Source organism: Coregonus lavaretus, assembly GCF_964263955.1.
Source record: "Coregonus lavaretus genome assembly, contig: HAP1_SCAFFOLD_1176, whole genome shotgun sequence".
NCBI classification, from domain to species: domain Eukaryota; kingdom Metazoa; phylum Chordata; class Actinopteri; order Salmoniformes; family Salmonidae; genus Coregonus; species Coregonus lavaretus.
Genome location: NW_028158041.1, coordinates 28,917 through 101,005, shown reverse-complemented (window position 1 = coordinate 101,005; position 72,089 = coordinate 28,917). Strand labels below are relative to the sequence as shown.

Below are 72,089 nucleotides of genomic sequence, written 5' to 3'. Positions count from 1 at the left end.
TTGAGGGAGCGTGCAGTTGGCATGCTGACTGCAGGAATGTCCACCAGAGCTATTGCCAGATAATTGAGTGTTAATTTCTCTACCATAAGCTGGCTTCAACGTCGTTTTAGAGAATTTGGCAGTACACATCATGTGGGCGAGCGGTTTGCTGATGTCAATGTTATGAACAGAGTGCCCAATGGGGGCAGTGGGGTTATGGTATGAGCAGGCATAAGCTACGGACCACGAACACAACTGCATTTTACCGATGGCAATTTGAATGCACAGAAATACCGTGACGAGATCCTGAGGCCCATTGTGAGGCCCATTTTTTTTAAGGTATCTGTGATCCATAAATTAGGGCCTAATGAATATATTTCAATTGACTGATTTCTTCATATGAACTGTAACTCAGTAAAATATTTGAAATTGTTGCATTTCTATTTTTGTTCGGTATATATCAATGGCAAAGAAACAGAAGTTCACCACAAGATTATTAACGTACAGTAATTGCATATTTTTTTTTACAAAACCATCCTTTTGTGATGTGTAGGAGACTGGTGTTGCTACTGTAATCATTAGGAATAATGAAATGTCTGTGTACACACAGTGCCTTCAGAAAGTATTCATTCCCCTTGACTTATTCAACATTTTGTTGTGTTACAGCCTGAATTCAAAATGGATTAAATGGATCATTTTTCTAACCCATCTAAACACAATACACCATAATAACAAAGTGAAACCGTGTTTTTAGAAATTTTTGCAAATGTATTGAAAATGAAATACAGAAATATCTAATTTACATAAGTATTCACACCCCTGAGTCAATACATGTTAGAATCACCTTAGGCAGTGATTACAACTGTGAGTCTATCTGGGAAGTTTGTAGGAGCTCTGCACACCTGGATTGTACAATATTTGCACATCATTCTTTTAAAAATTCATCAAACTCTGTCAAGTTGGTTGTTGATCATTGCTAGACAGCCATTTTCAAGTCTTGCCATAGATTATCAAGCCGGTTTAAGTAAAAACTGTAACTAGGCCACTCAGGAACATTAAATGTCGTCTTGGTAAGCAACTCCAGTGTATATTTGACCGTGTTTGAGTTTATTGCCCTGCTGAAAGGTGAATTTGTCTTCCAGTGTCTGTTGGACAGCAGACTATACCAGGTTTTCCTCTAGGATTCTGCCTGTACTTAGCTCTATTCTGTTTCTTTTTATCCTTGCCAATGAAAAGCATACCCATAACATGATGCAGCCACCACCATGCATGAAAATATGAAGACTGATACTCAGTGATGTGTTGTGTTGGATTTGCCCCAAACATAATGGTTTGTATTCAGGATATAATTTTTTTGGAGTTTTATTTTAGTGCCTTATTGCAAACAGGATGCATGTTTTGGAATATTTTTGTTTTGCACAGGCTTCCTTCTTTTCACTCTGTCATTGAGGTTAGTCTTGTGGAGTAACTACAATGTTGTTTGATCCTTTCTTGCTGCAGCTTTCTGCTCCCCTGATTGTTACTCGTGGTGTGATTGAAACACCGTACAAAAACGGAACACCTTTTGCTCTCCTGATCTGGAATACCTTACCCGGGGTTGGGTTAAATGCGGAAGATACATTTCGGTTGAATGCATTCGGTTGTGTAACTGACTAGGTACTGCAGGAACATTTATATTCCTCCACTACAGACAAAGAGACGGATAATGTCTAATGGGTTTGAGTTGGACTGCCAGCTGCTATTGAAACATGTGTGTCCAGATATTACCTTTGCCTGTAGACTGAGGGTCCGGGACAAACGCCAGAGGGACAGATCTGCCTGCTCTGCCTTCTGGGATGAAGATAACACTCTGTAACATAACAGAAGGGAACTAAACCCAACAGTCAGAAACTCCCAAAATTATCATTGAAAATGTCGATAGTCCAATAATATTGAGTTTCAGAAAAGATACATTAGGAAATACTTTTTTTTCTATTACATGTACAGAATTGTAAAGCCAGTTGAACAAAAGTCCTCACACAAGTCTTGTAGTTGACATGTTATACTTGAAATAAGCCTGTTAAACCATGAATACACTGACAGCGATTTTAAAGCAGCAAAGAAATGTTTGGAATGTCTTCTGTCTCAGCAGCAAGTGTCCTTTTTCTTTGATCACTTGAACCACTAGGATAAGAATTTACCATAGCACAGAGCAGACTCAAAGACATTGCAGTATCTATCCATCCCTCATAGCTCTGCTACTGCTCACATGTTCCATGCTCTTAGTGTTCTGCATAGAAGATAGTACTGTAGTGATGGAGCCTTCTGGATATTTCCATGTGTGTCCTCTTTCAGAACCTCTCTGCTTCGCTCCCTTCATCTCCTGAAAGACACCTTCTGTCGCATTGAGAGCCATTTCACAACAATGGATTAACATTGGATGCTTCATTTAGTGTGTCAGGACAGGAGAGAAATCAAGCTTAAAATATCACCTAGTCAACACTTAATCTTTCTCCATCCGATTGCAGCGTAAAAAAAAGTATAACATTTTGTAAGCTACTGACTGAGTAGTAAACTCAGCAAAAAAATAAACTCTTTCAAAGATAATTAGTAAAAATCCAAATAACTTCACAGATCTTCATCTTCATTGGGTTTAAACACTGTTTCCTATGCTTGGTCAATGAACCATAAACAATTAATGAACATGCACCTGTGGAACGGTCATTAAGACACTAAGAGCTTACAGAAGGTAGGCAATTAAAGTCACAGTTATGAAACTTAGGACACTAAAGAGGCCTTTTTACTGACTCTGAAAAACACAAAAAGAAAGATGCCCAGGGTCCTTGCTCATCTGCGTGAACGTGCCTTAGGCATGCTGCAAGGAGGCATGAGGACTGCAGATGTGGCCAGGGCAATAAATTGCAATGTCCGTACTGTGAGACGCCTAAGACAGCACTACAGGGAGACAGGACGGACAGCTGATCGTCCTCACAGTGGCAGACCATGTGTAACAACATGATCGGTACATCTGAACATCACATCTGCGGGACAGGTACAGGATGGCAACAACAACTGCCCGAGTTACACCAGGAACTCACAATCCCTCCATCAGTGCTCAGACTGTCCGCAATAGGCTGAGAGAGGCTGGACTGAGGGCTTGTAGGCCTGTTGTAAGGCAGGTCCTCACCGCACAAACCCACCGTCGCTGGACCAGACAGGACTGGCAAAAGATGCTCTTCACTGACGAGTCGCGGTTTTGTCTCACCCAGGGGTGATGGTCGGATTCGCGTTTATCGTCGAAGGAATGAGCGTTACACCGAGGCCTGTACTCTGGAGCGGGATCGATTTGGAGGTGGAGGGTCTGTCATGGGCTGGGGCGGTGTGTCACAGCATCATCGGACTGAGCTTGTTGTCATTGCAGGCAATCTCAACGCTGTGTGTTACAGAGAAGACATCCTCCTCCCTCTTGTGGTACCCTTCCTGCAGGCTCATCCTGACATGACCCTCCAGCATGACAATGCCACCAGCCATACTGCTCGTTCTGTGCGTGATTTCCTGCAAGACAGGAATGTCAGTGTTCTGCCATGGCCAGCGAAGAGCCCGGATCTCAATCCCATTGAGCAGTTCTAGGACCTGTTGGATCGGAGGGTGAGGGCTAGGGCCATTCCCCCCAGAAATGTCTGGGAACTTGCAGGTGCCTTGGTGGAAGAGTGGGGTAACATCTCACAGCAAGAACTGGCAAATCTGGTGTAGTCCATGAGGAGGAGCTGCACTGCAGTACTTAATGCAGCTGGTGGCCACACCAGATACTAACTGTTACTTTTGATTTTGACCCCCCCTTTGTTCAGGGACACATTATTCAGTTTCTGTTAGTCACATGTCTGTGGAACTTGTTCAGTTTATGTCTCAGTTGTTGAATCTTGTTATATTCATACAAATATTTACACGTTAAGTTTGCTGAAAATAAACGCAGTTGACAGAGAGAGGACGTTTCTTTTTTTGCTGAGTTTAGTTGTAACTACAGTGTTGACTGTGTTAAGAGAACAAGTAAAACATTTATAATTAGAGAAAGTATCAATATTAGTAGTTAGGTATCAGTGAAGCTACAATACCTTAGACTGAAAACAGTGTTGCTGTCCTCTGTTATGCTTCTGCTGCTACACACAGGGTTGCTGCAATCCCACACATACAATATCCTCATGGGAAGACATACTAAGGTGTCAGGTAGAAGGAATTAAAAGTAATGAAAATCAGGGGTCTCAAAATGGTAGGTCATCTTTAATTGTAGGTTAGAGACCGACAACACACACACACTCCTTTGCTTTACGTCCTCCATGCGCAAATCTGCTTAGCATAGACTCTTTTCAATATAGCTCATTATACACTGCCAAGCTGTTGAGACAATATTGCCATGCCATTTTACAGGCTACAGGGTATGAGACACTGGAGCAATGCTGGGCAACAGGCAACATGGAGACCAAATGTAATAAGAAGCATAGGCTCAGATCTCATCCGACCAAGACGGCAGATCAACCCATGTGTTTCATGCGCTTATGTTTTTTTCTTCTTCTGGTGTTTATTATTATAATCATTCAAAATACTCTGTAATTGTAATGTTTGTGCGTCTACTTCTAAATTGTGTTCATGCTGTGTCTATGTCTGTTATGGTATGTCTAATATCTGCTGTCTTGGTTGGACCAGGTCTCTCTTTAAAAATAGATTTTAGCTCAATAAACTAACCTGGATAAATAAAGTTTAAATAAAAATATACATTTCAAACAACTAAGCTTGCACATGCATTCATCTCATATAGCTTATTGTCTTTTGACTGCCACAGCTGTACTGAAATTGACCATGTAAAAACAGGACTCATCTCATCCTCTTATGTTCTGCAAGTACACAAACTTCTGCCAGGCAAACCAACAATGGCAATGCAGACACAACAGCACAACTTACTTCATTCTATGGCTAGATGACTCCTGATATCTCCAGTATCATTTTTGTTTCAATCTGTTGTTGTCTAGTACTGTCTTTTTGCTATCTAGGGCCATCTACTTTAAGTTCTACCTGTCTTCACAGTAGCTTACTTGGTGTGTGAGCTGTTGACTGCTCATAACTTGCAGATGGTTGTTGACACATCATCCAGGATTAACGGGCAGGACAATTTGTGATTGTTGTTGTTTTGGTAATCAGTGGCTGTATTGGAGGGGGAGTGGTTTCTCATCTCCTAGGCAATCAGCAATTAGTTCCGGTAGGTATGCTCTTCATCTCTGCAAGGCAATTAGCAATTAGTATTAGTACTTCAGTCTCCCCTGTTTTCTCAGTGGCGCCTGTGTCAGCGGCGGTCATGTCAGTGGCGGTCTCGTCGCAAAACCGTTCTGCCGAGTTATTCGACGAAGGAAAGAGAGGAAGGCTCCACACCACTATCTCACTTGAATATCTTACCTAGTTATTTTCAGATTATCTCATTTTGCTCTTTTGTAGCTTTGACAACTATGTGTGTGTTTTCTATACCTGTTCGCTCCTCTCCCTGTTGGTTTTAAAGACTCTCCCCACACATTGGATGTAGCAACCCTTCTAATTTAGTGTACCCTGCGCGCACAACCCATATGGAATTCCTGGTCTTTGGCAGCGTTTAGAACTGCCGATCTGCGGTCAAGAACGCAGAGTTCATCTCATCCTATGCTGCCCTTCAGTTCCTTGACCTTTTGGCCCTGACGGAGACATGGATCATCCCAGGGAACACACCAGCTGCTCTCTCCTCATCTGACTACCTTTTCTCTCATAGTCCGAGAGCATCTGGTCATCGCGGTGGTGGCACAGGGCTGCTCAGTTCTCCTAAGTGCAGATTTTCTATTTTCTCCCTCACTCAACTGTCCATCTCCTCATTTGAATTCCATGCTGTCACTGTCACTTGTCCACTCAAGCTTAACATTGTTGTCATCTATCGCCCACCAGGTGCCCTTAGAGAGTTCCTCAATGAGCTTGACACCTTGATAAGCTCATTTCCTGATGATGGCTCACCGATCTTTGTACTTGGCAACTTCAACTTTCCGACGTCTGACTTTGATTAATTCCTTTCCAACTTTCTTTCCCCTCCTTGCCTCTTTCGACCTCACCCTTTCCCAATCCCCTCCCACTCACAAGGCAGGCAATACTCTTGACCTCATCTTTACTAGAGGCTGTTTGCCTACTAATCAAACTGTAACCCCCCTCCAGATCTCTGATCACTACTTTGTTTCCTTTTATGTCTCCCTCTACTCCAACCCTAGCCACTACTCCAATCCTAGCTAAACCCTTCTCCCTCCTGTCTCCTGATTCTGCCTCTTCGACCCTACTTTCCTATTTTTCCGCATCCTATGACTCGCACTGTCCCCTTTCCTCCCGGCCGGGTCAACCCTCCCCTCCTGCTCCATGGCTGAGTGACTCATTGCGAGCTTACAGAACAGGGCTGCGGGCAGCTGAGCAAAAATGCCGGAAAACTAGACTTCCAGAGGACCTATCATTCTTTCACTTCCTCCTCTCTACCTTCTCTTCCTCTGTATCCGCTGCTAAAGCCACTTTATATCACTCTAGATTTCAAGCTTCTGCCTCTAACCATAGGATACTCTTTTCCACCTTCTCCTCCAACCTTAATCCTCCACCCTCTCCCCGAACTATAGGCCTAGAACCCATAAATGGCTCCTAACCTCCCACGCATGGGCTACTTTCTGTCCCTAAAATTACAACTAAAACTGAAACAAAATAATATAAAACGAAATATAAATGTTTTTATCAAACTGAAACAAAATAAAAACGACTAAATCAAGTTTGAAAACGAACTGAAACTACACTGAATTTCAAATAAAATCTAAACTAATAGAAATACAAAGTAATATTCAATCACAAAACTATAATAACCTTACACCACAATGACATCATGGTGAAGAAGGCAAAACAGCGCCTCTATAACCTCAGGCGGCTGAAGAAATTCGGCATGGCCCCTAAGACCCTCACAAACAGATGCACCATTGAAAACATTCTGTCGGGCTGCATCACCGCCTGGTACGGCAACTGCACCGCCCGCAACTGAATGGCTCTCCAGAGGGTGGTGCGATCAGCCCAACGCATCACCGGGGGAACACTACCTGTCCTCCAGTGTCAAAAGAAGGCCAAGAAGATCATCAAGGACCTCAGCCACCCGAGTCACAGTCTGTTCCTTCTGCTACCATCTAGCAGACAGAGCTGTACCGGCGCATGGAAAAACTGTTTCCATCTCCAGGCCATCAGACTGTTGAACAGCGATCACGCCATCTCCTGTAGTAATTGAGACAAAGATATACTCACTCACACAAAACACACACACAAGCTCAAACACACACTTCATACGCAAACAGACTCCTGTACTCACATATACACTCACACACACGCATACGCCCATACTCACAAACACACACACATACACACACATACGCTCACACACAGCCAAATCTACTGTCCCATGCATACAGATAGACACATTAAATACCGGACTGATTGTTTTGTACTGTTTTTCACACTGTGTATTCAGATACTGTATTCTTCACATAGCTCTTCTTCACATAGCTCTTCTAACATATCTACTACTATTGCATTTTGTTAGACTGTTTATTTATGCATTGGATTCTCGACATAGCTCACTGTAATATATCTACTTCAGTCCATATCATTCTCAGTGTATCTTTTTGGTGTATATACGCATAGATTGCGTTTGGATTACTGATACAGTGTTATTTGGGTTGTTAACTGGATTCGTTCTGACATTCGTGATTTCTTGTTTCTGGTTTTTGATTATTATTTGTGTACTTGTTTGACATTTTTGCTGCAATGTTAGAGCTAGTAACAGTAACACAAGCATTTTGCTGCACCCACTTTAACATCTGCTAAAATGTGTACACGACCAACAAATTTTGATTTGATTTGGAGTCATTTACACTTTTTAATCTGATGATTATCTCGGGTGCTATCCCCAGGGTTTTGAAGGTGGCCCATGTGCTTCCTCTCCACAAAGGTGGTGATCCCTCTGACCTAAATAATTATCGCCCTATCTCAAAATGGTCTTCCCTATCAAACATTTTAGAATCATGAATCAACTGTCAGCTTAGATCCTTCCTCGCTACAAGATGTATTCTAAGTGTTCACCAGTCTGGTTTCAGGCCAGGTCACAGCACCATCTCTGCTGCAAACTTGGTGTTACCTGATGCGGTAAAGGGAATGGATAGGAGGAAGCACTGTGCTGGCCTCTTTATTGACTTATCAAATGCTTTCGATACTGTTGACCACTCTTTATTAATTCAAAGATTGTCTGCAATCAGTATGGATCAGTTGTCATGTCATTAGTTCAAATATTACTTGACAGACAGGACACAATGTGTTTTTTCTGATGGTGTTAAGTCAGGTTTCCTTGATATTACAAAAGGTGTCCCACAGGGATCCATTTTAGGTCCTGTACTTTTTACTGTCTATATAAACAATGTTGGTCTATCTGTAAAAAATGGTAGCATACACCTGTATGCAGGTGACACTGTTGTGTACACCATAGGAGGTTGGTGGCACCTTAATTGGGGAGGATGGGCTCGTGGTAATGGTTGGAGCGGAATATGTGGAACGTTATCAAATAAATCAAACCCATGGTTTCCATGGGTTTGATGCCATTCCATTTGCTCCGTTCCAGCCATTATTATGAGCCATCCTCCCCGCAACATCCTCCACTGGTGTACACTATTGCCCCCACGGTTGACCAGGCTCTTTCAAAGTTTCAATCTGCCTTCATTGCTTTGCAGAAAGCCTTTGTTGAACTGAAATTGGTACTTAATGCAGGTAAAACCAAGTATATGTTATTCTCCAAATCATGTAAAAATGTATCGGATTAATGCATTCACTACATTAACCAAAAGATGTGGACACCTGCTCTTCGAACATCTCATTCCAAAATCATGGGCATTAATATGGAGTTGGTCCCCCCTTTGCTGCTATAACAGCCTCCACTCTTCTGGGAAGGCTTTCCACTAGATGTTGGAACATTGCTGCGGGGACTTGCTTCCATTTAGCCACAAGAGCATTTGTGAGGTCGGGCACTGATGTTGGGCGATTAGGCCTGGCTCGCAGTCGGCGTTCCAATTCATCCCAAAGTTGTTCGATGGGGTGGAGGTCAGGGCTCTGTGCAGGCCAGTCAAGTTCTTCCAAACCGATCTCGACAAACCATCTTTGTATGGACCTCACTTTGTGCACGGGGGCATTGTCACACTGAAACAGGAAATGGCCTTCCCCAAACTGTTGCCACAAAGTTGGAAGCACAGAATCATCTAGAAAGTCATTGTATGCTGTAGCGTTAAGATTTCCCTTCATTGGAACTAAGGGGCCTAGCCCGAACCATGAAAAACAGCCCCAGGCCATTATTCCTCCTCCACCAGACTTTACAGTTGGCACTATGCATTCGGGCAGGTAGCGTTCTCCTGGCATCTGCCAAACCCAGTTTCGTCTGTCGGACTGCCAGATGGTGAAGCGTGATTCGTCACTCCAGAAAACGCGTTTCCACTTCTCCAGAGTCCAATGGTAGCAAGCTTTACACTACTCCAGCCGACGCTTGGCATTGTGCATGGTGATCTTAGGCTTGTGTGCAGCTGCTCGGCCATGGAAACCTATTTCATGAAGCTCCCGACTAACAGTTTTTGTGCTGACGTTGCTTCCAGAGGCAGCTTGGAACTTGGTAATGAGTATTGCAACTAAAGGACAGACATATTTTTTTGTGGTACACGCTTCAGCACTCGGTGGTTCCATTCTGTGAGCTTGTGGCTGAGCCATTGTTGCTCCTAGACGTTTCCATTTCACAATAACAGCACTTACGGTTGACCGGGGCAGCTCTAGCAGGGCAGAAATGTGTCCACATACTTTGTATATACAGTGCCTTCAGAAAGTATTCGGACCCCTTGACGTTTTCCACATTTTGTTACGTTACAGCCTTATTCTAAAATTGAATAAATCTACACGCAATACCCCATAATGACAAAGCAAAAACAGGTCTTTAGAAATGTTTGCAAATGTATAAAAAATGTAAAATGTAAATATGACATTTACATAAGTATTCAGACCTTTTACTCAGTACTTTGTTGAAACACTGGCAGCGATTACAGCATTGGGTCTTCTTGGGTATGACACTACAAGCTTGGCACACCTGTATTTGGGGAGTTTCTCCCATTCTTCTCTGCAGATCCTCTCAAGCTCTGTCAGGTTGGATGGGGAGTGTTGCTGCACAGCTATTTTCAGGTCTCACCAGAGATGTTCGATCGGGTTCAAGTCCGGGCTCTGGCTGGGCCACTCAAGGACATTCAGAGACTTGTCCCGAAGCCACTCCTGCGTTGTCTTGGCTGTGTGCTTAGGGTCGTTGTCCTGTTGGAAGGTGAACCTTTGCCCCAGTCTGAGGTCCTGAGCGCTCTGGAGCAGGTTTTCATCAAGAATCTCTCTATACTTTGCTCCGTTCATCTTTACCTCGATCCTGACTAGTCTTCCCTGCCGCTGAAAAACATCCACACAGCATGATGCTGCCACCACCATGCTTCACTGTAGGGATGGTGCCAGATTTCCTCCAGACGTGACGCTTGGCATTAAGGCCAAAGAGTTAAATCTTGGTCTTTCGGTGCCTTTTGGCAAACTTCAAGTGGGCTGTCATGTGCCTTTTACTGAGGAGTGGCTTCCGTCTGGCTACTCTACCATGAAGGCCTGATTGGTGGAGTGCTGCAAAGATGGTTGTCCTTCTGGAAGGTTCTCCAATCTCCACAGAGGAACTCTAGAGCTCTGTCAGAGTGACCATCAGGTACTTGGTCACCACCCTGACCAAGGCCCTTCTCTCCCGATTGCTCAGTTTGGCCAGGTGGCCAGCTCTAGGAAGAGTCTTGGTGATTTCAACTACTCCCATTTAAGAATTATGGAGGCCTGTGTTCTTGGGGACCTTCAATGCTGCAGACATTTTTTGGTACCCTTCCCCAGATCTGTGCCTCAACACAATTTTGTCTCGGAGCTCTACTGACAATTCTTTCGACCTCATGGCTTGGTTTTTGCTCTGACATGCACTGTCAACTGTGGGACCTTATATAGACCGGTGTGTGCCTTTCCAAATCATGTCCAATCAATTGAATTTACCACAGGTGGACTCCAATCAAGTTGTAGAAACATCTCAAGGATGATCAATGGGAACAGGATGCACCTGAGCTCAATTTCAAGTCTCTATTAGCAAAGGGTCTGAATACTTATGTCAATAAGTTATTTCTGTTTTAATTTTTAATACATTAGCAAACATTTCTAAAAACCTGTTTTCACACATTATGGGTTATTGTGTGTAGATTGCTGAGTTTTTAAAATATTTTTTAAATCCATTTTAGAGTAAGGCTGTAACTTAACAAAATGTGGAAAAAGTAAAGGGGTCTGAATACTTTCCGATGTACATTGGATGGTGCCCTCATTGATCATGTCCCAGCTTATAAATATCTGGGTATCTGGATTGACGGAAAAGGATGATTGAGGATCTTTTTACTGAAGAATGTGTTTGTTTTCTATGATTGTGTTTTGCTTTTCGTTCATTGATGTGAATATTGATGTGTATATTAATGTGTGCTCGTGTGTTTTGATGTGTATACAGGGTTCATCTGTGAAAGAGACCTTGGTCTCAGCATGTCTCCCTGTCAAAATAAGGGTAAAAAGGGGAAGATGTGTTCTCTCAACCAAACGCAACATCAATGTTCTTTCCAGAGGGTACAACAATCACACATCCCTAAGGGACAATACCTGTAATAAGCACAGGACATTGGCAAATGGTGAGTGACATGTTTTTCATCCCACACATCCTGTGCTCAAACTGATCTCTCTTTTCCTTCAAAGACTGTTTTCACAACATGTTACGGACATAATTATTGGACCTCTTCAATTTCTTTTCTCAGGTTTGCCTGATGTTGGGCCCTAATAGCTTAATGACGATAACAGCACTGTGTTAGGACATGTTCATCATCTGCCTTTTGTTGTTTCATATAGGGGCAGAGGAAAGAACATGTATTGGGAAATTAAATGATGGAAGAGAATACCTAGTCAGTTGCACAACTGAATGCATTCAACCGAACGGTACGGCGGGGGGGGGGGGGGGGGGGGGGGCTGTCTTAATCAACATCCACATCATCTGCACCCAAGGAGCAACTGTTGCTGTGGGGTTAATTGGGGAAGAAAGGGAAGAACTGCAGATTTATCTGCCTTGCCGGCTCAGGGATTCGAACCAGGGAGGTTACCTGCCACCCTAGAGTGGAGGAGCAAAATGCCACAATGTCGTGTATAAAAGAAAGTACATTATGTTATGCAATTTGGGTACACTAAGGATTTTAAATGGATAGAAAATACATATGTTCGATGGAAAGTTCTACTACTCTCAATCTACTGTACTTTCTTTCTGTCTGTCCATCCATTCGTCTATTAATCTACTATATTCAGTCCCACACACTCATATTCTTTTTTAATCTACTGTATTTGTTTCAAGGTCAAGTAGGACCTGTGCCATCATGCAACAGCCAGATACTGAGCTCCATGTCTGGGAGCTCTTCCAGTGCTCCACATGCTCTGTCTTTCTGTCTCCAGACAGATTATTGTCAGAATCACACACAAAGCAACAGAACAACAGATAAGAGCGTCTGCTAAATGACTCAAATGTAAATGTAAATAAGAAACAGATAAGATTAGCATTCCTGCAACATTATTCTGTTGAAATGTAATTTCATCTCAGAAAAATTAAGCTAATTGATTACTCACTTTATACTGTATGTACATATTATATTCTCGACATAACTCATCATATATAACAACTACTGCTGTACATACCTTATTCCTACTGTCTATAAACAGCATGTGTATATCCCGGACTCTGATATTGCTCGTTCTGATATTCCTTCATCTCTTGTTTCTTCTTTGTTTTTTTTTCTGTTTTTTTTCTTGGGATTATTTGTGTATTAGTATTTTACTTTTAGACATTTACTGCACTGCTGGAGCTAGAAACAAAAGCCTTTCGCTGCACCTGCTTTAACAGCTGCTAATCTCTGTACGCAACAAAAAACTTTGAGTTGATTTGATTTGTACAAGGTTAATCAATTGCATTATGAGTTACGGGCCTTCAACAGAGGAATTTATCCATAAGTATCAGCGTGATTACAGGAGTGTGACTAGACATAAACGACATGGCCAGGGTGAGCATAAATCCATGACTAACAGGGTCTGGTGGTGGCAAGGACACAGGAAGACTCATCGCACCGCACCGTACCGTACCGCTTCTCCTTGACTGCCAAGTTGGTAAATGGGAAGACGCTCAGAGCTGTTTTACATTGTCAGGAAAGAGAATGTCGACTTAGTGGAGAAGGATGATGATGTGGTGATGAAGATGATGGTGGTGGTGAAGGCAGTAATGATGATGATGAAGCACTGCACTACTTCTCCTTGACTGCCAATGTGTTAAATAGGAAGATGCTAGGAGCTGCCTTGACTTCTATACTGTCTATACACACCACGTATTTATATTCTGGATTCTGACACATGCTCACTCTAATTAATTAATACAGTGCATTCGGAAAGTATTCAGACCCCTTGACTTTTTCCACATTTTGTTAAGTTACAGCCTAATTCTAAAATGGATTTTAAAAAAAAAAATCCATTGTCAATCTACACACAATACCCCATAATGACAAAGCAAAAACAGGTTTGTAGAAATGTTTGCAAATGTATTAAAAATACAAAACTGAAATATCACATTTACATAAGTATTCAGACCCTTTACTCAGTACCTCGTTGAAGCACCTTTGGCAGCGATTACGAGGTTGCGATTACGAAGCAGGGAACAGTAAACAGTAAACTTAATATTATGTGGAATAGAGAGGGAACATCAGTGTAAGAATCCATGTCCTTCATGTTCAAGGAAAGCAGAATCTCAGAAATAGTTGTGGTTGAACTCAATTACCTGATGATCACCTATGAAAGGGCAGTCTTTAAAAAAAAAAAAATCTTAGGAATTTTCTATTTTTCAGCCCCAAAATGAAAACGAACACATAGGCTAGGTAAAAACATGAAACACCATTCTATGCAATTTTGCAGATGCAAAATAAACTCCTACTTTTGGGTTTGTTTAAATAACGTATCTAATAAATTCAATAGGAATGGAGTTACTTTAGTAGTAGTATTCATAATGACCACTGGTAGTTGAAGTCCCTGCTTACCAGTGGTGGAAAGTACTTAAGTAAAAATACTTTAAAGTACTACTTAAGTAGTTTTTTGGGGTATCTGTACTTTACTTTATTATTTATATTTTTGACTACTTTTACATTTATTTCACTACATTCCTTAAGAAAATATTGTACTTTTTACTCCATACATTTTCCTTGTCACCCAAAAGTACTCATTACATTTTGAATGCTTAGCAGGACAGGAAAATTGTCCAATTCACGCACTTATCAACAAAACATCCCTGGTCATCCCTACTGCCTCTGATCTGGTGGACTCACTAAACACACATGATTCCTTTGTAAATGATGTCTGAATGTTGGAGTATGCCCCCTGGCTATCCGTACATAAAAAAAAGAAAATGGTTTATACTTTTACTTTTACTTTTGATACTTAAGTTTATTTTAGCAATTACATTTACTTTTGATACTTAAGTATATTTTAAACCAAATACTTTTAGACTTTTACTCAAGTAGAATTTTACTGGGTGACTTTTACTTGAGCCATTTTCTATTAAGGTATCTTTACTTTTATTGAAGTATGACAATTGGGTACTTTTTCCACCACTGCTGCTTAGCCACCATAAAATAGGCTACCAGTGCCTTGTCCCCTTTCGACTTGTTTGCGTGATAGATCTAAAAAAGTACTCACCTGTCAGGGAATGGGTGAGTTATACAAACACACAAGGCAGGAGACTGCAATTATTTTTCTCTCTGCTTGGTAGGCCATAGCTTTTCTATTGCGTCATTATGTTACGCTTTGGTCGCCTTCGCCGCAAATAAACGCAACCCATTGGCGCTACTAAAGGGTGGCCAGCCAAAGTACGCGCGCTCAGTCTAGGCATTCTAATCTGAACGTCGTGGAGAAGAGAAGTGCCATAGGATTGTATTCATTTGTGCCATAGCTTTTGGAGAGAGACAAGCCAACTAAAGTCACCTTATAATAATAATCGTATTATAAGGCTTCGACTACAGTTTTATTTTACGCAAGTGTTAAATGGTGATGACCTGATTCCTGTTTGGATTCATCTGGATTTATCGGATATTAGTGGTTATTATTATTTGACTATTAGCCTTTTATCACTATTGTTTCTATTTGCATTATACATTATTTTCAACTCCAAATTGCAACCCCATTATTGTCTACTACAGTTGCCAAACTGAATCATCCCTGTTTTGCACCTCCTGGGGATACAAGGCTTGAGTCTGGATGCATGTTTGGAAAAATGAAGTTGAAGTGTTTTACGGTGGGCTCCATTCGACCACCTCTAGCCTACAACTACGTCGGCAGTTGAGATTGGCAACTGAAAACTTGATGCTGTAGCCTATTGTAGTTCATTGACGGCAGAAATATTGTAATTTTATCTCCGTGTGAAACATTCTCGAATGTGGACCACTGCAAACGATGTTTACCGAGGTGGCTAATTTAAACCTCAGCTCTAATGGAAGTATCGATAATCCACTGAGCTCTCTGGATCAAGAATGGAACGAGCCCCCTGCGAAAAGACTGTCTCGGACTGGACACCATGTGATGTCCGTCTTCCTTGGATCTATTATGGTTTTTGGTTTCCTCAATAACCTGGTGGTATTGATCCTGTTTATTAAGTTCAAAACTCTGCGGACTCCTGTGAACATGCTTTTGCTGAACATCAGCGTGAGTGACATGCTGGTGTGCCTCTGTGGTACCACGCTCAGCTTCGCATCCAGTCTACACGCACGCTGGCTGTACGGGAAGCACGGGTGCATGTGGTATGGCTTCGCCAACTCTTGTTTCGGTGAGTTTAGTAGCCTATTACCGTAACAAAATAGTCACCAAAGTAGCTATCAAAGCCTCGATGCGTCATCAATGAGGCATGAATGACCTGAGTGCGTTTAAGGAAATCATGGTGCCAAAGAGTTGTGTGCGTGCGCTTGCGCGCGCGGGGGTTTGGGTTTACACTTACTAATTAGATTTCGATTTTTGCAGAAACTATACCTATCATTGTGTCAATGATTCACCCAACTTTGTGATGAGACAAATCTATATGAAGTGGATAGAAGAATGGACTAACTGGGCTCTCCAACCCTGTTCCAAGGTTTTCGCTCCAACCCCAGTTGTAACTAACCTGATTCAGTTTATCACCCAGCTAATTATCAGAATCAGCTGCGCGAGGACGTTAGCTCTCCACGAACAGGGTTGGGGAGTCCTGAACTAGGGACTGTCTATAGGTCATTTGTGTCAGATAATGTTGCAGATGAAAGGGGTAGTGTGAGGTACAGAGGTGAAATTATTGGAGCGAAGTGATGGACTTCCACATTCGGATCTCCCGCGTGCCACATGACTGTGTTAGCCCACTATTGTTCCAGATGTCACACATACAGCAGAATTGTCTTATGGATAGTGTGATGTCAGCAGTTACATCTGTGCCCCACAGACAGTTTCATTGCGACTCCTCTGACGTGTGAAATCATTGCTTCTGTACTCTCACTGCCAAGTCTAACAGAGAAAGAGAAAGAGAGAGACCCATTCTGTCAGCGTGATGATGTTAGTTATCTTACTGTACTTTAGAGATATCTTCAATTAATCTGTCTAGCCCCAGATATTGGAAGCACTTTGTCTGTGATTCTATGCAGTGTGTGTGAGATTGTTTAGTGGAATGGAAGTGGCTATAGGCTACATATGTAGGATCTTACTTTGATCCCCCGTTTGTAGCAGCAAATGTCCTGCATCGCAGGAAATGCAAACTTTTATTGCATTCAAGTTTTAAAAAGGCTTCTAAAGTTTGTCATTTCTGCTTTACATTTTCAGACTTGATTTGCCCCTACAAAAATGTCCATGAATTATAATCCAAATCGAATCAAATACAATGTATTGGTTGCGTACACATATTTTGCAGACGTTAAGGTGCAGCGAAATGCTTATGTTTCTAGCTCCAACAGTGCAGTAATACCTAACAATACAAAACAATAGATACATAATCTCTCCCTCGAAATTAAGAAAGAAATATCAGAAGGAGCAATGTCTGAGTCCGGAACATAAATATATATGTATATAATGGTGTGTATAAAGAGTATGGACAGTGTATGAGTAGAAAAGGTGTGTTCAGCAGTAGTTATATAGGATGAGCCTTGACTTGAATACAGTATATACATATGAAGTGGGACTTACTCACTGTAAAATAAATGGAGATGAAAGCTCAACAGGAGGAATGGGGATTCACACTTTCAGTAAGGAGGGAAATTGAGGAGGAAGGGTGAGGTTATTATCCTTCAATATAATTTAATATCAAAAAGGACGAATGCATAAGATTGCCCTGTTGCTTCAAATGCCACTCCGTTACTTCTCCTAATTGCCCCAAGAGGTTTTTCCACCAAAGCTTTCCACAAAAGGTGCACTCATGAGGGGAATTGAGGAGTGAGTGCAGGCCAGGATCTGAATATCATTATCATTAAATTATCATTGAATATCAAAAAAGGAGAATGCATAACCATGTCCTGTTTCTTAAAATGCCAATCTGTTACATCTTCTAACTACCCTAAGATTATATTATTCGACCAATGTTCTACAACCTTCTGTTGCTCTTTACCACAAAAACTTAGAACAAATTGTCTCAGCAATAAGTCTGCCAAAGCCTCTTTGCAGCTGTAGTCAAGAATACAACACTAAGGCGACATGTGTGCCTACGCACACTAGGCTAATTCAGGAGACATATTGTAGTTATTATGCCCTTATATTTAATTTGATTAAACAATTCAGAGACTAAAACGAATAAATCATCATTTAAGGATAGCTAATCGATATACAATCTCAAAATCAGCTGCAATGGAAAATAATGTTTGTTTTCCTCAATTTGTGGGTGTGGTCGAGGGGAATTCCTTCTTATGATGTGAATATCAACTCTGAGTATCTCTGCCTTCTAGAATTCCTCTCAGCCCAGCCCATTTATCTCTGGTTTGAGGGGCAAAACTAGGGCAATTCTCAGTGTTTGTGATATCACCTTGGTCACATGATCCGAGTGTTTTGAAAATGGCTGAGGGGTGTTTATGGTTGATAAGAAGGTCAGCCTGTTCATGGGATAGCAGAGCACTGAGCCCAGCCCCTATTGTGCCATAGCCCTGCCTGGATGTTGGCTGCTAGGCTATCCTCTGCCGTTGTTAGATAGAATAAAAGAGAAGAAGAGTATTCTGGGGCTTTGTGTGTTTACATATCAGGCAATGGATTTATTTCAGTAATGTCAACTGTTGGAGTAATTGTGTCACAAGCAAGCTCTTACTTTCTGCGCTCATTATTTAGCAAGCAGCTAACGAACACAATTTCAAACAATGTGTTATAACTGTTTATTACAACCGTTTATTACAGATCTACAAACTAGAAATGAACAGTTTCTAAAATACTTATAAACTCTTATAAATAATTGTACCATTACTCATGGCTTTAGGTCTAACAGCTCAGCTCAGCATTTAACACCATAGTGCCCTCTAAGCTCATCACTAAGCTAAGGACCCTGGGACTGAACACCTCCCTCTGCAACTGGATCCTGGACTTCCTGATAGGCCGCCCCCAGGTGGTGAGGGTAAGCAACAACACATCCGCCACCCTGACCCTCAACTCGGGGGCCCCTCAGGGGTGCAGGCTTAGTCCCCTCCTGTACTCCCTGTTCACACACAACTGCGTGGCCACGCATGACTCCAACACCATCATTAAATTTGCCGACAACATGACGGTGGTAGGCCTGATCACCGACGACTATGAGCCAGCCTATAGGGAGGAGATCAGAGACCTGGCAGTGTGGTGCCAGGACAACAACCTCACTCTCAACGTCAGCAAGACAAAGGAGCTGATCGTGGACTACATTCAAATCGACGGGGCTGTAGTGGAGCGGGTCGAGTGCTTCAAGTTCCTCGGTGTCCACATCACGAAGGACCTATCATGGTCCAAACACACTAACACAGTCGTGAAGAGGGTACGACAACGCCTCTTCCCCCTCAGGAGGCTAAAAATATTTGGCATGGGCCCGCAGATCCTCAAAAAGTTCTAAAGCTGCACCATTGAGAGGATCTTGACTGGCTGAATCACCGCTTGGTATGGCATCTGCTTGGCATCCGACCGTAAGGCGCTACAGAGGGTACATCACTGGGGCAGAGCTCCCTTCCATCCAGGACCTTATATCAGGCGGTGTCAAAGACTCCAGCCACCAAGTCCTAGACTGTTCTCTCTGATACCGCACGGCAAGCGGTACCGGAACGCCAAGTCTGGGACCAAAAGGCTCCTGAACAACTTCTACCCCCAAGCCATAAGACTTCTGAACAGTTAATCAAATGGCTACCCAGACTATCTGCATTGACCCCCTTTTTATTGCACTGACTCTCTTACACTGGCTCAATGCACACTCACTGGACTCCACTCACAGACTTACACATACTACACTGACACTCCAACACATACACACACACACACACACCACACACTACATATGCTCACACACAAAAAAAACACACACACATGCATATTGACGCTACACACACACACACACACACACACACACACACACACACACACACACACACACACACACACACACACACACACACACACATATAGACACACTTTCACACTATTTCACACTCTTTACATATGCTGCTGCTACTCTTATTATCTATCCTGATTGCCTAGTCATTTTTACCCCTACCTACATGTACAGTGCCTTACAAAAGTATTCATCCCCCTTGGCATTTTTCTATTGTGTTGCATTACAACCTGTAATTTAAATGGATTTTTATTTGGATTTATTGTATAGGATATACACAAAATAGTCCAAATTGTTGAAGTGAAATGAAAAAAAACCTTAAACTTAAAACATAAATAACGGAAAAGTGTTGCGTGCATATGTATTCACCCCCTTTGCTATGAAGCCCCTAAATAAGATCTGGTGCAACCAATTACCTTCAGAAGTCACATAATTAGTTAAATAAATCCACCTGTGTGCAATCTAAGTGTCACATGATCTCAGTATATATACACCTGTTCTGAAAGGCTCCAGAGTCTGCAACACCACTAAGCAAGGGGCACCACCAAGCAAGCGGCACAATGAAGACCAAGGAGCTCTCCAAACAGGTCAGGGACAAAGTTGTGGAGAAGTACAGATCAGGGTTGGGTTATAAAAAAAATATATCTGAAACTTTGAACATCCCACGGAGCATCATTAAATCCATTATTAAAATATTGAAAGAATATGGTACCACAACAAACCTACCAAGAGAGGGCCGCCCACCAAAACTCACGGACCAGGCAAGGAGGGCATTAATCAGAGAGGCAACAAAGAGACCAAAGATAACCCTGAAGGAGCTGCAAAGCTCCACAGCGGATATTGGAGTATCTGTCCATAGGACCACTTTAAGCCGTACACTCCACAGAGCTGGGATGAGTGGCAAGAAAAAAGCCATTGATTAAAGAAAAAAATAAGCAAACACGTTTGGTGTTCGCCAAAAGGCATGTGGGAGACTCCCCAAACATATGGAACAAGGTACTCTGGTCAGATGAGACTAAAATGGAGCTTTTTGGCCATCAAGAAAAACGCTAACCCAACACCATCACCCCGAGGACACCATCCCCACAGTGAAGCATGGTGGTGGCAGCATCATGCTGTGGTGATGTTTTTAATCAGCAGGGACTGGGAAACTGGTCAGAATTGAAGGAATGATGGATGGCACTAAATACAGGGACATTTTTCAGGGAAACATATTTCAGTCTTCCAGAGATTTGAGCCTGGAACGGAGGTTCACCTTCCAGCAGGACAATGACCCTAAGCATACTGCTTAAGCAACACTCGAGTGGTTTAAGGGGAAACATTTAAATGTCTTTGAATGGCCTAGTCAAAGCCCAGACCTCAATCCAATTGAGAATCTGTGGTATGACTTAAAGATTGCTGTACACCGGCGGAACCCATCCAACTTGAAGGAGCTGGAGCAGTTTTGCCTTGAAGAATGGGCAAAAATCCCAGTGGCTAGATGTGCCAAGCTTATAGAGACATACCCCAAGAGACTTGCAGTTACTCACGCTTGAGTTTTCTGTTTTTTTTTGTCTTATTTCTTGTTTGTTTCATAATAAAAAATATTTTGCATCTTCAAAGTGGTAGGCATGTTGTGTAAATCAAATGATACAAACCCCCCCAAAATCCATTTTAATTCCAGGTTGTAAGGCAACAAAATAGGAAAAATGCCAAGGGGGTTGAATACTTTCGCAAGCCACTGTACATATTACCTCAACTACCTTGTACCCCTGAACATTGACTCAGTACCAGTACCTCTTGTATATAGTTTCATTATTGTTATTTTATTGTGTTACTATTTCATTTCATTTTGGGTAATTTTTCTTACTTTTTAACTCTGCATTGTTGGGAAAGGGCTCGTAAGTAAGCATTTCACGGTAAAGTCTACACTCTTAGAAAAGAGGGTTCCAAAAGGGTTCTTTGGCTGTCCCCATAGGAAAACACTTTCTTGTTCCGGGTAGAACCCATTTTGGTTCCAGGTAGAACTCTTTTGGGTTCCATGTAGAAACCGCTGTGTAAAGGGTTCTACATGGAACTTAAAATGATTCAACCTGGAACCGAAAGGGTTCTACCTGGGACCAAAAAGGGTTTTTCAGCGGGTTCTCCTATGGGAACAGCTGAATAACCCTTTTAGGTTCTAGATAGCACCTTTTTGTCTAAGCGTGTACAGTGTTGTATACGGCGCATGAGACAAATAAAATTAGATTTTGATTTGAATATGAGTATGTGAGAGGGATTACACCACTGCAATTTGGATTATACCAATGCCTCCCTCTATTGGAGCATATTAGTGTTGATGTGAAAGTATTTTGTTCATTTCAAAGGGTGCAGTACATGGTGTTCCAGAATCCAGAAACTCCAACCCACCTTCATTTCACACCCTGGACTTTTAGTGGACAAAATGTACACAATAGAGGTGTGAGGGGGTTTTCAAGAACAGCGGCCCATTCAACAATGACACAGTGAAGGGGATAGACATTTTTCTCACCTACAAGACCCTATACTCCTCCCCTGGCAAAAAACTGCCATCCAGCCCCCTCTCCGCTTGCTGTCACTATTGGTCCACCAAGGTGACCTCAGCCGCTGAGACGGAGTCTGCAGGATGGCGTGTGAACTGTGAATGGGCATCGAAATACCAAGTCGTTTCTCCCTCTCAGTGAGTCACAACACACAGAGCACAAAGTCAGCCCCACCCACTCTCTCCATCCATTCCCTGTTTCTCAATAGTGCTCAGGGCTTACCTTAACTCCTCTGCAGGTTGTGGGTTGTGGGATACCATAGAAATAAACTTACTAGAACTGGCATCCCCATTGAAGTCAATGTGACATGATGGGTGGACCAGCGGCCACAAAGTAAAGCAGGAAGAGTCATTATATTTCTATGTGCCATACTGTGCACAGTTGAAACCTTCTGCAGAAGACGTGCACACAAACTGCACTGCAGTGGTCAGTAATATGCTCTTAGTTATGAGATCAATATAGATGTAGGAACTTTACATTGAGCAATGTGGACGCACCTTACATAATCATATTATATAATGTTCAATAATTGAAACTTTTTGTCCCTACTACTGTTGAATAATTAACAGATGTCCTGGGCCTCTGAAGCATCTTGGGTAGTTAAATTAAGAGAGGTTACCATGCAAAGTCACTATGCCCTTGGCAGATAGCAACATAATGGGCTACAGCTGTTGAGTAGGTTCCTCACTCCACTCCTGGCTTCCCGGCCATCCGCTACCCAGCAGTACCTAAAGTGGAGGTCTACTCTTCTCCAAAAATAGCCTACAACCGCAAACTTTTAGGTCTACTCTCCAAAAAACAGCCTCCGAACAGAAGAAGCCATCCCACAAACCTCTGCACAACCATAGACATGTCTCTTTATCTGGGATATAGCTTTTTCCCTGTGCTCAAGGGTGGCAGGGCCCAAATCTCTGTCTCAAGATTAATCTGGAGGGGCGCTGATAGAAATGATTAAAAAGAGCTTTGAAGATTAGAACATGCTGTCCTGTGCTGTGAGGAGAGGAGGAGCTTCTGGAGTGTAGGAAGAACTCTCACAGAAATGAACTAACATGGGATGGAGATGGTGGGAGATTGGGAGGTGAGATTACACAAGTCATCATGGTTCAAAGCATGGTGTAATGAATGCTTTAGATGTAAACCCAAAGTGACTGTATGTACATAGAATGACGTACAAATGTAGAACGATGTACGTGTGTAGAAGGAAGTATGTACACTGTAAAAAATGACTCTTTGGATCAACCCCCAAAAATGTGGTTACAAGTAAATTAGTTTCTCAATTTAAAAAAAACTACATTTGTTGAAACCAAATATATGATTCAATGCCAACTGTTATATTTGATTATTAAAAAACCTATATTTCAAGTTGCAACCTATTACTTTCAACACTCAACTTACTTTCCCCTTTGGTTAAACCTAATAAATAACATGAATGAACAAAAAATAATGTATGCACTCACTAACTGTAAGTCGCTCTGGATAAGAGCGTCTGCTAAATGACTAAAATTTTAAATGTAAATAACATAAATACTAACTAATATACAACCCAAATTTACCAAGTTGATTCCATAACTCAAAACACTTTCTTTACATAAGACTTATTTTAACCAAATTGTGACCATTTCTTTAGTATCACAGTACTTACACAGATATCATTTAAGATTTGCACACAGCCTACATCGTTGTCACCATAATATTTAATGTCATAGTCAACATAGCTACTAGAACTAACGCGTTAGTAAACCCACTACAATCATGCAGTACAGTGTGTACAGTCAGCAGCAAGCAATTTAGCAGTTACACCGGCAGGCCCCGGTGGCAATGAATTAATAAAACCAAAAGCTTACCTTGACTTGGAAGAGTTCCAGTGTCGGATAGCCATAACCAGCTAGCTAACATAGCATCCCTCTCTGTTTGAGCTGGGTGTTTGAGTAGGCTAAACTAGCTAGCTGTGCTTCGATGCTAGCTAAGTAAGTGAAAGTGAAAACAATATATACTGCGAAATGTAGCTCTCTCTCTCTCTCTCTCTCTCTCTTGCTTCTCCTTAATTTTAGAATAAATTAATTAGTTTAAAACTGTTCAACTATTGTCTTTCTATCTCTTTGAGTCAACTACTCACCACATTTTATGCACTGCAGTGCTAACTAGCTGTAGCTTCTGCTTTCAGTACTAGATTCTCTGATCCTTTGATTGGGTGCAAGAGCTCTGATAGGTTGGAGGACGTCCTCCCGAAGTTGTCATAATTACTGTGTAAGTCTATGGAAGGGGGTGAGAACCATGAGCCTCCATGTTCTTGTATTGGAGTCAATGTACCCAGAGGAGGACAGAAGCTAGCTGTCCTCCGGCTACACCATGGCGCTACCCTACAGAGTGCTGCTGAGGCTACTGTAGGCCTTCATTGCAAAACAGTGTGTTTTAATCAATTATTTGGTGACGTGAATATATTTAGTATAGTTCTATCTAAAAAGGATAACTTTTTTAATGTTTCACTATTTTTATTTTTATGAAATTCATTGAGGATGGTCCTCCCCTTCCTCCTCTGAGGAGCCTCCACTGGTAGAATGTAAAGAGATCTGTCTGTTTATACTTCTACATGAAGCAAAGGCCTGACCACACTGAAACAACCAATTAGCATTAAGAAATCCTGCCATGTCGAATTTCTATCAAATAAGGAGCAACTGCGTATGATTCCCGCAGATGCAGGTGTCTCCCTGCTGAATGGCTCTAAACTGTCCTTCTTATTCTATCACATACATTCAGTCTGTGTGAATTACTGAATGCGCTCATGCATACTATAGCTTGGTAAGCTATCGGTATTGGTTCACTGTTTCTTGTTGATCTATTTATAGAAAATAATCATTTTTTAAAAAGTCATTTAGCAGACACTCTTATCCAGAGCAACTTACAGTTAGTGAGTGCATACATTATTATTTTTTAATACTGGCCCCCCGTGGGAATCAAACCCACAACCCTGGCGTTGCAAACACCATGCTCTACCAACTGAGCTACATCCCTGCCGGCCATTCCCTCCCATACCCTGGACGACGCTGGGCCAATTGTGCGCCGCCCCATGGGTCTCCCGGTCGCGGCCAGCTACAACAGAGCCTGGATTCGAACCAGGATCTCTAGTGGACCACTGCGCCACTCGGGAGACGAGTGTTGAGTAGTTACATTCTGTTACATGTGAGGAAATGTAATTACTCTGTAAGGGCGTCCCAGAGGTTGATGAGATACCAAATATAAAAATGAAAGGGCAAATTAATCGAGGAAAACCTTGGGAGTTTCTCAAGAGGGAAAATTCGGCTCTATATACAATCAGGGACTCCTATGAGATTTCTAGATGGAATTCAGTATGGAATATTGGCATATGAGAAACCTGGTCATGATAAACGGACCATGGTCTGAGTCTGACTGTCCCTCTAGTCTCTTGGTGGAGGGAAGAAGGTTAAATGACATGGATGAACTCGGCCGCTTCTTCATCTGCACTGACAGGTCGGCTCCCCTAGGGGTCAACCAGAGGGAAGAGCCTATCGCTGGCCTTGCTGCTGTAGCATCTTCTCTGCCCTCTGGTCCTCGAAGGAGGGAGTGTGATTGTGTGCCTTGCACTGATTGAGTCAAAGAAATGTAACTGGGGAGCGGAGCCGAGTAGATTGAATATCCGATCTGTAACGACAGGCATGCCGCATGTGCCCTCCGTGGCAAGCTACAGGTCCTGTGAGCTTAGCCAGGCTGTTTCTGAATTTCACACCGCTTTCTCACCCCTCGATAAATTAGTGGACTGATTACCAGATTACCAGTCAGGGCGCAGAGGTCCTTATTAAAGCAACAGCCTGAGCAGCTTCCTATAGCAACATTTTCATTTGCAGCAGCATTTATATAATAAGAATAATAAGAATAATAAGAATAATACATTTTATTTGTGCCTTTCAAGATACCCAGGGACACTTACAGAGTAAAACATAAAATAGCCAAAATAAACATGACAATGCTAAAAGCAAAATGCATTACAACAAAAGTGCATGGCACCCCAAAAAATAGCAAGATAATTAATACATGGGGAAAAACAGCAACAACAGCAATAACATCGTCAAGCTCATAAAGGCAGTTCAAATTGAGAGGCTACTTGAACAACCTCTGTAACACGATAGGTAGAAAAAATAAAAAAGAGCTAGACGGTTTAAAACGCTATAGGCTGAATACTAGTCTGAAAAGGTTGTTTTTGAAGATTTGGTTGGTTGGAATTGGGGAGTTCAGGGGTGAGAGAGTTCCAGAGAGTGGGGCATAGCTGAAGGCACGATTTTATGTAGGCATCAAAGGAGAGTGTGGAATCGAGGTTGACCCTCAGACTCTTCACCTGGGAGGCAGGACGGATAGGGCAGCCGTCGATGTTGAGGTCGAACTCCTCCACCTTCTTAAGGAGAGATCTGGGGGCCATCAACATTGAGCTTCAGAAAGTTTGAGCTCATCAATGATTTTATTTATTTTAGACAGTTGATGCGTGATGATGGGTGGAGATTAGTGGTAGGTTTGGATTGAACATAGATTTGTGTGTCATTAGCGTAACAGTGGAATTGGAGACCGTGTTGGCGGATGATTTGGCCAAGGAGTATATGTAGATAATGAATAGATATAGTCACCTGGCTTCCCAGTTAGCGCTCCAAAAACAAATGATAGAACCTACATGAACTGTATGGTTAAATCTTCCACAGTATACAAGCAAAATGTATATTTCTACTCAATGACTTCAACTTTAAGTCCCATACATTGACAGAACATTACCATTATAATATCCAATTGTCCAACACAATTATCAATTTCTCAAAATGTATGACCATATTCCACACCTTAGAATTATAATTAACTTTTTTTCATTACCTAGAATTATAGTCAACTATTTTTTCTATTAACATACAATGTATTTCATGAATATGAATTGTTGGCACTGGGGTCTGTGTGTGAAGAGCCTGGAGACAGAGAGAGTTGATTAAGCCTGGTGGGCATGCTACTGCTTGTAGAGATTAGTCAGTTTGGGCTGATTACTGTCCTCTTGGCTGGACAGGGTAACCGTGACGGGGAGGTTGTTACTCGTCTGTGTGTGTGTGTGTGTTGTGTGTCTTCATTATACAGGGGGCTGGAGGACCACAGGCGGTTCCTGTTTGGGCTCTGTAAATAGTTGTCATTAGCATAGACAGGTTAGGTAACTGATGGAGAAAGCAAACATTCACAGCCGGGAGAGCATCTGTGACCATTTCCATTGTGTGATTCACTGTAGGAAAAGCACGGCCACATCTGAGTTGTCTTGTTGCAGGTGCGTGAAAATAATTGGATTATATCTTAGAAGAAAAGAAAGACCCACACACTGCTCTAACCAGTATCACTTCAGTTTATCCATTGTATGATTCACTGCAATCAGTTCTGGGTTGGATGGAATACAGAATACAAAATACCACTAGTTGTTGTGACAGATAATGGACCGATATTATTGGTGACAGTGATAGGAGTATTTATACAGAGTAGATCAGGGGTGAATAAGAGGGATTTTGACACTTCAGTTGCTCAACTTTGGGTTTTGATTAAGCAATCTGTACATGTTGCTAACGCCCTGCAGGCATTTCACATAGTATCTTATTCCAAATGTATAATATGAACTATTTGATCAGCTGTCAATTATCATATCTGATAACGCAGTAATTACAGTGGAACATATGGCATGATGCGATGACTTATTTGCAGCAAATGCATCATTTAACCAGAGCACAGATCCTAATACCCCTATACACACTTACCGCAGTCACACTCACACGCACACACACACGCACACACATAACTTGCCATGATGGTGAGAAATATTGTATGAGAGGAAAAGGTATTTTCTCATTTCATTTCTCTCTTTGTTGATATGTGGTGTGAAAATAAGCCCTGTCAGGGGCCTTTACTGTAGACGCCCTGAGAGTCTCTCTCTCCCACGTGTGTTTGTGCACGTACGTGCACGTGTTTGTCTGTGTCTGTGTGTGTATGCACCTGCATGTGTGTCTTCACGTCCCATAATAGACTTGTCAAGGAAGAGTGGTGGCTGGAGACTGGCTTTCTTCGTGGGAACGATCACCTTTACACTAACAGCTTTGATTCTATATGGTGTCTGGAGTGGCTCCTTGTATTGCTCCCCCTATCTATTTGTTTTCAAGATTGAGATGTCCCTGTCTGTGCTGGGTTAAGGCTATGCATCAGGAACCTGCCCCTGGGCTAGACAGGAAGAGAAGGTCTTTCAGCAGGAACACGCTCATTGAGTTGGGGTACTACAAAAGCCCTGATGATTACATCTTATTGTCTGTCTCACACACACACACACACACACACACACACACACACACAACACACGCACACATGACATACACACACCCCAGGTGGCCTAGCTCTTGAATGAAATTACATTGAACCAAGGATTAGGTCCACAGGAGGTCTCTTAATTTAGGATGAGTGCTTGTTGGATCGATCTCTATGAGAGATCCCCTTCTGAGATGTAGCCATTTATTTTGATTGACTTACCCGGTTCTACCCTAGAGCACAGAAAACAGATAGCAATCTGTTATTAAAAGTAGAAGAGAGAAAAGGCTGATTAAGTCTATACCATTTCAGTTGTTGGGAATTGCTATTTTCACAGTCATGTGATCTGTGAAGCATGTACTTATACTGTAGCTTCAAAGAAAAATCACTCGCACTTCACTAGCTTGTTACTGTGGTGTAATTCAGTCAGTGGAGAGGGATTCCCAAAGTACACTGCAGATAGGCTACATGCAGTGCATTCGGAAAGTATTCAGACCCCTTGACTTTTTCCACATTTTGTTACATTAGTGTTATTTTAAAATGGATTAAACGGCTTTTTCCCCTCATCAATCTACACACAATACCCCATAATGACAAAGCAAAAACAGGTTTTTATACATTTTTGCAAAGTTATAAAAAATTAAAAACTGAAATATCACGTTTATATAAGTATTCAGACCCTTTACTCAGTACTTTGTTGAAGCACCTTTGGCAGCGATTACAGCCTCGAGTCTTCTTGGGTATGACGCTACAAGCTTGGCACACCTGTATTTGGGGAGTTTCTCCCATTCTTCTCTGCAGATCCTCTCAAGCTCTTTCAGGTCTCTCCAGAGATGCACTGTAGGTTTAAACTCAGGATGTAAGTATATTGTAGTTATAATCATGTAAGTGTTTTATAAGTACCAATATGTTTTTATTTACTGTTTACAAGTATTCATAATTGTAGAAGACTTCACAGGCTTGAAACATGTAACATGGTTTGCACATACTGTACAGTACAAGCATCATATGATATTCCCCTTGAAGTGATAAGATATGTTTGGGGTTTTAACCTGAGGTCTAATTAGATGGTCCTATCAGTGGTACTATAATAATAACTATAACTATAGTTATTATTTTATATCTTTGTTAAATCATGTTCAATTGGACTATTACAATATCAATTATCCCCCCTCTGTTGATGTTAACAGCCTCCAGGGTCTTTCCTCTCTCACAAACACTCAAAGTGCTGCTATTGAAGAAACATAGGCTAGCTTTAAAGCTCAAACTTGTTGTGCACCTTCATTAAATAATACAGGCACTAACACTAAGGCAGAGATCTTCTGGGAGATGAACCGTTGACAGTGGAGACAAACTAATGGGTACTGCAAAGCTCACATTATCTCTGTTTAAGTCCGAGAGGTACCGTTATACGTTACTTTATCTGTAGGATGCAGTGCAGATAACTTGTGATGGAGCCTCCAAACATGACCTATAGGATTGTATATTTACTTGGCTAAATTAAAGTATTGTCCAGTATACACTCCAGGTAGAACCCTTTTGGGTTCCATATAAAACCCTTTCTACAGAGAGTTCTACATGGAACCCAAAAGAGTTCTACCTGGAACCAAAAAGGGTTTTACCTGGAACCCAAAAGGGTTATCCTATGGGGACAGCCGAAGAACCCTCTTGGAACCCTTTTTTCTAAGAGTGTAGGAATCCGGTATAGAGGACCACATGCATATGATTACTGGACTCATCACTACTAGCTGATAACATACTACAGTGGACAACTTCTCACAGATCCCAGATCCCACTGGACTTAGACTACTGAAGGCAGTTTGCTTTCAAATGTAACTGAAACCTACCATACTGTTTTTATAATTGCAGGGGCTGCAGTATTCCTTTTCATTGCTGTAATGCACACTGAGATGTGTGCATGGGGCTGCTTAAAATAGCCGTATAAAATAGGGAATTTAATATGATCCCCCTTCAAAAGTGTTTGTTTACTTGAGTATTAAGGCTCAGTTTTGTTAGTCTGTTTAAAGGGTAGCCTGCCAGTGCACCATAATCTGTCTCAGTGACTGTCTCATAATAATCCATGGTAATCACGGTATCCCCCCCCCCCCTCTCTCTCTCTCTCTCTCTCTCTCAGGAATCGTTTCGCTAATCTCGCTGGCCGCCCTCTCCTACGACCGCTACAGCACCTTAACCGTGTACAACAAGCGGGCCCCCGACTACCGCAAGCCTCTGCTGGCCGTGGGGGGCTCCTGGCTCTACTCCCTGTTCTGGACAGTGCCCCCCCTGCTGGGCTGGAGTAGTTACGGCCTGGAGGGGGCTGGGACCAGCTGCTCAGTCACCTGGACATCCCAGACGCCGCAGTCTCACTCCTACATCATCTGCCTGTTCATCTTCTGTCTGGGGCTGCCTGTGCTGGTCATGGTCTACTGCTATGGGAGGCTGCTCTACGCTGTCAAACAGGTGGGCTGTCCCACCTGTCCATATGGGGCACTTCTTATTCTGAAAACTGTAATCATCTACCTGTGAAGAAGTGGTCTGTAGCAGTAGTAAAAGGTGTTTACAGTACCCAAAACCAACATGGATGGGTGCATTCGCCTGTGTATGTGAGTGAAGTGAGGCTTGAACAGAGGAGATAGGAACCAGATGAGCTAGTCAAGTTTACTCATGCAAAGCCCCAGATCAGCATGTTGGGTCAGGGTGTGAACCAGCTGATAAACCACTGATAATCAGAAAGACTTTCAGTGTTAAAAATGTCAGTTATTGTGTAGAATGTTGAAGCACTGCCTGGTGCTATCTCTCTCAGTCAGCGCTATCTGGTGTCTCCACCCTCCCTTCTGGAGAGAGAGTGAATCTATGAATTAAATCATGTTTAAGTAATAATGTGTTGTACATACATTGAGATAGTGAACCCAGCTACCCCGCAAAGTCAACATATTACTGATTACTAGCACTGTCACCGCTGAATTATAGAGGACTAAGCACCACACCGTGATTAAGTAGCCTTGCGCAAGCGAGCCGGAACAGCAGATCTACTGTTTCTGTAGCGTGAGGCAGCTTGATGTACAAGGACACCCCCTGGACAGGACGGTAGTCTATCACATGGCATTATCCCCAATCTATCTCCTAAATGCTGAGTGCAAAGCAGAGACCCACCGGGTCCCATTTTTACGTTCTTTGGTATGACTCAGCCGGGGATCAAACTCTCAACCTTCCAATCTCAGGGCGGACACTCTAACTACAAGGCAACTGAGTTGGTAGCAGCGCCCGTCTACCATGGCTACCATCCATTGTTAGGCTACCATTCAAATCTTATTGCACATACTACCACAGTGGTAATCCTGCAGTTTAACTGCCAAATCACACTTGCATGTTTACCGTCATGTATTTATAAAACAGCTAATAGGCCATTTGCCTACAATAAGAATAACATAATGCTGCATCTATATATGTATATAGAGAGACGTACTGTAATATGTACTCACTACTACTCCTTCATATGGACTTCCTGTAGAAAGATGCTCTGTCTTCAGTGGTCTGTAGAATGAGACGCTTGGAAAGGAAGTTGGTGGTTACAGATTGGTAGGATTGAGAGAAGAAGAAGGTTTTAATTCTAGGAGGAAGAGAGAGAGTGGGAGAGAGAGTGTGCAAAGAGAGAGAAACATGCATTCACAGACAGAGGAATAACATGATTAAGACTGTGTTCATTGGACAGATGGAGTACTTTTTTTAACAACACTTGGTTCCCTTTCCTCCACTGCAATTAAGACTGATCTCCTATAAAGAAAACATCTTGTTACTAGATCATTAGGCAGTTGCCTCGTGTGTTTTTTATAAGTTGGGATGAATCTTGAAAAAAGCGCTCTGCCTTTCTGGAAGTTGAAGCAATAACTGATGACAGGATAGGTAAAGGTAGTGAACTGGAAACCCTGCTTCCTTCATCCAGTCCTGTCAGGTCACTTAATAGTCAAGTAGGGAAGGAAGGTCTTTATTATTAAAATAATTGAAACGGTGATTAGCCTATTACAAGGAGGAAGGAAGGATGCTTTTTTAAAAAGTATTGTTGATTGGTGGCAAGTATGACACTGATTAGCCTAGGTCAAGGAGGGAAAAGAGGCTTTCATATATATAACAAAAAAATAGAAACATTGATTAGCCTAAGCAGTGAAGGAAGGAAATTAAACTAGTCTCTAAGTATTGGAACAAGACCTTGTATGGCCTCCTAATGTACATCCTCCTATGTGATTGGCCTCTCAGGACATACATTTATACATTCATATACGTTTGGGCACAACTTTATGTATGATCATTTCCTCTCAGGTGGGGCGGATCCGTAAGTCGGCGGCGCGGCGGAGAGAGTTCCACATCCTGTTCATGGTGATCACTACGGTGGTGTGTTACCTGCTGTGCTGGATGCCCTACGGCGTGATCGCCATGATGGCCACCTTTGGACACCCGGGCCTTATCACCCCCATCGCAACCGTGGTGCCCTCCATCATGGCTAAGAGTAGCACCGTCATCAACCCCCTCATCTATATACTCATGAACAAACAGGTGAGCAGAACATAGACCCAAAATCTGTCCTCTATTCACCTCCTCTCCTTCATTACATTGATCTGAAAGATGTGACCAGGTGAAAGCCAGCCCAAAGAGGAGCTTCCACCATAATTTCTTCCACTGGTCAAGTATTTATCAATCAAAGGGAGGAGACGAGCAGGTAATACATTTTTGAGATAGCGCCTTTGCCTCTTGAATTGTGGGATACGTAGTTAAACAGCTAGTTAGACAAGGGTCAAATCACAAGGCATGTACAATATCTTTATTCACAACAGATTAAGTAGAAAACAATGGAAAAGAAATACACATTTTATACAAACGAACAAATTATTATGTTCAGTACAAACTCATTCTGTCTACAGAAAATGATCTGTAAAAACAAAATTATTTTTGTTTAAAGATCCCAAAGGTGTGAATATTATAGTGTTAACCCTCAACAGTAGATCAACCAACACTTCTCAAAAAAATCATTCAAAAGGAAAATGACATTTCTATTGCTGTCTTTTTTTTCGCATTCCATTCACAATGTACACAAACAAATGAATCATCTTAAAGGACATTTTGTCCATTTATATTTCCAAGCTGAGGCCTCTGCTTTGCTTTTGTAGTGGTTAACGCCTAGAAGACTTAGTGTTAACGAACAGTTAACTTCACACAGGGAACATTTGGCACAGATCTATATCACCATTACCAAAGGCAACACAATTCATTAATGTGCTTCAAAAACTATTCATAGCTGCAGTCACTGCATTACACTTGACCAGACTTCTATAGGCAAACCACATTTACATTCTGTTTACACAGTGTGGCTGTAGAACAATGTCAAGGCCAGGAAAAGTAACTGTTGTCAGTTTTACCATCTGGTCGTCCAGGTGCAGTAACTTTAAATAGCGTACGTACATCGAGAACATGAGAACACCGATAAGAAAGTTCCTTACACACACAGATCAGGGGTTAGGTTGAGACTGGTCCATGCTAAAAAAGTGAAAAGAAAAGTGGTTGTTTTCCCCATAGACCTACATACACTACTATCCCTGAATTGATCCCATAAGGTCTGCAATATTTTAAACCAAAGGAATACAATATGCTTTTTGAACTGCTTAAATGTACCTGTACATGAAAATGCATCTCATTAGTTGAATCTATAGATCACTTTTCCACATTCATACCCAGACCGCTCCCATGTACAACAGTGTGTCACAAGTTTAGAACAATACCTTAAAAAGATGACCTCTCTCTCCAGTAGGAATACATATATCCCTGAAGGACTAATTCATTACACAATACAACATGACATCCACATGCCCTAAACGCCCCCCTCCTTACAACAAGGTTGACTATTGCTATCTTTTTCCAGCCTCAGCGAAAACAAATACATTCCTCTGCAGGCGTCACTTCAGAGTTCGGCCTTTAATTAATTGGAAACACTATTTCACTTATTTTTATGTTTAAACAGCTTGTGAAACAACTATCAGTTCAACACCCTGACATAGTCTCTGGTCTCCGAACCTGATGGCGAGAGCAGCTTCAGTTGTTGACTATCCATTGTGACAAAGGCAGTTCTCGAGGATAACCATAGTGTGAGACATGAAACACGCTAGCTTAGCCTCTACAGCCTAAGATTGATTAGTATCGGCACCACTCTCCTCTTCTTCACTTTCATCCTGATTTGCCAGAGAGCGGTCCAGGTCATAGGTCAAAGGTCAAACACCAGATCATGGCCCACAGACGACAGCACTGACTTAACTTTGCCTCTTCAGTCGCTTGATTAGTATCGGCACTCTCCGTCTCTTGATGGCCATAGGTCAGGGGTCATGGCCCACAGTTGACAGTGCTGAACCCCGGCAGCGTGACCTTGCCCTTGGTCTTGAGGTCATGCTGGGAGCCGCTGTTCATCCTCTGGACCAGTAGCTTCTCAAAGAGCAGGGGATGGTAGGCCCCAAGGGTGCAGGCGGCGTCGCTATAGCGCTCGTGGTAGTGACACAGGTCTGTCTGACGCAGAGAGGGGATGTACTCATAGACATGGACCTCCTCGCACAGCGACATCATCAGGACGATGCCTGGAATTAAAACAACAGGGCAAAGATTCATTAATTACATCTTATACTGAGATCTAAGGGTCAAAACGTTTTAGGGCTAGTTTCCCAGACAGACTGAAAATAATTTACCATGGAGATTCACTGGAATCCGACCCTTAGTTTGCACCTGTGTTTTTTTACTTGTTTTTATGTTAGGAAATGTCTGAAGAAATGGGTTTACAGTCTGTGTTGAAAAATGGGGAGTGACTCACATGTAAAACATGTGTCCGACACACACACACACTCCCTCTCATGTACACCCTCTCCCACATGTGCCCCTATCACACACTCACACACTCTCCCTCCCTTGCAGTTCTACAGGTGTTTCCTGATCCTGTTCCACTGCAAGCGGCCCAGTTCTGAGAACGGCGTCTCCTCCATGCCCTCCAAGACCACCGTCATCCAGCTCAACCGCCGGGGCCACAGCAACAACATAGCCGTCACCCCCAAGCTCTCCACCGGCGCCACCCACCATAACCACCATCCCCACACGGTGGAGTGCAGCACTAACAACCATGAAGTCACCACCCCCATCTCCGAACAGACCAACGCAGACCCCAACCAAGAGATCACCTCCTGTGGACAGCCGCGTTCCCCCCTCACTACCCCCCAAAGCCCCTCTCAACCCACCCCCCTTTTCCCCCACGTGACAAATGCTATCCAGTGATCCACTGTGTCATATGATAGCGTCACCACCGAAAACTCTACAGAGGATATGGTGTTATCCCAGGCATTTGTCATGTGGTGTCGACCAAATACTCGGTCTACACAGTGATATATCATGTGGCGTCACCCAACAACTCTCCATAGTGATTTGTCATCATGAGGCCACCTCACCAACAGTCTACCCAGAAATGATCCATCATGAGGTGTTGTGTCACCAGAGAATTCTTCTATACGCACAGTCAGTGATCTAATCCACAACGTTACCCAGACAGAGAACTACCAATATCTTCTACTCACAAAGTGATCTATTCCACGTCATCACCCCAGAAACTACACTGTGATCCATTATTTTATAGAACAGTGTACCCCAACTGGCAGCCTGCGGGTGGTTTTAATTGCCCCCCAAAAAAGAATAATAACTAAATATATATAATTATTTTTTTGTGGAACTTTTATTGTTGGACATAAGGCTGTAAAAACACCATGAAATCAGTTCCAAGTGATTTTAATTGTGGAAATCTGTTTTGAAATGATTATGCTTTAGTAAATTGTACATCTGTTTGGGCTTCTTGCCCTTGCGGTCAATTGGCAGTAATTATGTTTTGGCCCCCAACCATCCGCTCAAGAAAACAAATCCACCCGTGGCTGAATCTAGTTGATGATCCATATTATAAAGGGTGTGTCAACCGCCCCAACCCGTCTAGATGGTCAACTCTGTTACTTTGTTACTCAGTAAAGGTGTAGATATGTTCCTGTCAAGTCTTGCCGTGAGAAAACGCAACAGTGGTGTTCACTTGAAAATAAAAAAAATGTGTATTTTTCCTCGGCTTCCGTTTTCATATTGTTACATGTGTTACGTCGATAGACCCCAGAGTTGTATTAAGACTGCATCGGCTTTACAGTGTTGTCATTACTGTTACAGTGCGAAAAAAGGCTTTTGTCATAACTGTTACAGTATGTTGTCATAACTGTAGCCCTTTCCAATGATGCGCAATAACAGACAGTTCATCTATGAATTTGTTCTAAAGCATATATGAAGCCTATGTGAATGATGTTGGTGAAGCTGAATGCCTTGTTTTGCATATGTGATATCAAATCACCTGGGGCCTCATTTATTTGCTTAGTTTTTATATTACATTTCAGCATACCATCAGTTCTTTAAATAATATGAAGGATCCTCACAATGTTTATACACATAACTAAAAAGGTGTAAATCACACATAATCATGTTCATTTCTAGATCACACTAAGTTGCTAAATCAATATTTTCACACCTAGTTCACGGTTATTAAATCACTATATAGCTGTGGATTTTAACTATTTAAGATCATATCTGTGCGTAAGAACATTTAATAAATGATGCACCCGAGTGATCTGTGTAAAGCTGGCTAGTATTACATTCTAAACTGGTATTAAATGTATGGCAACACTGTGAAGGGATTTTCCATTTCATTGCAGGGTGAGGAGGGTAATAAACCAGAAACAGTTGGAGAAGTGTAACAGAAAATGTGCATGTTTGCAACACTTGTCTTGCACTCTTGAAGCCATCATCCCACTGGGCAAAAGAGATCATATCAATGTTCAATTGTCAGTTAACTGAAATGTTGTTTACAGTTATGACAATGTGGAAACAATGCTGATCCAACCTGCATTTGCTGATCCAACCAGTATTTGCTGATCCAACCAGTACTTGCTGATAAAACCAGTATTTGCTGATCCAACCATGACAGCGAGGTGTTGGGATGACAGCGAGGTGTTGTATGAAAGCCACAACCTGTTAAAGTTACCATCTTGCTGTGCCTGTAGTGTTGGGTCATGTAGTATCTAGCTTTGCATGTTGACATGTGCCTCAGTATGCTACTCTAAATGATATACATAGGTACCGACCAGCTCCCAGCAGGCAGTCAACAGCCTTGCACCCCGCTGGGCTGCCACACAGTGACTGGCTGTAGCCATCATACAGAACTTGCTTGTCTTTATCCACATGACAAACTGAACAGCACTGCCTCTCACTGCCTAATAAACTGTAACCCAAAAACAGTTAAATAAATGGACTGCACCCGAAATAAAACCCTATTGTGAGTCATGGTCTGCCTCACTGAGTACTGCTGCTAGCGGTGAGTGGGTGTTCTCTCTCTCTCTCTCTGTGTGTGTGTGTGTGTGTGTATGTCGGTAGCACTGTAGCATGCCCGGGGCGACACGACCCCCTCAAGCCCTCCTGCTGGGATTCCAGGAATTGCCATGGGGTCTATGTTGTAACACCCCCCCCCCCCCTCCTCAGTTTAATATCTCCCACTGTAAAGTGTAAATTAAGAACAAATCAAGAGGGGAAACAACACAAACACACACAGGAATGAATCACCATTCCGCTGTTCTTTCTGGACTCTCCTCCGTACTTTCGGTCCGTGTGTGAGTGGCAATATTTTATGCAGGTTTAGAATGGTATAGATGCATAAGTGTAAACATATGATGTAAAACATGTAACTGTGAACTCGCTTTGAAAAAACGATTCAAAGTGAAACAGGTTGCTTAACTTTGACAATAGCCCATGTTTTTTTTTACCCTAATCTTACCCTTAATATTCACATCATTTCTCATAATGTCTCACCGCTCTGCCCTTCCCAGAGTTCCAAAACATCAAAACGGGGCACAATATGAAAATGAGTATTTGCTTAATGAGGTTAGATAATCGATAATCGACTTCCTGGAATGCCAATCGTTAATAAATAAACATGCATCCTCCTGGCTACCATTTACTTAAAGCCTGCTTGTCTCATTGAACCAAGGATACCACCATATGTGTCCTGAACTAGGCCTGCAGTATGTGCTGCATCTCAATAGTTAATAAAGTTTTGTGAATTCGAAGCACGTTGGCTGAAGAGTGCTCCTGTCATAGGGAACAGGGTACCATTTCAGACACAGCGGTCAGACAGACAGATAAATGGATGGATGGGTGCCCACCTATGAACCCAGAGGATGGGGGGTTAGGTTGGATGTTCTCCTGGGTGTTCCCCTGGATCACGTCCCACAGCTGCCAGATGAACTTGGGGTGAAGGATGTAGAAAGGTTGGGTGGGGTGGAGCCGCCGGCGCTCTTCGTACGGGTTGAACAGGTCATAGTCTGGGTTCCTGTACCACTGAAGAAGAGAGGAGGTGGAGAGGACAGGAGAGGAGAGGACACTTCAGTCAGCGCCAAGCATCTTTGTTTTAAGTTATCTGAAATAGAGCGCTGCTACTCCAGTCAGCACAATCATGACAACACCTCCCAAGGGTCAGACTCACTGCTGCCACTGCAGTGTTGACACAGTGTCTTTGTTTAATCAAACTACTCCTGTAGCACAACAGGGTCAGCCTGCTACGGAGCAGTCTACCTGCTACTGTATTTCTAGAGTACCTAAAATGAGTTTTATTTGACTATGGGAAAGAATGTATGTTAAAATGCTACAGCTATTGCGCCAATATTGTGATGCAGGTTTGCTTGAATCCTTCACCACCATACTGACTGACTCACAACATCACAGGAGTCCTACAGCGCCACAGGAGTCCCAACGCCCCAAGCTAAAATGTTGTATAAATACATGTTCCTTTCATACACCACTGCTTACACAAGAGTCAGTTAAATCCATGATTCAGCGAGCAAAGTCAGGCATGGATATTTCCCTTGAAAATCTGATGAGAGACCTTGCAGCGCAACCTTTTAAAGTCAAAGTTTGTTACACCAACTCATTCCCCCATTTCCATTGCAGGTATAATGGAGGTATTGATGAATGACTACAGCAGATATGCTTTAATTAACTCTATATTCTAGAAGTTGATCTTATTTTGCATCCCACATGGCACCCTATTCCCTACAGTAAATAGTGCACTATATAGGGAATATGGTGCCAGAGTTTGACAGAGGTGTAATCTGCTCAATAAACGTGGTGATTCTTTGACTGCAGAGTGAACATATCAGCCTTTGATCTGACACCCAGTAATGTTAAGCTGCTAGGTGACAGATACTGTGTTGTTAAGTCTTTGGTTCTTCAAAACAGTCATGATAACGTTGGGTAAAATTGAGTAAATGATGCCTTTTAAGCATTACATTCAGAACAGTGATTCGTTAAAAATGTATTCTGGATCTGGAGCAAATTTCTTGGTAAAGTCCCAATGAATGTGTTCAGCCATCCATACAAATTGGGTGCATGTAGTAAAGTAGGCTATATAAAAGCACATACGCACTACTGCGAGCACACACACACACAAATACGCACGCATGCACGTGCACACACAAACAAAAACACACACGCACACATACTGTACATGCGCACACACACAAACAATGCCATTTATTTCCAAAGTGGATGCCATTATAATAACTTCATTAACATGCAGCACTTAATCATTGGCCGTGTGTTTGTGTGTGTGTCCAATCTGTATTTTAACTAATGCCATGCCATTGTGTGTTCAGCCAATGGAACAGTGGGAATTGGACGCATGACAGACAGCAGAGGTAATGTAAAACACATTATTACATTGTGCTCCATATATACTGTACAGGGGTATGTTCAGCAGGGCACAACGTTGTGGAACATTCAGATACAAATATTTCATGTAGAACAAACATGCCTGTCTGCATGTAAAATAAGGAATTGTGTCTGCTCTATTAATGACATTTCAGTTTGCCTACTGAACTGTGTGACAAAAGATGTGGAAATTCTAACGAACTGACAAGGCCTAAATTAGTGTATTCTAAAGAAAAGTTGAATTCATGTTTTTTTTTTTTGTGATTGATTTTAGGACCATTGTTAGGCAAGCTCTTTCAACTGACAAGACAAAAAAATCGTGTCTCGCATACACTGAGAACGGAAGATTGGAAGATGGCCTTGTTGAAATGCTACCAGTGTCTTAACAAAGAACTCGGGCAGAATTCCCTTTCACACTTCAAGGCCACAATTGTGGACAACATAACAGCAATTTGTCAAACTACTTTAAACCAACTACTTTCCCCCTTTGAAAACAAGATGGAGCATCTCCAGAGGTTATAGCCTGTTGATGAACACTAATAAACTATAAACCATTTTCCCCACCTCACCAGGACTGAGTAAGTCTAAAGTCAGTGGAAAACGGCAGAAGATCTGTCTGTATCTATCAGCTCTTCCTCATTACCACCCAGTTGGTCATCATGTTTCCTAGCATCTGGAGATTCACACGTGACCCACATTATTCAAAGGCTGAAGTACTGTCACCATTCAGCGTATTCACACAGTCGGTTAACTGACTGTTAGTTGCACTGGATAAAAGCCTCTACTAAATGTAAACAACACTGCAACCATAGACAGGATCTCAGGAAGGGGTCTGTGTAAGCTCCACACCAGATACCTGAAGCTAAACACACTGACATTTTCTGAATTATAAGATGATTTTGATCAAATATGAGGCACTTTATTGTCCATTTAGAAGACATTTAGAGACACACATATACACACACACACACACACACCACCCGAAGGGCTGGAAGCAATGGGTTAGCTGCAGTGCAGTGCTCCTGGAGCAATTGTAGGGTGTTAAGTGCTTTGATTAAGGACACAATGGCAGGCAATGTTTGCTGGCTCACTCTGCACCACATTTTCCCTAAAATGAACCAGGAGAAAAGTCATTAAATGATACATACACAAACACACACACTACAGCGCGTGACTGACAGTGAGAGAGAGCAGAGAGACCTACCCTGGGCAGGTCCACAGAGTACGGTGCAGGATCCCAGGCCACCAGTGTCATACCCTTATACAAGGAGCTTGTGTTGAAGCGATGCCTGGGCTGGGCCAGGATCTGCAGGGAGACAAATGACTGATAGCTGTACTGACACAGTGAAGGAAAAAAGTATTTGATCCCCTGCTGATTTTGTACGTTTGCCCATGATCAGTCTATAATTTTAATGGTAGGTTTATTTGATCAGTGAGAGACAGAATAACAACAAATAAATCAAGAAAAACGCATGTCAAAAATTTTATAAATTGATTTGCATTTTAATGAAGGAAATAAGTATTTGACCCCCTCTCAATCAGAAAGATTTCTGGCTCCCAGGTGTCTTTTATACAGGTAACGAACTGAGATTAGGAACACACTCTTAAAGGGAGTGCTCCTAATCTCAGTTTGTTACCTGTATAAAAGACACCTGTCCAAAAAAGCAATCAATCAATCAATCAATCAATCAGATTCCAAACTCTCCACCATGGCCAAGACCAAAGAGCTCTCCAAGGATGTCAGGGACAAGATTGTAGACCTACACAAGGCTTGAATTGGCTACAAGACCATCGCCAAGCAGCTTGGTGAGAAGGTGACAACAGTTGGTGCGATTATTCGCAAATGGAAGAAACACAAAAGAACTGTCAATCTCCCTCGGCCTGGGGCTCCATGCAAGATCTCACCTCGTGGAGTTGCAATGATCATGAGAACGGTGAGGAATCAGCCCAGAACTACATGGGAGGATCTTGTCAATGATCTCAAGGCAGCTGGGACCATAGTCACCAAGAAAACAGTTGGTAACACACTACGCCGTGAAGGACTGAAATCCTGCAGCGCCCGCAAGGTCCCCCTGCTCAAGAAAGCACATATACAGGGCCGTCTGAAGTTTGCCAATGAACATCTGAATGATTCAGAGCTCTTTGCCATCAACTCAACTGGCCATGTTTGGAGGAGGAGGAATGCTGCCTATGACCCCAAGAACACCATCCCCACCGTCAAACACGTGGAAACATTATGCTTTGGGGGTGTTTTTCTGCTAAGGGGACAACTTCACCGCATCAAAGGGACGATGGACGGGGCCATGTGCCGTCAAATCTTGGGTGAGAACCTCCTTCCCTCAGCCAGGGCATTGAAAATGGGTCGTGGATGGGTATTCCAGCATGACAATGACCCAAAACACACGGCCAAGGCAACAAAGGAGTGGCTCAAGAAGAAGCACATTAAGGTCCTGGAGTGGCCTAGCCAGTCTCCAGACCTTAATCCCATAGAAAATCTGTGGAGGGAGCTGAACGTTCGAGTTGCCAAACGTCAGCCTCGAAACCTTAATGACTTGGAGAAGATCTGCAAAGAGGAGTCGGACAAAATCCCTCCTGAGATGTGTGCAAACCTGGTGGCCAACTACAAGAAACGTCTGACCTCTGTGATTGCCAACAAGGGTTTTGCCACCAAGTACTAAGTAATGTTTTGCAGAGGGGTCAAATACTTATTTCCCTCATTAAAATGCAAATCAATTTATAACATTTTTGACATGCGTCTTTCTGGATTTTTTTTTTTGTTATTCTGTCTCTCACTGTTCAAATAAACCTACCATTAAAATTATAGACTGATCATAATTATAGCCGTCATTCACGGCAGGTGGGGCAGAGCCCCTGTTTTGAGCCCCACATTTTTTGGGGGGTTGCCTGTTTTGCATGTAATTTTGGTATTAATACGTGTCACATATCAGTTTGCAAACAATGTCAAAAATAAAAATAGAATCATTGAGTTAATAAAGCCTCCATACAAACATGGTCTCTTTTTTGCTTTCTTGAGTAAGGCAGCTCCAAAATGCAGGTGTTTCAGCCTAACTCAGTGCTTTCTGTGGTGGTGGGGCAGCCAGCGGAAAATATGGAGCGTAGGGGTTGGTAGTGTTCTCTAGTTGCGCCGTGATTGGCTCAGTGTTCTGTCACTCATGGGGACACTACGTCACTGCCAAATCTAAGGGTAGAGCTCGAAAATTCAAGCCCCTTGGGTACTACCATAGAGTTACATTAGAAGTGCCCATCCAAGAAGGCTCAAGGTCATTGGCCACAGATAAAATGATGTCAAATCACATTATATCTACAGTAGCTTTGATTGGACTGATCATGTCAACATCATACTTTCAAAATCTTAGCTAGCCGTCATCATCATGAATCAAGTCGACAATCTACTGGCAAATCCTTTTTAATACTTGTCATATGAAGAGAAATAATTACATTTACATTACATTTTAGTCATTTAGCAGACGCTATAATGAAGAGAAATAATAGATAAAACGTATCGGTGCTCATCGGCCATTGGACATAAACATTACACAACAAGTTGGAAATCGCAAATTCAACAATCAGTGGTTTGGAAGGGATCAGTGGCTAACTGCAAGCACTGCAAAGCAATCACTAGCCTGCTATTCAGTGGAGTGGGTGTGTGGTCCCAATTCTCGGTTTAAGGTTCTCTTTTCCAAGCTTAAAATGATAAACATTCAACATTGGCCATGCTGTCAATCCAGCATGATTTCTGCCGCGCTCAAAACAACTGTTAACTCAGAACTGGAAAATCTGACTTCAGTGAGTTCAAGACAACTGGGAACTCAGGAAAAAACGAGCTCCGACTGGGAAAATACGTTTTGAACGGTCATCCAACTCGGAATTGTAAGTCGGGAACTCGGGCCTGTTTCTAGAGCTACGACCTGAAGATCACTGACGTCATCATGATTCAACCTTGTTTTTTTTCTAGTTCCCAGTTGTCTTGAAAGCGCCATAAATCCAGAGAATGCCAGACTTTGATGACAAAGTTTGATGACAAAATTTGCCCACGAAGGACCGCCACGCCACCTTCCTGTTCAAGTGAGCACAGCACAACAAGGTGAATCCAAAAATGTATTGTATGCTGCTGCATAAATGATGTAATATGCCAGGGAGATATGTATACTGTAGCTAAGAAAGTAATACTAAGTATGTTGTGTAGGAAGCTGTTAGTAGCCCTGTGCCTCACCCTAATAATTTGGTATATTTTCCCCTCTTAATTTCGCCTACTGTTCTGACTTGGTGGTGCACATGTAGCCTATAACCTGTTTTAGAGAAATGTAATCATCGAATATTCTAAGAGCTTTCATTGTCTGCTTATATGCCCCCTTTATTTATCCTATGGTTCTGACTTGGTGTACAGAGAGAACACTGTAAGAACGGCCCATGTTCTGAATTCTGTCGCTGTACATTTCAAAAGTGCTGAACAAATAGTTATATTGACTACGTTCGTCCTAGCTCGCTCATTAATGTCTTAATCAAAATTACGGATTGCCCCTTATGCCATAGTTTGTAAATCTCAATTGTCAGTAAAAACCACATTTGTTTAAGCAAGTCAGCCATATCATCTATGTTTTTTTTAAAGGCAGTAAATGAGGCTGAATGAACTGTTTCGCTGCCAGACAAGGCTCCGCTGATAGCCAGGCGTAGTAGTGGTAAGGTGTTGGGACTGCTGTTGGGACTCTGCAGTAGGGACAGCTTTATGTAGGCCCTAACAGTTTGTGGGCACCGTTTGTCACCGTTATAGTGCAGTTCATGTATTGTTTAGTGTTGTGTTGTGTAGTGGCTTTACTGGCATGCATCCCCCAATTTGGGGGGGGGGTTTTCCACACTAAGATTTACATGCTAAAATCACCACTGGTGATCTGACTAGAGGTTTGACTCAGCTCTAGAGCAACTCAATCATTTTCATAGGGCAGAGTGTCAGTGAATCCACTGTCAATCAATAGGAGGTCCTGAGTATTAAAGAAAAGTCACAGGAGGAGGAGGGGCACTCACCTGAGAGTTGATGATGCGGATGGTGGTCTTGTTGCCCACGTCATTCTCATAGCCCTCTGTAGGAGCAGCGTTGAAGCGAAGCACAGCCTCATGGGAATCTGAGTACAGGGTATGGACATAAGCTGTATGCATCACCCCAACAGTACCATGAAATTGCATGGTTTATCTACAAGCATAAGTAATGTTGTTAGTGAATGGCACCCTCTAGTGCTGTGGTATTTAAACTTCTTCAGCCAGAATTTCTGGGGACCACATTTTCCCCCCAATAATTTATTGCGACTCCACCCCAAATCTAATGACACAACCTTAAAATTGGTACATTTTGATTTTTATATCAACAAATAACCTTCATTTCATTGCATTTTCATCTCTTATCAAAATGAAAAGATAAATACATTTTCTCAATAAATTGTATTGGTATTAATTATCTTTCTCAAAAATGTTTGTATATTGTCCCATACAATAATCTGTACTCTTAAAAAAATAAGATAATTTATATATATATATATATATTAACGCAACATGTAAAGTGTTGGTCCCATGTTTCATGAGCTGAAATAAAAGATCCCCGAAATGTTCCATACACACAAAAAAGCTTATTTCTAAAATGTTGTGCACAAATTTGTTTACATCCCTGTACCTTGTGCTGGGGACAATAGCAGGCCACTCTAAAATGTGCAGTTTTATCACACAACACAGTGCCAGAAATATTTCAAGTTTTGAGGGAGCGTGCAATTGGCATGCTGACTGCAGGAATGTCCACCAGAGCTGTTGCCAGAGAATTTAATGTTCATTTCTATACAATAAGCCGCCTCCAACGTCGTTTTAGAGAATTTGGCAGTACGTCCAACCGGCCTCACAATCGCAGACCACGTGTAACCACGCCAGTCCAGGACCACCACATCCGGCTTCTTCACCTGCGGGATCATCTGAGAAACCGTCTCAGGGAAGCTCATCTGCGTGCTCGTCATCCTCACCAGGGTCTTGACCTGACTGCAGTTTGGCGTCGTAACAGACTTCAGTGGGCAAATGCTCACCTTCGATGGCCACCTGCACGCTGGAGAAGTGTGCTCTTCATGGATGATTCCCGGTTTCATCTGTACCAGGCAGATGGCGTCGTGTGGGCGAGCGGTTTGCTGATGTCAACGTTGTGAACAGAGTGCCCCATGGTGGCTGTGGGGTTATGGTATGGGCAGGCATAAGCTACAGACAACGAACACAATTGCATTTTATCAATGGCAATTTGAATGCACAGAAATACCGTGATGAGATCCTGAGGCCCATTGTCGTGCCATTCATCCGCGGCCATCACCTCATGTTTCAGCATGATAATGCACGGCCTCATGTCGCAAGGATCTGTACACAATTCCTGAATGCTGAAAACGTCCCAGTTCTTCCATGGCCTGCATACTCACCAGATATGTCCCTCATTGAGCATGTTTGGTATGCTCTGGATCAACATGTACGACAGCGTGTTCCAGTTCCTGCCAACATCCAGCAACTTCGCACAGCCATTGAAGAGGAGTGGAACAACATTCCACAGGCCACAATCAACAGCCTGATCAACTCTTTGCGAAGGATGTGTGTCGCGCTGCATGAGGCAAATGGTGGTCACACTAGATACTGACTGGTTTTCTGATCCATGCCCCTACCTTTTTTAAAGGTATCTGTGAGCAACAGATGCATATCTGTATTCCCAGTCATGTGAAATCCATAGATTAGGGCCTAATTTATTTATTTCAATTCACCGATTTCCTTATATGAACTGTAACTCAGTAAAATCTTTGAAATTGTTGCATGTTGTATTTATATTTTGGTTCAGTGTAGTCTAGGCTCTGGTAAACTATAATATTATCCTTATCATGATGCTTATGAGTCACTAGCAAAACTCCAACACTAGAGAGCAGCAAACCCTTTTCTTTGGAGGTCTTATCTTATGGGCTGAAGTCTCATTTATAAAGGTGTCTACATTACGGTCATGGCTCTTCCTCCTCATTTCAAGGACATGCAGGCTACTCATCACATCAAATGAGTAGTGACAAGCCAATCTGATGCTATCAACATGAAAGGCTACTGAATGAATACAAAGTAGAGTGGTCTAAAGAGCCCATAGAGTAAGCCAGCGTTCGCATTCACATGCACTGAATGCGGAGCGATTTCTATAGGTTTGTGTGAGGAACTTCCAGCAATAGAGCTCTTATGCACTGTAAGGGTATAGTTCAATTCTAAGGGTAAATCATACCTACAAAGGCAATGCATTCACTGAGTGATGAAGACTAGTCAGACTTGAGCATGTTTTAATTGCATTATCAGCCAATTAGTAGTAATAACTTGTATACCTGTATAATCAGCCTGATTAGTAGTGCTAACTTGTTATTGGTTAGGACGTTGGAGCTTGTGTGTTATTGCAGTGATGTCCAGAAAGTGTCTGTCTTTCCTGTTAATATTTCTAAGGAAGTAGGTAAAGGGCAACAGTCGAGCCTCAGTTCCTGATAAGCTAGGCTAGTCTCTGTGAAACTAGGGTCGGGAGAGATGTGGAACTCAACATTGAGGTTGATGTGAAGACAACAGTTGAAGAGAAGAGAGCCTTTTCACACACACACACCTCCCCGCCCACAAATGTTCTGGGTTACAGAGAATCTGTTTATCTTAGACAAATAAGAAAATTACTCTGCCTAGTTGGAAGGTATAAATATGTGATTGTTTGACTTGTATGTTGGTTTATGCAGCTGCAACATCCTGCTGGGTGTAATAAATCTAGTTTGAGCTTTACTTCCGTCTGGATTTGTACCAGTACTTAGAACCTGACAGCATTGTCTTTATTTACATTAGAGCTAACAGTTACGTTATAAATACTGCTGATGTTTAGAAAAATGACTCAGCACTCACCAATTTCTCTCCCTAGGGAAGAGTTGAGGATAGCCCCGGCCGAGGTGACCACCGCACACGACTTGAACTTTGACCCCTGGCCCCAAAGCTGCTCCAGAGGTCGTGGGGGCACTAGCCTGTCCCAGCCCAGCCCAGAAAAGGGTTGCTCTGTCCCGTCCAGTGTCCTCAACCTGGCCTGCTTGTTCAGTTCACAGAGTACCTCCATCCCGCTCGGCCTACCCCTGCGCAGCCCCCTGTAGACCACGTGGTACCTGTTGAGATTCAGGTATTCCCTCATGGCATTCTGCAGGTATGGAGAGAGCATCCCCGCTGAGGCATTGCCCCGCCGCAGCCGCTGGACCACTGTCTTGGACTGGGAGTAGTAGTAGTGGTCTCTGCCCCGCTGCTCAGCCCTGTACATCCTCCTTCTCCTCCTCCTGGGGTCCTTGTTGGTGGGGGAAGAGGAGGATGACACCTCGAGAGGAGAAGCCCTGATGCCCCACGGACTACCCTGGATGGAGGCCAGACGGCGGGTCTCGGTGTGGGTGAGCGAGGAGGGCGAGCGGGGCTCCACGGCCTGGGGTTCCAGGAAGTAGGAGAGCAGGGCCAGGAAGATGAGGAGCCAGGCCAGCATCGCAACCAGGACCAGCTGTCTCCACTGCTTTATGGTCGGGGTCATGGTGGAGGACCTGGGAGTCATGGTGGGTGCAGCTGGGGTCCGGTCCCGTCAGCGACCCCTAGAGGCTGACCTGACAGTGCTCAGGATGAGGCCTAAAGAGATGATAAAACTTTATAAGTATAGCACATTTTCATACAATAAAGTGGATGATCAACTTCAGTAGTACAGCACCATTTCATACAATACAATGTATCCGTAAGTGTAAGCACTACAATAGCTTAACCCCCTAAGGTCTAAGGGCCCGGGGGTTGGTTTCTACTAAGCTAACATATGGAATTGTTTTAAGAAGGTCATACAAAGGAACATTTAGCTATCTGATTTAGAATTGTAGGACCCCTGTAAGTATCCCCCCCCCCAAAAAAAAAATATACTGTATATATTTGATGAAACATTGAATTTGCCCTTAACGCTATTAGCCCATAGACATGCATTGAATAACAGATTCATACATGGCAAAACAGATAGTCAAAAAAGTAATCAAAAGGAAGTATGTTTTGAAGTGTCTGTCCTATATCTGAGAAATATAAGAAAGATCATGATTTTTATATATATTTTTTAATGTACCCATATTTAACCCCTTTTATTGGCACTAAAGTACTTCCATTTGGACTTCCATAAAAATGTTTTAACTGGTACCGGGCTACCTTCAGAGGAGTTTTGTGAGGCTTGTTGGCGTAGTGTGTTGTCACGATCGTTATACGGAGTAGACCAATGCGCAGCGTTAGTTGCAAACATATTTATTTATTTAATGAATGCACGAACAAAACAACAAAACGTGACGTCCTCGGTATAACACAACCGACACGGCAACAAACCAAAACGGAACAAGATCCCACAAACACAAAGGGAAAACAGACAGTTTAAATATGGCTCCCAATCAGAGACAACCAGCAACAGCTGACACTCGTTGCCTCTGATTGGGAGCCACTCTGGCCAACATAGAAATAGCACCCATAGAATACACCATAGAACAAAAACACATAGAACTTACACACCCTGGCTCAACATATAGAGTCCCCAGAGCCAGGGTGTGACATGTGTAGCCCAAACTGTTCGGACACTACAGAAGTTTTTGTGAGAAGAGAGGTCTCCTGGTCTAACAAACACAGCTGTAGCTCTGCCACCTTCCACCGCAGATTAGGAAGGCCAACATTAGTGGATGCGGTGGATTGAGATGCAGCCCATGCAAAAACACATATCTCTAGCTTAAACAGACAGATTTTGATTGGGATTTTTGTATTATACCAATTAGATTTCCGCATTATGCCAATTAGATTTCCGCGGGGTCGCGGACAGAGAGACATAAGAAACACTACAAAGACCAGGATGGACACATCCTCTCTTGTTGAAAATACTTCCTTCCTGCCCTTCTCTCCCCACTTTGAAGTTCTAACGGAACTGGACTGCCTTTCCCTTTGAGACTTGAAAGCCTTCCTCCCTCTCGGATGTATCCTGCCCTTGTCAGAACTTTCTATTTAAAATAGAAGATGCTGATTCCTGCTGTACCAAGCAATAGGGAAAATTAGAATTATCATTCAATCTGTCCTTCCATCTAACCTCATACTGTATTCACTCTTTGATCCTGTAGAAGTTGACTGTAGTTTTGACAGCAGTGTGGCCCTGAGTTGGTTAGGTTAGGACATGTCTGTTTACATTCTCTATGGGTAGGGGCAGAGGATGGGTTGGGGAGCTGTGCTGTACCTCTCCCACGTACCACAGTAAAAACAGAGCAGACAGACTGTTTTTCACATGGTAGAAAAAGCTTAATCATCATTCACAGTGGGACCTGTTTGTGAAGAGAAACCTGAGGTAACGTGACGTGCATTGTTTAAGGATATTTTTGAGCAAAACGTAATTGGTGTGCCATTTTTCCACTCAGGGAAAACATGTTGTCCACAGAAAATATTGGAATATGTTCTTCTCCTTCACCACTGTGCCATGTTCTTTTGCAGCTGCAGCCAATTCTTACCACCCTGTCCATTAGTTTTCCCAATGGGGGGGAACATATTGGATGACCAAATGAACAAGAACAGTAGCAGTCATTATAATAGCAGGTAATTGCAAACACAGGCTGTGGCACGCAGCAGCAGAATGCTAACTGTAGCTCTCACAACAGCACTCGCTAATTGTTGACATTTCTCCAAATTGCAGTGGAATTGGACCCTGGAGTCTTTTTTTAGACTAAATGGAGAGCCTTGATGTTTCGAACAGTAGTAGCAGAGACTGAGCCATCACAGCTGAGTATTAAGCTAAGACAGATAGACAGAGACAGAGAGAGAAAGAAACAGAGATGCGGGTCTAAGTTAAGAGTAGATGTGGGGTCAAACATGCAGAGTAGGTTAAGTGTTGCCAGAACCCAGTGTCTTAATTATGAGTTTAGGTGGTTTGAACACCGGAGGTGAAAACGTGCTTCAGCAAGAGACAGAGGGCTGATTCCTCCTCGCAGAGGAGCTCAGAGCAGGGCAGGGCCAGGCAGGGAACCACCAAAGTCTCAGCCTCTCTCTCAGGACTTTACCCACACAAAGTACATCTTCAAAGGGTATTTCCATCTCCTTCAGTGAGCCGGTGCAGAGGAGCTGGTGTGAATGACACAGAAGGTTAAACTGAAATAATAATCTCTATCTGCATCAGGACTCTGACTCCATGCCTGCCTGTAGAGACACTGTCCCTTGCGCACAGAAAGGAAAAGGGAAACACTACTGAAAGGGGGGAAATAAAGGTGATGAATTGAAATTCCACTGGGTAACCCACTGGCAGTATTCTGAAGAGAGATGTGGGCCTAAGTCTCTTCTTTGTTCAATTCAATTGTGCTTAAACTAGGCTACTAAAGCTAGCCCTCCATTTCAAAAGCAGGATTTGAGTGGATTTAGTGTGGCATGGGAGAATAAAAAAAAAAAAGTGGGGCTTCCCAATCCTTGTTTTTAGCAAAAAACACCATGAATGAACTCTGCACTGACAACTCCACTGACACTGACTATATATACCCCACTACAAAGCCTTGTGAAAAGCTGGCTGGCCTAAATTGATCCTTGCACCACTAAACCCCCCCTAATAAGGGAAAGGGAAGGTAAAGGGGATATCTAGTCAGTTGTACAACTGAATGCATTCAACTGAAATGTGTCTTCCGCATTTAACCCAACCCCTCTGAATCAGAGAGGTGCGGGGGGCTGCCTTAATCGACATCCACGTCATCGGTGCCCAGGGAACAGTGGACACAGAGGTCAGAGGTCACACATCTGTCTCCAATCAGAAAGAGACAATCTTGCCCCAGGAAGAACACAATTGGCCCTCTGCTTTCTCTCCAACCAGCTACTCACAAATTGAACTGGGCGAGCATGAGCGTCTGGACGCATTTGCCTGCCTGGATGCAGTGCTGTAGCAACACCCTGAACACAGTGCTGTAACAACAATAACACAACGCTACAACAAGCACACATTAGCTAAGTCAACACATACGAACACAGCCCGATCCTCTCCCTACAGATACACTTATACCCAGATCCTCTCCACATAAAAACAATCCATCTAGATCCTGACGGTAATTTCAAGGTGTAGACGAAAACAGGAACAGCATGTCTGAGATAGACAAGGGAAGCCAAACAACAGCTGAGGATGTTTCCTCTGTGCCTCTGATAAGAGATAACTGAAATGATTCATAAAACCACATTTGAGAGAGGGGGAGATAGCAGAATAGAGAGATAGAAAGAGGAAAAATATAGAGATAGGGCCTGGTTCCTGCCTTATATCCAATCAAAGACAGAGCAGGTATTATGTTCTGTAGTAGAAAAGATAGACATCTTCAGCTCCAGTCTGGTTGGGAACCGAACTGACCGCTGGCCCTCTTCACACACCAGCTGGTCTCACAATGGGCCACAGCCGGGGTTTGGCACATGGCCCCTGGTCTCTCTGGCAGCGCCCACGCACACTCATGCAAACTCACACTGGCACACAGTGAGACACACACACACACTCTCTCAAACACACACAGTCTGTGGAAGTCATTCCAGAGAGCCAGCAGCAGGTCTCTCCATGGAGAGATGATATCCCCCCTGTCTTGTTTCAGCTGACAAAATGCCTCCATCCATCTTCAATGACACGCCTCGCTAAGCTCCATCTATTCTGTTATCCTCTTCTCTCATGTGGTGCTAGCCTGTTTAGAAAGCACTCCTGCATTGCCATGGCACATAATGCATACTGTATATCCATAATTACAGTTGAAGTCGGAAGTTTACAAACACTTAGGTTGGAGACATTAAAACTTGTTTTTCCAACAATTGTTTACAGATTCACTGTATCACAATTCCAGTGGGTCAGAAGTTTACATACACTAAATTGACTGTGCCTTTAAAATTCCAGAAAAGGATGTCATGGCTTTAGAAGCTTCTGATAGGCTAATTGACATCATTTGAGTCAATTGGAGGTGTACCTGTGGATGTATTTCAAGGCCTACCTTCAAACTCAGTGCCTCTTTGCTTGATATCATGGGAAAATCAAAAGAAATCAGCCAAGTCCTCAGAAAAAAAATGGTAGACCTCCACAAGTCTGGTTCATCCATGGGAGCAATTTCCAAACGCCTGAAGGTACCATGTTCATCTTTACAAACAATAGTCCGCAAGTATAAACACCATGGGACAACGCAGCTGTCATACCGCTCAGGAAGGAGACGCGGCCTGTCTCCTAGAGATGAATGTACTTTGGTACGAAAAGTGCAAATCAATCCCAGAACAACAGCAAAGGACCTTGTGAAGATGCTGGAGGAAATAGGTACAAAAGTATCTATATCCACAGTAAAACGCGTCCTATATCGACATAACCTGAAAGGCCGCTCAGCAAGGAAGAAGCCACTGCTCCAAAACCACCATAAAAAAGCCAGACTACGGTTTGCAACTGCACATGGGGACAAAGATTGTACTTTTTGGAGAAATGTCCTCTGGTCTGATGAAATAAAAATAGAACTGTTTGGCCATAATGACCATCGTTATGTTTGGAGGAAAAAGGGGGAAGCTTGCAAGTCGAAGAACACCATCCCAACCGTGAAGCACGGAGGTGGCAGCATCATGCTGTGGGGGTGCATTGCTGCAGGAGGGACTAGTGCACTTCACAAAATAGATAGCATCATGAGGAAGGACAATGATGTGTACATATTGAAGCATGATCTCAAGACATCAGTCAGGAAGTTAAAGCTTGGTCGCAAATGGGTCTACCAAATGGACAATGACCCCAAGCATACTTCCAAAGTTGTGGCAAAATGGCTTAAGGACAACAAAGTCAAAGTATTGGAGTGGCCATCACAAAGCCCTGACCTCAATCCTATCCTACATTTGTGGGCAGAACTGAAAAAGCGTGTGCGAGCAAGGAGGCCTACAAACCTGACTCAGTTACACCAGCTCTGTCAGGAGGAATGGGACAAAATTCACCCAACTTATTGTGGGAAAATTGTGGAAGGCTACCCGAAACGTTTGACCCAAGTTAAACAATTTAAAGGCAATGCTACCAAATACTAATTGAGTGTATGTAAACTTCTGACCCACTGGGAATGTGATGAAAGTAATAAAAGCTGAAATAAATAATTCTCTCTACTATTATTCTGACATTTCACATTCTTAAAATAAAGTGGTGATCCTAACTGACCTAAGACAGGGAATTTTTACTAGGATTAAATGTCAGGAATTGTGAAAAACTGAGTTTAAATGTATTTGGCTAAGGTGTATGTAAACTTCCGACTTCAACTGTATAAACTGGATGGTTCGAGCCCTGAATGGCTGACATCCGTAGTATATCAGCCAATATACCAATGGGTGTGACTAAATATTTATTTTTACTGCACTAATTTAGTTGGTAACCAGTTTATGATAGCAATAAGGCACCTCTGGGGTTTGTGGTATATGTCCAATATACCATGGCTAAGGGCTGTATCCAGGCACTCCGAGTTGCGTCGTGACTAAGAACAGCCCTTAGCCGTGGTATATTGGCCATATACCACACCCTTCGGGCCTTATTGCTTAAATCTACCTCTTGATGTGGTGCTTTACAAAAGCGCTTGATGTGGGAGGAAGGTAAAGTAGCTTTGGCTCCTGGCTAAATCACCATTGAGAGAGGCTCTCTAATTCAACCATGGCAGGAGGGGAATTTACAGTACACGTTATACCACCAGGCTTATCTACTCTACATCTCAGCTCACGTCACATGTAGAGGATAGAGACTCAACCCCCACATGGCTGAAGGAGATGACGGTTGAACAGGGTTTCAACCGTGAAAATGGCAAGCGGTTATTTTCAAGATAATTTGCAAATGGAGAGGCGTTTTGTGTTGGCTTGAGATTCACTTATCTGTCAGTGTTTCTCCCTCGATAATACTACGACTGGGGAGACAGCAAACACATGCTCTTCACTGTATGATAATAATTGTATGTGGTTTCAAAGTACCCATAAACTTTCATTTGACTATGGGGGAAGTGGAAATCCTCTCCACTTCCTGATTTCCGCTGACATCACACAATTCATGGATAAAAAAAGTACACAATAACATCTGAGATCAGGAAGGAGACAGCTAAGTTCCGTGTTTGTTTGATGGGAGATTAAAGAAGTGAGTCACACATATATGGGCTCTTGGGGATGTGTGGTGATCAGATAACCCTCCTGTGACCCAGTCCTCATGCTATCTTATCCCAAAAGAGATGCCAGTCTCAGGACTCTCTGGCTCTCATTGGCTCCAGAGCACAAACCACCTCATCCTGAGACAGAGAGGCTAGCTGGTTGACTCAGCTCGAGTTTTGTAATGACAACTTATTGACATTCACAAACATCCTGGGGGCCTCATAAGTCTCTCTACGGATTCAATTTAAAAAGGCAGGGATTGACTGTGGTAATATAAATGATACAGGAGTGAATGAAGGCAGCAGTCTTATTAGTTTTAGTACTCTACCATCCAGCCTTTTTTGAGGCAAACCTATCTCGAAAGAGGAAGTGTGACCAGTTTTATCTGACCTACATACTCACTAAGCAGTTTTGTTTTGCATTAAAGAGAGTAGCAAAACATCGTCTCATAGGTAGGTGTCAGTAAGAGCTGGGAGAGGTGACATTAACTGGAGAGAGAGAGAAGAGAGAGATAGAGGGAGGGAGGGGTTGTCCAGACTGTTTTCACACTCTTGCTTTGACCACCACACGACAGAAAGAGAAAATAACCAGTTATTAGCTGAATATGTGCCAGTGGAAGGTAGGACAGTAGCAGGTGACCCAACTGTGGTTTGTGACTGCTATGATTTACCATTGCAGCCAATTCAGTTGCAGTCATTCTGTTACAGATTTTTTTGTCATTCTGTCTGTTACTGATTTGGTAACAGAATGACGTATTTGAGTCACTTAATAAATCATAAACCCAATTGATATCAGTAAAACACCACAACTAATTGATAGGTCTACCTTAACTTGTTACTTCTTTGAACTTTCAATATCCTACCTTCCTCATGAGGGAGAGAAATTAGAAAATATCAAAGGCAAATAATTTCTACAAAACTAATTATAAATGTTGATATTAGTTGGCAGGGGCCTTTACTTCAACATCATTGTGTTTTGATGCATTTCTAATATCTTATAAGACTTTCTGCTAGATGTTTTCTAAGACCACTTTTCTATCGGTTTGACTAGAAATCAAAGCCTTTCCTTACTCCTATTCTTTTCGACGGAGATTGGTTTAAAAATGTATATATGCCTTAATTTCTCAAAATATAGACTCTTAGCTTTCATTTGACACCAAATTTGATGTGCTCCTATGAACTTCACGTTAGTGCTCATTGGGCTTTTTACATGGAAATGCCCTATACTGTCTGGAACAAACCATGGAGCTTTCAAACAGCCCCAGAAATGAAATCATGCTGTTTCTTGCCGCATAACTCAGGAAGTTTGTTTTCCAACACCTTTCTGTGAAGGTGTTTATTTAACATTCTAAACTGAATGGGTCGAGCCCTGAATGCTGATTGGCTGAAAGCTGTGGTATATCAGACCGTATACCATGGGTATGACAAAACATTTATTTTTTACTGTTCTAATTACATTGGTAACCAGTTTATAATAGCAAATGGCACCTCAGGGGTTTGTGGTATATGGCCAACATACCGCGGCTAAGGGCTGTATCCAGGAACTCCGCATTGCATTGTGCTTAAGAACAGCCCTTAGGCGTGGTATATTGGCCATATACCACACCTCCTCAGGCCTTATTACTTAGGTAACACACCACATGGCGAGACAAGGTGTTCTTTACCTGCATGTCATTTTCTCGCCAAATCCCAAATTGCCCCTACGGCAATACGCACTTGTGTAGATCTGAGAGAATAGGAAAATAATAAGCAATTTGGTGACAATTTCACAAATTATTAGAGAGCAAAGAGGAGCTAGTATCTTATTGACAGCTGTACACTCTAAAAAATTAGGGGTTCAACAAGGGTTCTTCTAAGATCCTCAAAGTTCTTTGAAGAATCTTAAGGTTCTTGGCACTGACAATTGCCCCATAAATGTTCTTCCAAGAACCCCATAGGAGGTGGGGTTCATCGAGGAACCTCCTTAGTTGGTGGGGGTTCTTGCAGGAACCTAACTGCCCAACTGAAATATTTGGATTTGAAAGGACGGCAGGTGCAGGCACGTAACGAAACATTTTAAGATCTCCTAAATTTAAGATAAGGTTTGTCCCTTGTATGATCTAAATTGATATTGTTTTATGATGATACCATCTATCTTTTCATATTTGTGCAAATCTTTCTAAAACAGAAAATGTACACAATTCAATGGATATCAATCAACAAAGAGCTAAGAATACGTAGGCTATAAGAATATGTTGAAGGCTAGCTGTATTGGGTGCAGATGAATGAACTGTTCACTTTTGTGTCTGTGTCTGCAGGTATACAGACGAGGAGGCATACAAAGGTATGTCAATTGGTATTGGTATGTTATGCAGATCACATGTACCATCCTCCTCCCTTACCCCTTCAATGAAAATCCCATAGGCCTCTACATTATGGACAAGGTATGTGTATGAAAAGCATTATCAAAACAGTTTTTTTCATTCACATTTACCACAAAAACCAAGGAATGAATACTGTTGTGTGCATGTTTTGTTAAACATCTGTATAATTACTATTTTTTGGATTCACAGACTTCACCCTCCCTACCCCTCTGATGAATATAACATGATAGTATGGAGAGAATAAAACGTATGCACTCTGGATAAGAGCGTCTGCAAAATGACTAAAATGTAAAAATGATACCTGTTCGATCACCATGCACTGTAAAATCATTATTGGCTATGGATACGGAGAACATCAACATGTCAGAGGATATACCCATTGGAATTGGGGCTCTGCTGGGAGTGTACCTCATATTTAGATGTTTTTATTCTGCTTTGCCATTAAAATCATAATAAACACTGACAATTAAAAATATTTTGTTATTGTTGTTATTGTTATGTGTATTATTATTATTATTATTATTATCAATAATAATAATAATAATAATAATAATATAGGGGAGGGGGGGGTATTCAAAAGGGGTCCTTTTAAAGGGTTCTTCAAAGAACTTATAGGGGTTCCCCCACAGTTTAAATTTGAAGAACCCCTAAAGGATCCTCCAGGAACCTTTACTTTTTAGAGTGTACCTATCCAGGGGTAGGAGGTAGGGGCTATGGGTCGATTTACACAAACACACACGTCATAGGTCTCAAGGTGATACCCCAACCAGGTGTTCACAGGTTTCCAGTAATTAACATGTCAGGACTGTGAAAGGTGGCTGAACAGACATGTCTGGGGCCAGTCTTTAGTCTATTGTCAGCTGGTATCTGGAGCTACTGACCCAGAGTGTCAGGCCAGGTGCCCTGGGACTGGTAGTGTTCAGGTATCCTGGAGAAGGACGGCAGGTAGCTTAGTGGTTAAGAGCGTTGTGCCAGTAACCGAAAGGTCGCTGGTTCTAATCCCCGAGCCGACTAGGTGAAAAATCTGTCGATGTGGCCTTGAGCAAGGCACTTAACCCTAATTGCTCCTGTAAGTCACTCTGGATAAGAGCGTCTGCTATAGCGTCTGCTAAATGACTAAAATGTAAATGTAAAATGAGAAGGGCTATCAGACAGGGCTGCAAGGCTCCGTCACCCTGCCTCTCACCTGGCCACACACCAGACCCTGACACTCCTCAATCCTAAACCCAAATCATTTCACAATGGTCATTTGTGGTCATATAGACCCTGAACTAATTAAGATGTGAGTCCATCTGCATATTGTAGTTTATACACGTTTGTATTCTTTAACATGTCTGAAACGTAACATAATATAGTACGATTATGAAAAGATTAGTCAATATAGTCCAATGTGTGTATGATTCTTTGTGCTGTTTGATGTAGCCACATTGACCTTTGAGAACCAATATTGATTAAAAGAAAAGCCTTCACATGGCAGCTCGTGTTGATCCTCTCAACACTCATCAATAGGTGTGCAATGGGATCAGTTCACTGCAGGAATTATGATTGTGTACGGTTACAAAATATAAAGAAATATTCCTGGCGTTTTCAGTTCGATTGGAAACCATATTTTTGGGTAGATATAGTTGGCACACATTATGTAATGACCATGTTGTTAGGATGTAGGCAACTTTGTAATTCACGCTATATTTCGGATGAGAGCCAGTGACAATGTTTTAACCATTCTGCATGCCCCCTTTTCCATGGCACAGGTTGAAACCCATTGTGATCTCTATATAAGCGTCCCTCTCATCATAACCCTCTGTTTGAAATACCCATGGCATCGTTGATTGCCGAATAGAGCTCTGTCTGATACAAAGATGGTAAAATGCCTTACCTGAGCTATTCAAACGCTATTCATTCCGGCGAACATCGACATTTCTCCAGGTTTAGATCCGACATGCAAAGACTAAACAGAATGCATGCTTTCGCGCCATCTTCAAAGAAAGAGGCTAGTTACAATCGAACGGTATTCAGTGCTACACGTCAAAACACACTATAGGATATGTAATGTGGTGTGGTGGTTGTTTCAATTGAGGTATAAAAGAACGGTCCTTTCTCGCTCATTTTTTTGTTTTGTGAGAGAGTAGGGTGGGCGGGGCATAAGTGAATGTACTTCGTGTCAGGCCCAGCAGTTTACTTAGCATGATGTGGAATTGAACTGCTAAGTAAGGAAACAAAATATTGAAACAAAGTTGCTATTTTACTTCTGTGTAGACTATATTTACACCACGCCAAGCCTATCAAATCTTGCAGATTTAGATCAGTATCATAGTCTAAAGCTTCCACATCAAATATAGCCCTACCAAATACAGCCTGCCACCACAGAAGAGTTGACCAACATATTTGCAATCTGAGTCCGATGTAATTTGTGTGGGGATAGGGGCCATTCTTGGTGCATTGCACACCATCAATGTCATGAGATCATGCCCTTGGCAGGCAAATTCTCTACAGTGAAACTAGTCATTTCAAGCATACAAATTGAGTCTGTTGCCCTAACTGTCAGCTGATCTAAGGCCCAATGCCAAACTCCCTCCCATAGCAACCAAAGCTGCAGTTCATAGAACACTGACTGGTAGGCTACATAGCGCAGATGTACGAAATGACATACTAAAAAATAAACACCCCAGGATTTCTACAATACTGCAGTGCATTCCGGTAAATCACCACAGCAGTGGTCGAAGTGTAGGCTACTAAAAAATAATAATCCCCCTGGGTTTATACTGCCCATATTTGCGGTGCTTGCTGAAATCAGGAACAACTAGCATACTAAAATTAAAACAAAATGTATTCTTCTTATTAATCGCCTTCTGCTGGAACTTCTACTGGCAAAACCGTAAAAGCTACCAACTTTAAAACGTGCAGGATGACTGTCTTCAGATTGCTTGAAAAAAACGTTTTGATACTGTTATACTTTTCATATTACAACCATATTGGCATTAATCCCAATGCATTTCAATGGCCATAGTCTGTAACTTGAACTCTGTGAAGCATTTATTTGGGCTACAATTTCTGAGGCTGGTAATGCTAATGGATTTATCCTCTGCAGCAGAGGTAACTCGGGGTCTTCCATTCCTGTAGCGGTCCTCATGAGAGCCAGTTTCATCATAGTGCTTAATGGTTTTTGTGACTGCACTTGAAGACACTTTAAAAGTTCTGTAAATGTTCCGTATTGACTGACCTTCATGTCTTAAAGTAATGATGGACTGTCGTTTCTCTTTGCTTATTTGAGATGTTCTTGCCATAATATGGACTTGGTCTTTTACCAAAATAGGGCTATCTTCTGTATACCCCCCCTACCTTGTCACAACACTACTGATTGGCTCAAACGCATTAAGAAGGAAATAAATTCCACAAATTAACAAGACACACCTGTTAATTGAAATTCATTCCAGGTGACTACCACATGAAGCTGGTTGAGAATATGCCAAGAGTGTGCAAAGCTGTCATCAAGGCAAAGGGTGGCTATTGGAAGAATCTCAAATATAAAATATATTTTGATTTGTTTAACACTTTTTTGGTTACTACATGATTCCATATGTGTTATTTCTGGGATCTTTTATTTCAGCTCATGAAACATGCGACCATCACTTTACATGTTGCGTTTATATTTTTGTTCAGTATACTTTTCTAGTTGCCTTTGCCAAAACACACCCTCCTGCTGCCGGTAATCTGCAGCTGAATTCAAAGGCTGTTACAACCGTCCCAAAACATCCTTCTAGCAACGGCTTGGCAGTGGGGCAGGCAGGTGAAAACCAGTTCTAACCGGTGGACTCTCAGTCAGTCTCTAACTCAAATCTCTTCCTCTCTCTCCAGCCCTGTGGGTCATGGGTTCATAAGAAGCTGCTGAGCCCTGTATGAAAATGAGACGAGGGGAAGACTTTGTGGGGATAGGGAGGGTGTAATATGCTTTCTTCCCCGTCAGTCAAAATAACAGCACTGACAACCTGTTATTTCCCTTGGTTTATGTTTCTGGATCAGCATGTGAACAGATGTTATGTACTGTTTTTTCCACTGCATACTGTATGGTTGGATTCAGAAGAATGTGAAATGTGTACATGCCAGACTTCCTAACAATGTTTTGGGTTGACATAACTAGCTGTTGCTGTCTCAGGGGAGCTCGGGGACATTTCATGTGCTAGTACAGTCCCCAGACTTAGCCCCAATGCTTTGTTTAGTTTAAACCCCTCTATGCCAGCACGCAGGCCCAGTGCCAGCCGGAACTAGGTTGTTTCCACAACAACTTTGGTAATGAGTGTGTGTGTGTGTGTGTGTGTGTCCAATGTGCTGACTTCCTTGCCTGGAATTTGAATGAGATTGCTGTACAGTAATTAGCAATACTCTTACCCTCATCCGCTAAGAAGTCGTTACTAACCCTTATGGAAAAACCACATGATTTTCACATTTTCATGTGATCACGTGATCTTATGTGAAGTTAATGTGATAACATGTGACAACGTGTATAGCAACATGTGATAACACGAAACTACACGTGAAAACGTCATCACATGGGAAGTGTTCCAAAAACAAGTTTTGTAATAATATATGCCGTTTAGCAGACGCGTTTGTCCGAAGCAACTTAGTAATGCATGTATACATTTTACGTATGGGTGGCCCCAGGAATCAAACCCACAACACTGGCAGTGCAAATGCCATGCTCTACCAACTGCGCCATTCAGGACCATGTGAAATTTTACGTGCAATCATCTTGTTTTCCACATGTGAAATCATGTGGTTTTTCTGTAAGGAAAGTGTCATTTTCAGAGACGTCATACTGTATATATGAATGCAATCTATATTAGATATCATGTTTTTAATGTTAAACAGTGATACAACATTCATTGGTAGCACAATATTGTATTTCTGCGTGCGTGTGTGTGTGTGTGTGTGTGCATGCGTGGCGGGGTCATTATATAATCTGTATTAGATAAATAGCATAATGATTTTTCAAAGTTTGTGTGTATAAAATAAATAACGTGAAAACAAAGTTGAGTCTACCTGTTTAGCCCCAGTGGGAACATCAACATGCGTTCCTTTTTAGAGATGTGTGTTTCCTGAAGCTATTATTTTGTTGAATTAACATATACAGTGGGGAGAACAAGTATTTGATACACTGCCGATTTTGCAGGTTTTCCTACTTACAAAGCATGTAGAGGTCTGTCATTTTTATCATAGGTACACTTCAACTGTGAGAGACGGAATCTAAAACAAAAATCCAGAAAATCACATTGTATGATTTTTAAGTAATTAATTTGCATTTTATTGCATGACATAAGTATTTGATCACCTACCAACCAGTAAGAATTCCGGCTCTCACAGACCTGTTAGTTTTTCTTTAAGAAGCCCTCCCGTTCTCCACTCATTACCTGTATTAACTGCACCTGTTTGAACTCGTTACCTGTATAAAAGACACCTGTCCACACACTCAATCAAACAGACTCCAACCTCTCCACAATGGCCAAGACCAGAGAGCTGTGTAAGGACATCAGGGATAAAATTGTAGACCTGCACAAGGCTGGGATGGGCTACAGGACAATAGGCAAGCAGCTTGGTGAGAAGGCAACAACTGTTGGCGCAATTATTAGAAAATTGAAGAAGTTCAAGATGACGGTCAATCACCCTCGGTCTGGGGCTCCATGCAAGATCTCACCTCGTGGGGCATCAATGATCATGAGGAAGGTGAGGGATCAGCCCAGAACTACACGGCAGGACCTGGTCAATGACCTGAAGAGAGCTGGGACCACAGTCTCAAAGAAAACCATTAGTAACACACTACGCTGTCATGGATTAAAATCCTGCAGCGCACGCAAGGTCCCCCTGCTCAAGCCAGCGCATGTCCAGGCCCATCTGAAGTTTCCCAATGACCATCTGGATGATCCAGAGGAGGAATGGGAGAAGGTCATGTGGTCTGATGAGACAAAAATAGAGCTTTTTGGTCTAACCTCCACTCGCCGTGTTTGGAGGAAGAAGAAGGATGAGTACAACCCCAAGAACACCATCCCAACCCTGGAGCATGGAGGTGGAAACATCATTCTTAGGGGATGCTTTTCTGCAAAGGGGACAGGACGACTGCACCGTATTGAGGGGAGGATGGATGGGGCCATGTATCGCGAGATCTTGGCCAACAACCTTCTTCCCTCAGTAAGAGCATTGAAGATGGGTTGTGGCTGGGTCTTCCAGCATGACAACGACCCGAAACACACAGCCAGGGCAACTAAGGAGTGGCTCCGTAAGAAGCATCTCAAGGTCCTGGAGTGGCCTAGCCAGTCTCCAGACCTGAACCCAATAGAAAATATTTGGAGGGAGCTGAAAGTCCGTATTGCCCAGCGACAGCCCCGAAACCTGAAGGATCTGGAGAAGGTCTGTATGGAGGAGTGGGCCAAAGTCCCTGCTGCAGTGTGTGCAAACCTGGTCAAGACCTACAGGAAACGTATGATCTCTGTAATTGCAAACAAAGGTTTCTGTACCAAATATTAAGTTATGCTTTTCTGATGTATCAAATACTTATGTCATGCAATAAAATGCAAATTAATTACTTAAAAATCATACAATGTGATTTTCTGGATTTTTTTTTTTGATTCCCCGTCTCTCACAGTTGAAGTGTACCTATGATAAAAATGACAGACCTCTACATGCTTTGTAAGTAGGAAAACCTGCAAAATCGGCAGTGTATCAAATACTTGTTCTACCCACTGTATATATATATAGGAACAAGCCTCATGAAGTGGTAATAGTGTCATTGTTTTTGGCAGACTTAAAAAGTGTCTCTTAAATATGAGAGGACAGAAGGAGATGGGGTAGGATGCATTTATATTGAATGAAGCTCGAGGAGAATAACACGTAAGCCTACAGTACCAGATTATAGTGCGTGATATGGAGTCCCACTTCGACAGTGATTGTCAAATCCTGAGTGGCGCAGCTGTCTAAGGTACGACATAGCAGTGCTAGAGGCGTCACTACAGACCCTTGTTCGATTCCAGGCTGTATCACAATCTGGCTGTGATTGGGAGTCCTATAGGGTGGCGCACAATTAGCCCAGCTTTAGCCGGGTTAAGTCGTCATTGTAAATGAGAATTTGTTCTTAACTGACTTGCCTGGTTAAATTTAAAAAATAGTTATGTAGGTGGTATTCTGTTGTGCAACAATGATATGAAGGAAAGCCTTCATGTGTTAGTGTCATGGTGATATGAATGTGTCTTGGTTGAATTACAGTTTTGTAGTTTAGGCATTACATAGCAGCCATCCAATTAATCCATAGGCTCAAATGAACAGAATAGCCACAACATCTCCGTGAGGTAGGCCGTTACAGTGGGTGTTGCAGCAGGCAGTCAAGGATATTACATTTTCTGCCAAGGTGTTAAATTTTTTTTTGCAAAGTGGGGAATAAATATGCGCTTAAGTTCTTAGAATAATATTTACAAAACTAAAACAAGACCTTTCCTAAAGAAAATATGTGTGCTTGCAAGTCTTGAAGTATTTATGGTTGTTAAATAGTAGTAGTAGTGGTAGTGGTAGTGACAGCAGTAGTAATGGTAGTAGTAGTAGTAGTGGTAGTAATAGGGTTGTTAAAGTGAGTTATTTTGGGGTTTGTAAGTGTGGAGTTATTATAGTAGGTTATTGTGGGCTAGTATAGTAGGCTAGATTATTATAGTAGTGTAAGGTTCTGTATTTATTTTCTTAGTCAACATTGTGTTCTTGAACGTAGCCCTGTTTCTTTGTGGTCTTGAACGTAGCCCTGTCTTTCATTTTTGTTCATTGATTTCACCTGTGTTTGTTACTCACCTGGTCTCATTATCTCCTTATTTAGTTCAGTTCATTCTGTTTGTGCCTTGTGAGGTATTGTTCGTTTTGACTCTACTAAGCCTTTTCCTAGCTCGTTTGTGAGAACCAGTTATAGCCTTCAGTCCTAGTTTTTGATTCTCCTGCCTGTTTGCCTACCTGTGTATGACCATTGCCTGCCTGTGACCACGATTCCTGCCTTTTGCGGAGGTGAAATAAACATCTGCCATGCTCTGCGTGTGAATCTACACCTTTTTCTCCCTGAGTATTCATTACGAGTAGGGCTCCCGAGTGGCGCAGCGGTCTAAGGCACTGCATCTCAGTGCTTGAGGCGTCACTACAGACCCCCTGGTTCAATTCCAGGCTGTGTCGGAATCGGCCGTGATTGGGAGTCCTATAGGGCGGCGCACAATTGGCCCAGCGTCGTCCGGGTTTGGCCGGTGTAGGCCGTCATTGTAAATAAGAATTGGTTCTTAACTGACTTGCCTAGTTAAATATAGGTAAAATATAATGGGCTAGTGTAGTAGGCTAGAGTATTATAGTAGGTTATAGTGGGCTAGTATAGTAGGATATAGTGGGCTAGTATAGTAGGCTAGATTATTATAGTAGGATATAGTGGGCTAGTATAGTAGGCTAGATTATTATAGTAGGATATAGTGGGCTAGTATAGTAGGCTAGTATTATAGGATCATAAGCCATAGGATGTGTTTTAAAGGTCTCAAAATGGTTTAGTTTGAACAATCTGAAAGTTCTGTGACAGATCTTCCGCCATGTACATTAATGGGGATACAACAAGCTTTATTAATACATAAAGTATGAATGGTAGCAAAAAGCTGTGTTCAATCAAAGTTCAGTCAGTCTGCACATGTCAAAACTCATGCTATGACGCTGAGGTGGATACAGACTGGTTGAGCAGCTCAGGCAGATTGTATGGGCAAAAACAAATGGTGCTATTAGCATTTTGCAATACATGAAATCCTTTTGAATGAATACATTATTTCACCTTCCCAAAAAATGTATCTGCTTTCATTTTCCTTAGCTGACATATGAAAATATGAAATATTTTTCAGCAGAGCCTTCTCAGTACAGGCAGGATAGGTACAGTTCTGACGAGACATAACAACGACACTGGCACTGCTCCAGGTAAGAACACACTCTAGGCCAGGTATGGAGGTTGCTGGTTGCATGACCAGTTTCACAGCTCCAGGCAAGAACACACTCTAGGCCAGGTATGGATATTGCATTACCTAGGAAATACAGAGATGCAAGGAGAAATAAACTATGGTGTGATATAATTCCTCTCGCATCCTCATGTGGATCAGTTGAATGAGAAATGCCTCATTACAATATGTCTCATCCAAATTTCAGAGCACGGAATTTCAACGAGGGATTTGAAAGGATGAGGGAGCTTTGTGGCGCTAAGAGAGAAAAAATGTGCTATTCATTTTCGAACTATGCACAGTCTGCACACTTGTGTTTGCCAAGCAGCTTGCAGGCGAGGAGAGAGCAGCCGCCCAGTTCACAAAATATAGAACTTGGAAATGAGATGAGATGAGATGACTGGCTCAGAGTCAGACAGTTCAGTCAGGATCACTTTGACACGCTGCAATGTACGTGCCTTTGAACAGGGTGTGATAGTATGTGCCAGACGCACCGGACACACCGGGAGGGGGGGTGGGGGGTGGGGGGGGTTCCTGATGTTTGATATAAGTGTATATTCCTGCTACAGTCACTTTTCAGCCCTGTTTACATGTATATCCTACAACCAGTCACTTTTTATGTATAAACCCACCTCAACCACTCCAGTACCTCTGCACATTGAATAAAGTACTGGAACTGACCTGTTTATACTTGCATTCTCCTGTTTCTTTAACTCACATCGTAGTTCTTGTATTTAAAAAATGTAATATATATATATATTTTTTTTTTTATTATCTATATTATTATTATTATTATCACTGCATTGTTGGGAAAGAGCTCTCAAGGTAAGAATTGCATTGTACGGTTTTACACCTGTTGTATACTGTGCAGGTGTCAAATAAACTTTGAAACTGAAACTTGAAACCTCTTTTATTTCTTTGAGTTAGTTACTCAGATGACTGAGCCATTTATATCAGGTTGACATGCAGTGACCTGTTCTGGTTATATCAGGTTGACATGCAGTGACCTGTCCTGGCGGGATGATGAATTTGAGCAACATTTGCAGAATGTTTTATGTCATGAGGGAGTAAATTAATGGGAATGAAACTCTTTCCAATATCCCCTGAAGTCTATAGCGTCTCAGAGAGTGCTGAGACATTGAACTCAATGCAATACTTTACTATAAAGTGTATTGCGACATTTAAATTCACTTAGAAGTTGGTTCAAATCTCGGGTCCGCCAAGTCTGAGATGGGCTGTGTTAGAGTTGTACTGGCACCCTCTTGAATAAGCCCCAGGTATGTTATGTATGCTTGGCTGAGTCATGCTTCCTTGTACTGATGCCCTCTGTGTTTATCTCAGCAGCCAATCAGAAAGCTCAGCAGGGCAGAGCTGTACAAACCTAAGGGCATGTCTTGATCTGTATCTGGACTTTCTGTATTCCTCTTATCTAAGTGAGAGTCAATTGTGTCGGTGTCTGCGAGGGTTAACAAACAACAAGCTTTGTCATAGACCCATCGTAAAAGGGTGCTCTGATTATCACTGTGGACTGGAGAGATGTTCATGTCATATTTACAAGACCTAGGCCTAAAGTAAGCTGCTGTCACGTTCGTTGAGTAAAGGATTGGACCAAGGTGCAGCGTGGTATGCGTACATGTTTAATGTTAATAATAAACACTCGACAAAATAACAAAGCAACAGAACGTGAAGTTCTAAAGGCTATACATCAAACAAGCCAAACACACAGAAACAAGGTCCCACAACTAAAGGTAGGCAAAATGGCTACCTAAGTATGATCCCCAATCAGAGACAACGATCGACAGCTGCCTCTGATTGGGAACCACACCCGGCCAACATAGAAATACATAACATAGAATTCACACCCTGACCAAACCAACTAGAGAAAACCGGGCTCTCAAGGTCAGGGCGTGACAGTACCCCCCCCCCCAAAAAAGGTGCGTACTCCGGCCGCACCATCCTGACTCATTAGGGGAGGGTGGGCATCCAGCCTCGGTGGCGGCTCCGGCCTCGGGCGCAACATAGGTATTAACCTCTTATTTTCTGGCTCCCCGTTGCACACCTGGTCCGGTCTGGACCTTGGCGCGATGCTTCCCCTCTCAGTCCTCCCACGATGCACCAAGCCCTGTCTGGACCCTGGTGTGGGAGGCCCCGACCCTGGAGAGGGGCTGACGTCTGGGCCTGGACCGGCAATCCTCCCGCGATGCACCAAGCCCTGTCTGGACCCTGGTGTGGGAGGCCCCGACCCTGGAGAGGGGTTGACATCGGGTTCTGGCTCTGCAGTCCTCCCGCGATGCACCAAGTCCTGTCTGGACCCTGGTGTGGGAGAGTAGACGACCGGACCCGGACTAGGCACCGGTGGAGCGGACTGCTCTGGCTCTAGACTATGGCAGCTGACCGGGGCTGGACTAGGCACCGGTAGAGTGGACTGCTCTGGCATTGGACTGGAGCAGCTAAGCGGAGCTGGACTGGGCACCGGTGGAGCGGACTGCTCTGGCACTGGAGTGGAGCAGCTGACCGGAGCTGGACTAGGCACCGGTGGAGCGGACTGCTCTGGCACCAGCCGTACCGGGCTGGGGACACGCACCACTGGTCTGGTGGGAGGAGCAGGCACAGGCCGCACCGGGCTGGGAACACGCACCACTGGTCTGGTGCGAGGAGCAGGCACGAGCCGTGCCGGACTGGAGACACGCACCACTGGTTTGGTGCGAGGAGCAGGCACGGGCCGTACCGGACTGGAGACACGCACCACTGGTTTGGTGCGAGGTGCAGGCACGGGCCGTGCCGGACTGGAGACACGCACCACTGGTTTAGTGCAAGGAGCAGGGACGGGGCGCACCGGGCTGGCGACACGCACCACTGGTTTGGTGCGAGGAGCAGGTATGGGCAGTACAGGACTGGAGACACGCACCACTGGTTTGGTGCGGGGAGCAGGTACAGGGTGTACCAGGCTGGCGACACGCACCACTGGTTTGGTGCGAGGAGAAGGTACGGGCCGTACAGGACTGGAGACACGCACCACTGGTTTGGTGCGAGGAGCAGGAACGGGGCGCACCGGGCTGGAGACACGCACCACTGGTTTGCTGCGAGGAGCAGGCACGGGCTGTACAGGTCTGTGAAGACTTCTACTGGATGCCTTTTATGAAGGTTTTCGATTTAATCAGTTAACTCAAGTTAGCTTTTAGTAATTTTAGTGATATTTTTTTTTTTTCGCATTGTCTGAAAGTGTTCAAAAAACGTCAAAATACATAATCGGTACAGCTAAAAACAACAATGGGGATGTAAAAAAAAAGTTTACATTGAGGTTAAAGAAAGTGTGCTTTATCAATGTACCGGATTTTGCTTACCGTTACTTTGGACAAAATCAAGATATTATTGTAATGCTTTTTGTATAAAAATCTTAAAGGGGCAATCCGCAGTTGAAACAATAACAAAGCATTTTTCCCGCAACTGTATCGTAAAAGGCTGAGGGATGGGCCTGGAGAAATATAACCACTATCAAATTATAGACAGAGCTGCGGATTCAAGGACTGACCATCCATAAATATGTTTTGAGGCGACACAGTGTTTGTTTACATTTACTTGTTTACAAACATTGGAGTAAAAACAACCTTATATTTTGGGTTCTGATGGAGTACGAAGGTTGAACTAAGCTCATGAGCAATGTTCCCTTGAATTTTTTTAATCACTGAGCAAATTTCAGGTCTGCTGAGCGCAAACTTGATCGTTGTGAAAATTCTGTGCAACTTCCAGTGCGTGTTTACTGTGAACACTGAGGCTGTACCCGCTTTAAGTTACAGTTCTAACAGTGGTCAAGTAGGCTACTGTGGCTATTTGATCATAATGTAGGCCTACCAGAGTGGCCTACCATAAAAAAGAATGGAGAAAATGCATCACATAACATTTTAACATGGAAATAGCTGTTCTATCGTTCAGCTTACAGTAGCAGTCAATGTGTGGTATTCAATGTAGGCCTACATTCAAATCAAATCAAATTTTATTTGCCACATGCGCCAAATACAACAGTGAAATGCTTACTTACAAGCCCTTAACCAACAATGCAGTTTTAGAAAAAAAGTGTTAGGTAAAAAATAGACAAGTAGAAAATAAAAATAACAAATAATTCAAGAGCAGCAGTAAAATAAAATAACAGTAGGTAGGCTATATACAGGGAGTACCGGTACAGAGTCAATGTGCGGGGGCACCGGTTAGTCGAGATAATATGTACATGTGGGTAGAGTTAAAGTGACTATGCATAGATAATAAACAGAGAAGCAGCAGCGTAAATGAGGGGGTGGGGTGGGATAGGGGGGACAATGCAAATAGTCCGGGTAGCCATGATTAGCTGTTCAGGAGTCTTATGGCTTGGGGGTAGAAGCTGTTAAGAAGCCTTTTGGACCTAGACTTGGCGCTCCGGTACCGCTTGCCATGCAGTAGCAGAGAGAACAGTCTATGACTAGGGTGGCTGGAGTCTTAGACCATCTTTAGGGCCTTCCTCTGACACCGCCTGGTATAGAGGTCCTGGATGGCAGGAAGCTTGGCCCCGGTGATGTACACTACAACCATCTGTAGTGCCTTGCAGTCGGAGGCCGAGCAGTTGCCATACCAGGCGGTGATGCAACCAGTCAGGATGCTCTCGATGGTGCAGCTGTAGAAATTTTTGAGGATCTGAGGACCCATGCCAAATCTTTTCAGTCTCCTGAGGGGGAATAGGCTGTCGTTCCCTCTTCACGACTGTCTTGGTGTGTTTGGACCATGATAGTTTGTTAGTGATGTGGACACCAAGGAAGTTGAAGCTCTCAACCTGTTCCTCTACAGCCCTGTCGATGAAAATGGGGGCGTGCTCAGTCCTCTTTTTTTTCCTGTAGTCCACAATCATCTCCTTTGTCTTGATCACGTTGAGGGAGAGGTTGTTATCCTGGCACCACACGGCCAGGTCTCTGACCTCCTCCCTATAGGCTGTCTCATCGTTGTCAGTGATCAGGCCTAACACTGTTGTGTCGTCAGCAAACTTATTGATGGTTTTGGAGTCTTGCCTGGCCATGCAGTCATGGGTGAACAGGGAGTACAGGAGGGGACTGAGCCCGCACCCCTGAGGGGCCCCGTGTTGAGGATCAGCGTGGCAGATGTGTTGTTACCTACCCTTACCACCTGGGGGCGGCCCGTCAGGAAGTCCAGGA

The 72,089-nt window shown here is 42.8% G+C and overlaps 2 protein-coding genes across 3 annotated transcripts; one reads left to right on the top strand and one right to left on the bottom strand.

Moving 5' to 3' along the window:
* Window positions 1–15,621: 15,621 nt before the first annotated feature.
* LOC311124478 (vertebrate ancient opsin-like) lies at window positions 15,622–35,883 on the top strand (the record flags this gene model as incomplete). The annotated part of the gene is made up of 4 exons (XM_084198620.1): window positions 15,622–15,991; window positions 30,719–31,044; window positions 32,902–33,135; window positions 35,530–35,883. The coding sequence occupies 4 exons, from the start codon at window positions 15,622–15,624 to the stop codon at window positions 35,881–35,883; spliced, it is 1,284 nt and encodes a 427-aa protein (XP_084054746.1).
* Window positions 33,380–60,061, bottom strand: LOC311124477 (beta-galactoside alpha-2,6-sialyltransferase 2-like). Of its 2 annotated transcripts, XM_084198619.1 has the most exons (7): window positions 59,811–60,026; window positions 57,236–57,297; window positions 48,319–49,068; window positions 45,430–45,527; window positions 41,591–41,692; window positions 38,844–39,018; window positions 33,380–35,198 (listed from the first exon to the last, which is right to left on the bottom strand). In XM_084198619.1, exons 3-7 carry the CDS (start codon window positions 48,995–48,997, stop codon window positions 34,951–34,953), a joined length of 1,302 nt encoding a protein of 433 aa, XP_084054745.1. In that variant the 5' UTR covers window positions 48,998–49,068; window positions 57,236–57,297; window positions 59,811–60,026; the 3' UTR covers window positions 33,380–34,950. The 2 variants fall into 2 exon arrangements, with proteins under 2 accessions (XP_084054745.1, XP_084054744.1); XM_084198618.1 differs by lacking the exon at window positions 57,236–57,297 and having other exon boundaries at window positions 59,811–60,061.
* Window positions 60,062–72,089: the final 12,028 nt, after the last annotated feature.

Excerpts from the sequence above, each read along its gene's own strand:
- LOC311124477 (XM_084198618.1), bottom strand. The coding sequence starts at position 48,997 with ATGACTCCCAGGTCCTCCACCATGACCCCGACCATAAAGCAGTGGAGA. Across the intron at positions 39,019-41,590 it reads ACTCTGTGGACCTGCCCAGG|TGGTACAGGAACCCAGACTA; the intron begins GTAGGTCTCTCT and ends TCTCTTCTTCAG. Across the intron at positions 35,199-38,843 it reads CCCATCCTCTGGGTTCATAG|GCATCGTCCTGATGATGTCG; the intron begins GTGGGCACCCAT and ends TTTTAATTCCAG.